Consider the following 58,750-nt stretch of genomic DNA (forward strand, 5'->3'; position numbering starts at 1 on the left):
TTTTGAAAATTGAAATAAACAGGATATGCTCCATGCCCCTAAACAATACTTCAAAATTTCAAATGGCTTATCATCACACGTAAACATGCACGATTTTATCATATTATTAATAATTAAGTAAATAAATATTTTTTTCTCTCTCCTCACATGCTCCATGAGCAGCAGTTAGTTGTAATAATTATAGTAATTGAAAAATAATAATAAATCGAAACACAAAAAGAAAATTAGGCAAATAATGCATGCTGAGTCATGATGCATACACACCAAATTGGCGCTTATATAATTTTATCAAGTTGATATTCTTAAAATCATGTATGTATACTTTATTTGCCTTTGCTGGTTTTATCATGCCTTTAATCCATTTTATTAAAATTTTTAAATCAAATCAAGTACAAAATATGAGTTTATTTTATTTCATCAAGATCACAAAGTTTTAAGGCCTTTTCATTTGTCTATTTGGATTGAAGTGAAAGGGAATAAAGTTAAAAGCTTTTGCAACAATTTAATCAACCAATGTTAAAGGTTTGAAGCATAAACAGTCAAATAATATTAATAATAAATAAAATTTAGCTAGCAGCCACTAAATAAAGTGTCCAAAATACTGTCTGCGCCTCCAGAAAAAGGCACACCTCCATGTTTGATTGTTGAATAATAATAATAATGGATAATTATTGGATATTTGTATTACAAAAATTTGTGGTAGAGATGGAATAATATTGGTGCAATGTATGATATTTTGATTTCATTAATGTTCCTTTCCGTTTGAAAATCAATTTTGTAACCACATACGTTTTGAAAGCATGGAAGATATTATTTTATCTTTATATGAGATGCTCCGAATGTATATATTATTTATTGTATTTTTATCAAAATTTGATTGTGATTTATATCATAAAAAACTACAAAACAGGACGTCAATTTTTGAATGATTTGTTCTTTTTAATTTTTATACAATGATAATATACATTTTTTAATAAAATAAATAGTTAATTAAATTAAGAACATTTAACTGATGTTTTAATGAATCAATACATATATATTTTTAATTTTCTTTTATCTTTTAATACATTGAATGTATGTATATATAAATTAATTCCTATTTTTAAACCGATGAGTGTCCGTATGTGGCATAAAGCAAACGAATACCAAATAGTCATTATTCATTACTACTATATCATTTAATTTGTATATATTTACTATCAATGTTATAAAATTCACAAACCCATTCTTATATTTGACTTAGTTATCTGTTATTATTTTAAAAGTTATACAAATACAAATATTTACATATATATGAAAAAAAAAATCTAAAATATGAGGATGGTACAAATGTTCAAATTAAAGTAGTTGAATTTTTATTACTGTCTTTGAAACAGAGCTTGAGACTCAAAGATAGAAAATTAGAAATCAGAGATTAAATTAAATTTTTATATTGTATTTAATATAAACTATATAGAATTGAATTATGTCTTATTGTCATATTTAGTTTAAGATAAATATGAAGGTTGATGGATAAATTTAGAATTTAAACAGTTAAATTAGAGTATTTTTTAAAAAAAATGTTATTAAATTTTTAGTCTCCCTCCCTAAAAATTTTAATCTCCTATGTTCTCAGGTATTAAAGGGACTGAAATTCTATATTCTTGGGCTAAAGTTTTAGTTTTAATTTCTAGTCACCAAACATAATACTCACTCCTAGTCTTCTAATTATCTCAGTTTCAGTCCCAAAAGACAAGCACAACCTAAGGGGTATTCGGGCCTTAAAACCAACTAGCGTATCTACCCATGCATAGAGGTGGGCAAAAATTCGTCGAACCAGTTCGCGTAACTCGCTAAAAAATACGGGTCGGATTAAAAATTTGAGACTGCTATAATAAAAAAGTCTGCTTAATCTGCACTACCTAAACTATGGGTTTTGGCGGGTTTCAGCGAAGCGGGGGGCAGACTTTTGACTTTAAGATGATAATTGTATTTGGAACATTACTTTTGTGTTTGTATTTGGAATGTTTGTTCATTTTTTTTAAGTTGTAATTTGGACTATATTTGATTGATTAGAGACTTGGATAATATTTAATTATATATTTTAGACAATGTTTGTTTTGTTTTGGACAATGTTAGTTTCATTATTTTGTTTTAAAAAATTTGGTTGATGATTATGTTTATTAGATATTTAGAATTATAATGACTTTAGTATTTGTGAATTTAGAAATTATAAGTTTATTTAAATATTTGTGAAATTATATATTTTTCTAAAGAATTGGTTTAATCATTTTTTCAAAAAAAAAAAAGGATTGGCGGGCTTAGCCCCCAATCTACTAATCCGCCGTTAGATGGGATTGGGTAAAAATTTGGGACCGCCTTAATAGGCGAGACAAGGCGCGCTTTTGACGGGACGGGGTGGGGCAGGAAGGAGTGGGATGGCCCGCTTGCCACCTCTATCCGTGCAATGCACAAAAATATTTAATTTTTTATTTATATCTAAAATATTTTTAATGAAAAATATTCTTCAATTTATTTAACTTTGAATTAAGCTCAATTTATTATTTTTTATTCATGTAAATACTAGCAAAAGTATATAACAAATAATTCACAAAATGATTGAATTAACTAAAGAAAAAAGCATAATATACAATAAATCAACGTTTTTTTATGAGAAAATATGCGTACATATTTATTTTTGTAAACAACCAAAATTTTAGTTTATATGTTTAACATTGATCATTATACATTCACAGACTGTATCTATATTTCTGTATCAAAGTATCCTAACTTTAAATTTCCAAGCTTTATGTCTAGACGTTGTCTTGAATCCTTAATATTCTTCATAAGATCGTACCTGTAAAGAAATTAAGATAAAATAAAAAGACAAAAAAATATAAATAAAAAACTTAAAAAAAGTTATATTTAACAATATATTAAACTCAATATTAGAATATAACCTAGTAATCATAACAATTGTTAAAAAAAAATATAAGCCTCAAATATAAAAGTTTACAATCATGCTAAGGGAGCATGTATAATGTGTAGGATTGACTACTTTAAATTAGGAATAGAAATATTTAATTAATATTAAATTAATTTGATTATCTATTTTTAAAATAAATCATTCTAATTATACGTGATTGATTTGTAAAATTAAAATTCTATGATAGATTTTTTAAGGATAAAATATATTTTTTATCCTTTAAATTCGGCCAAAATTTTAAAAATATTCCTAAATTTTATTAATATTGATATTTTTTTACAACCACTTATTAGTGAGTTGAAAGAATTATGGAGAGATATTGATGTTTACGATTCTATTTGTGGTCAAATATTTCGTATGCATGCTGCATTATTTTAGACTATTAGTAATTTTTCAAGTCTTGATAATCTCGCTGGGTGGAATACACATATGAGCTTTGCTTGTCTATTTATGTAACTTTGATACAGTCTCCAAAAGATTAAAATTTGACATGAAGTATTGCTTTATGAGACATCGTCGGTGGTTACCCGATGACCACAAGTATAGACACGATAAACATTCTTTTGGTGGCCTTACAGAACTAAGAAGCCCACCTCTGACATTATCAGGCAAAAGGATTTTGTCCCAAATTGAGAGTAGTCGAAAAAAATCTCAAGATGCACTCAATGATGGCAACAATCCACTATAATAAAAAAGAGAAGTATATTCTGAGATTTACCATATTGGAAGGATAATTTTATTCGTCATCATCTTGACATGATGCACATAAAAAATGTTTGTGATCATGTGCTTTTTACTGTATTTGATGACAAACAAATGACTAAAGACAACTTGCAAGCTTGTAAGGACTTGCAGTTGATGGGAATCAGAGAACAACTCCATCCGTATCATAATTCTTTCAAATACTCTGCCTCATGCTTTAAAATGACAAATATTGACAAGGATATTTTCTAAGTGTTCTAAAAAGTGTGTCTTTTCTAGATGGTTACTCTTCAAATATTTCTAGATGTGCCGATATTAAAAAATCAAAGGTAATCGGTCTAAAATGCCATGATTCACATATTCTTCTGGAATATATTTTGCCAATTTCTCTTAAAAGATTATTGACTAAGGAGGTTACATTTGTGCTTATCGAGCTGTGTAACTATTTTAGAGAAGTCTTAGGCAAATCACTATCCCTTGAGAATTTAGATAGACTACGACAGTAAATTATTTTGACACCCTGTCATATAGAAATGATATTCTCTCCATCATTTTTCACTATTATGGTTCAACTAGTTAATCATCTTGCAGAAGAAGCAATGGTTGCAGGTTCAGTGCAATACAGATGAATGTATCCTGTTAAAAGGTAAATTTTGGCACTCTTAGAAGTTTTAATTGAATCTATTTATTTTGTCTATTTTTTATGGTTAACTAATTTTCTCTTCTTGTTATTAGGGCCCTGAGACATTTAAAATCTTATACATGAAGGTTATATAATAATTAAGGAATGTCTAACTTTTTACTCTTTAGAGGATGACGACATTGAGACAAGGTTCAACCGATTAAGCGATGACCAAAATGACAACACTCCTAGTAGTTGTTCTATTGTCTTATCTAAGATTTTTCAGCCTTAGGAATATCTCGTGGAGTAGAACTGCACACCGATCGGATCGGATCAGATATAGCTTATAATTCTATCCGATCTGCACTGCACTCATCGGATCGGATCAGATCGAATATCTGGTATATCCACATAATTAAAAAAACTGTTTTGAGACTCTGTTTGTCCATTTTTATAAAAAAAAAGTCCAGAAAATCTATTTTTTCACCTATTTAAACCTATTTACTCCAAAAATATTATCAATAAAAGTTCTCTTGAATAACAAAAAAAATAATAACACAAGATCTAAGTTTAATTATTCTAAGTTGAAGTACAATATAAAAAATTAAAAATAAGATATCATAAACTATGCTATTTATATGAGACATGCAGATATGCAAATCAGATCTAATCTGATCCGATGGCTCTGTGGATTGGATAATATCCTCAAAATTCGGATCGGATGAGGATAATTACCGCATATATTATCTAATCCATGTGCAGCCCTATCGTGGAGCTCACAAGATTTGTTCGTTGACACCAACTGAGAAATTATAGGTCCATCGTTATATGTTGATAAATTGTTTAGTGTTGGACAAGTTTTGCGAGTAAGTTATGTTCTTATTTCTAACTTAGATTTCAATTATTTTCTATAACTATTGCATAACCATAGTCTACTTTACCAGAAAGTGTAGATGTGAGATTTTCAGAATATACTATGATAGAAAAAATACAACCAAAACCAAACTCGTTGAAGACTACATTCACTCCAAATTTCATGATTGGTTTAGAAATTACGCGAGTTATTTATATTTAGTAAAACGTGTTTGTTCCTAAATAGAATTTAGGATCACATTTTAGAATTCTAATCTATCTAATACATGTAGGTCACAAAAAACGATGATTTAAATGTCACTCCTAAAATCAAGTGGCTTGCAGAAGAGCCTAATGATGTTGTGAAGAGGTTTGAAAAGTATAACGTTCATGAGTTCAAGTTTCGTACAATGAAAAAAGATCAAGGACTTAAAACATAAAATAATAGTGTGATTATGTCTGCTATTATTAATAGTATTTCAAATGGCAGGAACCATGTTATAGTAGCAAATGACAATACATACTACGGTAAGTGGTAGATATAATAGAGTTAGACTACTTTGACAAGTTGAAGGTTGTGCCGTTCAAATGTATTTGGGTTGATACCACACTTAACAAGAGAATCAAGATTGATCAATTTGATATCACAAGTGTAAATTTTTTTAACTTGATACACACTAGTGATAATGAAACAGATGAACCATTTATTCTTGCAACGAGTGCAAAAATGGTTTACTATGTTGATGATCCAGTTGACAAAGGTTGGTATTCTGTTTGTCATATGAAACCCAGAGATTTATATGATATGAGGGATTTGAATGAACATGAGTTAGGTGAATCTTTGGTGGAAGACATACTATTTTGTTAATAACAAATAGATAACCTTAAAGAGTTTTAACTGGCGAGGAACAAGGTTAACAAAGCATAACAAAATGAAATACATGTTGACGAAAATGATGATAATGACTGGAATAGTGATCATGAAGTAGATGAGTTAGACGACATTGATGCATTCTAGTAATTTGTTACTCTAGAGTTTTTTCAAATCTCAGAAAATTTAGATAGACATGAATGTTTTCTATAATAATATTATGAGACAATGTAATTTTATTATTATACAACTATTTGCTTTGATAGTTCTATATATTTAATATTCATTTATAGTGATAGTGAGCAATGTATCATGATATAACTATTAAAATGTCTAATAATAAGATAATCTTAAATATTCAATTATTGTTTTTTGACTAAACTTATGAGAAATATAACAAAATAAAAGACAATGCATGAACTAAAGATAAAGATAAGATAATTGGTTTTTTTTTTTTACTAAATTTATAAAAAATCTGTTGTAAGCAACTTAAATTATAAGAGGAATTTTTCTATTAATTCTTTAAAAAATTTATCATTGACAACTTAGATCAAAGAAATAAATTAAAAAAATAAATACTAAGATTTACTCTTAATGTGGGACTGATTTTCATATAATAAAATTATAAAATCTAACATTAAATTAAAAGTATAGTTGTAGACTACATTCTAACTAATTTAAATATTTTTATTCGAAATTTAATTAATATGTAAACTGAAAAGAGGATTTAAATCTACCTTTAATTGACAATGCAATAATGTTTATATTCATGACTATCGATTGAGCAAGTTAACCAGCTAGTCCACTATCAGTTGGCGGTGTAGGATTATTTCTTGCATACAACATAACCCTTAATTCAATAAGATTACTGAACTAGTTTAATTTAAAATACAAAAGTATTCATCACATGAATTCATACTTGAATAAAATTACTCGTCTTATTCATAAGAAAATTAATACTAATTAATTTATGAGTAATTACTCACTTATATAAAAGTTTGTAATTTTATTAAATGATAATAGAAGCTAATTTGTAAAATTTTTATAACAATTTTATGTGATAATTAATTTTTCTAATGAAATAAAATATTAGTAACTGATTTAATAATTATAATTTATTAAAAATTAAATTTTTCAAGTAAAAACATTTACAAAATTGATTTAACGTATAACTCTTACTATATTGTTTCGTGCATAATCAGAAAATAAATAAATGATAGTGCATTTTTTGAATCATCAATAGTATGAAGTGAGAAATTACGGAGGTTGCATATTTATTAAAATGGTTTTTTGTTTATTTATTATTATTATAACAAAAATTAAAGATTAAAATAATACATGCTCAAAATTTAAATTTAAATTTTTAATAATTTTTTATCATTAAAAAATAAACAAATAACTTATGTATTAACAGTAAAATAATTTAAAATATATTTAGTAGATAATAAATAGTAGAATTAGAAAAAAGATTTTTAAGATTAAAGAAAGGTAAAAGATGATCAAAACAACAATGACCAAGTTGAATTTTTAAGATTTAAAAATTTAAACTGCCCATAACTTTTAATGAGTTTTTTGGTGAAAAGTTACATTAATCACGAAAAAGGTCCAACATAACTTTTCTATCACTTCTGTTCACGTCTTTTGACTCCTAATTTCTACCGCATCTGAAGGCACTCTCTTTAACCACACCATATGAGCCCTATAATATGATATAGCATTCTCCAAATCCAATCTACCAACTTTTTTTTAATCATTTTGGTATTATTTATTGGTTTTTTTTAGCAGATTTTCTCGTGAAGAAAAAACATAATAGTTCAAGAGAGGCACTTCTAGCATAACTACGACAACCACAGAATATCGACAACAATAAAGAATTTGCAAAGAGTTTGGATGAAACAAGTCTTAACCAAGAAGATGATAGATCTTTGGATATAAACATGAGGAATGAGCGTGATAGAGTGATAACAAAACCAACTGCACCTACTAGAAAAGATCATAATGACCATTTAGTTATTAATGTCAAAGGTATAAGTAATTTCAAGTTTTTTTACGTTATTTCTTGAGTTCTAATATTTGGTTTATTTCTTTTATTTAATTTTGCATTCGGTTGTAGATACCTCTACAGGAGAAATTACAACCCGCAAAATGACAGAAATTCAAGTTTGTTATTTGAAAAAGGATAAAAAAATTATGATGGAACTTGATGGCCATGGACAAGGTCGAGATAATGACGTGAACTTATTCACACGATTTCTGGGTGTAATGGCCCATAGAGCAATGCAATGTCCAATTTTAATTCAAAGATGGGATTAGATGTCTAAAGACAACACAAAAAAGCAGTGGAATTATATTGAAGTAAGTATATACACTTTAAACATTTTGAAATTTTCCTTTTTAATTAAATTGCTCATTGTCTGCAGTTTTAAGAGGTTGGTATGCTACTTATATTGTACTGTATCTATTTATGGTTGTTTCTTCATACTATATTGAAGGTTCTTGTTGGCATAGAGAAGGGGGTTGAATCTATGACCTTCTTTAAACTTGATTATTCTTGCCTTAAACTAGAAAATAAAACTTAGCTTATATTCTGTCTGCGAGATGGATTACGTAGGAGACAATTTCATTTTGTCTCATAAATTGTGAAAAAAAGAATTAGTGCAAAAAATAAGAAGATGACACATCCATGTATCCTGATTCAGTTGCCTCGTGCAATGTAACCTACTCTCCACCACAATAGCGGTGGAATTTTCACTATCATATCAACTATTACAAACACCAATTCTCTAGGATTCAACTTAATCTTATCTTGGACAAATCAAGCTTCTACCCAAATTTGACTTGGCTAGGTAACTTCCTAGACTATTAACTCACTATGTGCTTACCCAACTTAGCAAGGGATACAACTCAGATATTAGAAACAAAACAAAAATATATTCAAAGGAGATCTGAAACAAATCTTGGCTTTTCTCTCCAAGTTTCTCTTAATTCCTTTTCTCTTAATGGATTTTTCTTAATGCCTCTCTTTTATTCCTTTTACCACTTGATAGAAACAAAGAAAGACATAACATAGAAACAAAATACTCAATAATAAACCATGAAGGAGATGATATCGTACAGCTTTAACGTTATAAGTTGAACCTGATTTAGCACTCTCTGATGGAGCTCTCCATCTTGGCGGAATATTTCTTTGATGTAAAAACATTGTCCAAAATGTTGAACTCTCATAGGAAAGCTCTCAATGAAACTCAAAACTCTAGTTCTCTCTCCTTGTTTGCAAACTAAAGCCATTTTCCTATTTGTATGAGCTCTATTTTTTCAGCTAGGGTTTCTTTCATAAGTTAGCTCCTTGATTCTTAAATCTAGAGTTAGCTGAGGTCTTTCTTCTTCTTTCTTTCATCAGCCCCAAAAATCAAGAATTTGAAATCAGAAATAAGTAATGCAGCTTCCTTGAAAACAGATCCTCAATGGATTTGATAAATCCAAGCCCTTAATCATGTGCTTTGACTCCAAGAAACAATATTGGCCATTGATTCATAGCAGAAAAAAGTTGCCACCATATTTCCCGAAATGGATGTGGAGAGGGAAGAAGATATTATCAAGCAATTTACATACATGTAAATGAAACAAATTACCTTTTTCTTCTAATTGTATTTTGATTAGACATTTGTTTTTCTTTCTTCTGATTTGGTGCCTAATGAGAAGTAGAGTACCTTTTTCTTCTTAGATGTTTGGTGAGAAAGTGAACTCTTCTTTCTTCTTTGTGCAATACCCAAAGTAACATAGTATCCCAGCTGAGGGTTGTTATTCCTTTCATGAAGACAATGGGCTAGACTCATAGTTTGGATTCAATTTTATTCAGCAGCCTTGAAATCACTTTGCTTTTGTATCTGGACTTCTTGTCTTCTATATTTGAGCTGCACACTAATAATTTAGGCCTACAACACTAAGCCATACATCAAAAATACACTTGGGTTATCAATCCAAATAAAATCATGTTTGTCATTACCGAAAGTGTTATTATTGTTTACTTAACTCAACAATCTCCCCCTTGATAACAAACATCATTAAACATGGAAACAAAGAGAATGAAATACAAAGTTTAAATTAAGAACTTTCCTTTGATGATGCCATTTCAAATGTGATGATCTCTCACTTTCTTTCATAAAAGTAGCTCCCCCTTAATGTGAGCTTTTCAACAAACAATTCTTATATCATATTGACATTTATGCCACAAATTATTGAGCATGATTAACTCAGCAACAAGTCATAACAATTAAGCATAAATTAATCACCAAAACAGCATAAGTTCTCATATAAAAAACAATATCATTAAAGCATAAATAATTATTCATCAAAGTATCAGAGCATGAGAATCATCAGAGCCATCAAATTAATCACCAAAGCATCAAAGCCTAAACAATTGATCAATTAATCACCAAAGAATTCAAAACATGCAGTTTTTCAACATTACATATTCAACTACTCTACTTTAACTACTCCCCCTTTTGTCATCAAGGGAGAAAACTAAAAGTAGTCCAGACCTAAAAAAAATGAATTATTTCCAAAAGTTCACATAAATAGAACTGAAATAAGTGCAAAGTTAAAGTTACAGTCATCCAGAGAATAGTAAAAACAGTGTCTAAAACCAAATTATTTCAAGGAGCTAAGTGCAAGATAATAAAAAGTCTTCAATATGAGATGTCCCTAGGCATCCAAGCCTTCATCCTCAGTGTCCAATGGCTCCTCTTGATTAGTGGCCATAGTGTCATCTTCATGAATGTTGTCCACATATTTCTGAAGAACTACTACTCTATCTCTTGACTTGCGCAATGCATTTTCAATCCAAACGACAAGCTTTCTCTCTTGTTGGCTTGTAGAGATAAGGTGATTGGACAGATTCATAAACTCCTGCAGAACATCCTTAACAACTCCATACAAAATTGATTTGTGTCCAGTGGAGTTAGATGTTCTAGTGGTGGAAGGAGGAGGAATGTCAACAAGCTCTTCCTCATCATCATTAAAGACCACTCTTTCAGATCTTATGGATCCTTTCTTTTGTTGTTTTATTGTACCATCCCTTTTTAGATAAGAGTTTTTATTTTCAAATATTTCATTGGTCAGGTCAACACTAAAGAATTCAAAAATACAGGTTAGAAACATGCCATAAGAAAGTGACACATTTTTATCACTCCTTATACAATCATGCATATGCCTCATCATTAAATAAGCAACAAAAAAAATTAATTTGCATAATGATAGCATACAATACCAGTGTGTCACAAATGAAACTCTTTGGTATGACTCGCTTTGAGGAAGAATTATGTGATTCACTATACGATAAAATTGAGCACGAACCGGACCTAGAGCCTTATGCTTAGGAGTGAGACCATCAATTAGAGATATATTTTCACAAACAGAAGCTAGGGCATCTTGGTAAGAAATACCTAATCCTTCATCCTATTTCCAAAGGTATAAGAATTGGCACTCATATCTGAATACCCTAGGACATCGCTAATGGTTTTACTATTCATATTTAACTCACGCCTTTGATATAAGAATGAACATTTTCATCATGATAGGTCATGTTTGCATAAAACTCACAGACAAGATCAGAGTAAACAGGCTTCTTAATTTTAAAAAGATGATTCCAGTCCAAAAAGGTTATATTTTTTCCAAAGGTGATTCCTTTCTTTTCCAAAGCAAGTAACTCAGCAAGATACGTAGGGCACAAGGGTCGGTGAACAACCACTTGTCTATAGAACTCATAGTTCATGGTAGAAGTGAAATGGTGAAGGTTGAAGTGAGAATGAGAGATAGCAAAATGAGATTTGAAAGCAAATTGGTCAATATTTGGAGCTTCTTTAACTGAATGAAGAGGGATCTGAGGGTTACCTCTTTGAGAGCGTTGAGAAACAGACTTAGGTTTGGGTCTTTGTGGTTCAAGATACTCTTCTTCAGTGGCTGAACGTTTTCCCTTTGAAGCAGTTTGTCGTGAAGGAGCACTTGATGGTTTGACTTTCTGAGAGGAGGAGGGACGCCTTGCCGTCATCTTGGTTCGAGCCATCGGGTTTGTGCTAGGAGGTGAGAAAGATGGAGAGGGCATATGAGAATATTTTAGATCATGAGAGTGAGATGGTGCTCGAGATTTTTTAGAGATTCTGGAAAGTTGATGAGAGAACATGCCTCTACGGGTTGTAGTTTTCTTTCCCATCTTAATAACACAATGGTGTTGTAGTTTTTCAAGAAAATTGAAATGATGAGAATGAAAAAAAATTGAAGAGGCATGCAAGATATATGAAGAATTTATGTTATGCAACTGTAACTAGTTAAAGTTTTCTTGAAAAAGTAGAAGTTTAGAACCCTATGAGTACTTGATTTGAAAAGATTTGACCGATGGTTGAAAAGATATTTTATTAAAATAAAATATTAAGTGTAGAAAAGACAAAACAAAAATTTTCAATGTATGACAAAACCAATGAGGCCTACTTACACACAAACCAACTCTTATTTGGCCCAAAGGGTTGTGTTTAAGGAAACACAATGAACCACTTGATATCTAGAGAAAATGGTTGGCCCACATGAAATTCATTCAAAATTGAAGACCATATACAATGTTCATTGATGAAAACTCTTCACTTGCCTAGAAATATTTCATCCTAACCTGAGAGACAAAAACCTCAAACAACATATCAGCAAAGTTAAAACAAGAAATCATAACTAAGTATGCTTAAACTTATTCTTAATTTACAAAACTTATTTTCAGCCAAGGGTTTAGTGAATATATTAGCCAGTTATTCATCTGATTTAACAAATTGAATGTTTATATTTTTCTTTTAAACATGTTCCATTATTGAGTGAAATATTGATACACCACTATTTCATGGTGTATTTTAGGTTGAATTGAGTGGATTTTATCCATTATTCTCACAGTTATTCATGGAATTCGCATGTTTCACATTTTCCTTCCTAATTTTGTGCTATGATTAAAAACATACTTCTTTGGCCTTAAAATCACAAATTTTTAATCCTCTCTTATTACCATCCGATGCCGTGATGAGTTTGTTAAGTGTTTTCAGGTTTTATAGGGCAGGAATGGCTCAGATGATGGAAAAGAAGTATGCAAAAGTGGAAGAAACATAAGAAATCAAGTATTTCAGAATCTGGCCTCGATGCCTACGTGTGGATGATGCGTACGCGTGACCGGTGCAGCAGGCAAGTGACGCGTACGCGTGACCTGGAATTCGTTCAGCGACGCGTACGTGTGGCTGACGCGTACGTGTGATGAGCGTCACGTGCTGCAATTAACAGAATTTACTGGGGGCGATTTCTGTGCTGCTTTTGACCTAGTTTCAGGCCCAAAAATTTAGACAAGAGGCTGCAAAGTAGGACGAATTGGAGAAGCATTGAATCACTTTTCATTCATTCAATTTTAGGTTTTAGATGTAGGTTTCTAGAGAGAGAGGCTAGCCTCTCTCTAGGTTTTAGAGTTTTTAGTTTTATTTTTTCTTTAATTCAGATTTCCACCTTACTTTAATTTAGTTTTCTTCTACTTTTATTTATTCTAGTACTTTAGTTCATCTACTTCTCTTGTTGATTTCTTTATTTTCCCAATTTAGTTTATGAACCCTTATTGTTAGATTCAATTTTCTTTTAATGCAATTTGAGGTATTTCATGTTTATTGCTTCTTTCTTCATTTGTTGTTATTGATTCCTTGCAATTGTTGGTCCTTGATTTTATATTCTCTTATTACTTTTCTATGCTTTTATTTTGTGCCTTCCAAGTGTTTGATAAAATGCTTAGGTAGATTTTAATTTAGCTTTTTATGTTCTTGACTTGGATTGATTATTTAGAGACTCTTGAGTTATCCAAAGTCTTTTGTTTATTGGTGATTGAAGATTGTCGGTTAGCTTGAACTTCACTAAAACTAGTCTCTCACTATGAGTTGACTAGGACTTGTGAACTCAAGTTGATTGTATGTACTTGACCTTCCTTCATTGGTTAGAGGTTAACTAAGTGAAGGCAATTCATATTTACCATCACAATTGACGATGATAATGAGGATAAGACTTCTAACTCTCAATCCTTGCTAAGAGCTTTCTTAGTTATTAGTTTATTTTCTCGCCATTTTATTTTCTTGTTTCTTATTACAAACCCAAAAATATATTTTTTCATAACCAATAATAAATACACTTTCCTGCAATTTCTTGAGAGATGACCAGAAGTTTGAATACTTCGGTTAATTTTATTGGGTTTGTATTTGTGACAAACAATCTAAACGTTGATTGAGGTTTAATTATCGATTTAGAACTATACTTGCAACGCGATATTTTTGTGAAAATCTTTACCGACATTTTTCCTCCGTCAAATTTCACTTTAATATGTTTTGTTCTTGAGTGCAAAACAGGATTTTTGAAAATATTAATAGCACTCATGTTATCACACAATAAGAGAATATTATCCACATTCAATTTGTAATCATCTAATTGAGTTTTTAACCATAACAGTCGGGAACAGTAAAATAAAACAGCAATATATTCAGTTTCAGCAGTGAAAAGTGCCACTGTAGACTGCTTCTTACTTGACCATACATTCAAAAACCTGCCTAGAAAATAGCAAATACCAAAAGTACTTCTCTTATCTACTCTATCTCTAGCAAAATTTGCATCACAGTAACCAATTGCAGAAAAATCATCATACCTAAGATACCATAAACTAAAGTTGGATGTGTCATGAACATATATAATGATTCTTTTACTTGTAGAAAGATGTGACTCTTTAGATTGTAATTGGAATCTTGAACAAATTCCAACACTTTGTACAATGCCAGTTTAGATGATGTTAAATACATAAGAGAACCTATCATTCTTCTATACCTAGTCTCATAAACATTTTTCTCAGTTTCACCCTTTTCTATTCTAACCGTGAGTTTGGATGCATGGGAGTGCCCATGGGTTTGGGATTCTTCATTCCAAACTTTTAATCTAGTTCCTTGGCATACTTCTCTTGGTGAATAAAAATTTCATTAGGAGTTTGTTTTCTTTGAAGTCCAAGAAAAAAGTTAAGTTCACCCATTATACTCATGTCAAATTCACTAGTCATGAGTCTACCAAAATCAGCACAAAGTGATTCATTGGCTGGGTACAAAATTATGTCAACAACATAAATTTAAACTAGGATAAAAGAATCATTAGAATTCTTAATGAATAAAGTAGTGTTTGTGGTGCCTCTTTAAAAATTATTTTTCAAAAGGAAAGAGTTAAGTCTTTCATACCAAACTCTTGGAGTTTGCCTTAAACCATAGAGTGCTTTAGAAAGCTTGAAAATATGGTTTGAAAATTCTTTATTTTCAAAACCAAGAGGTTGAGCTACATACGCTTCCCTATCAATAATACGATTCAAGAAAGCACATTTCACATCTATTTGAAAAAGTTTAAAGCCACAATAGACAGCATATGCAGGGAGAAGTCTTATTGCTTCCATTCGGGCCACTGGTGCAAAGGATTCGTCAAAATATATTCCTTCTTCTTGGTCATATACTTGAGCCACCATTCTTGCTTTTTTCCTTGCTTTGCTTTCATCTTCACCCAATTTGTTCCTAAAAATTCACTTGTTTTATTTCCTTATTAAAATTCAGCCACATAGTATGTAATGGTTTAGCTTAAGAGCCAATTATCTTTGAATAACAAGTTGGGCTTAAATTGTCTTTGACCCATTAATTAAAATCTGCACACTAACAAACTCATTAACCAAACAATTTGAAGCAATTAACAAATTAATAATTTCCTAACTAATATTTTAATAATATTTGATCATCATAAAATTTCAAATTTTTCAAACTCAACAGATAAATTCAAGTTATTAATCTTGTATTTTGACTCCAAGAAACAATATTAGCCATTGATTCACAGCAGAGAAAAGTTGCCACCATATTTCTCCATATTTTCCGAAATGGATGTGCAAAAGGAAGAAGATATTATCAAGCAATTTATATGCATGTAAATAAAAATAAATTACCTTTTTTTCTAATTATATTTTGATTAGACATTTGGTTTTCTTTCTTCTGATTTGGTGTCTAATGAGAGATAGAGCACCTTTTTCTTCTTAGATGTTTGGTAAAAAAGTGAACTCCTCTTTTTTCTTTGTGCAATACCCAAAGTAACATAGCATCCCAGTTGAGAGTTGCTATTCTTTTCATGAAAACAATATACTGAACTCATAGTTTGGATTCAATTTCATTCAGCAGCCTTGGAATCACTTTGCTTTTATTTTTGGACTGATTGTCTTCTATGTTTAAGGCTACACACTAATAATTTAGGCCTGTAACACTAAATCACACATCAACAATATATTTGAGTTATCAACCCAAATAAAATTATATTTGTCATTACTAAAAATGTTATTATTGTTTACTTAACTCAACATATATGATTTAAATTATAAATATACATACAATACTTTTTGTATCTATTATTCTCTTATGAAAAATAATTTTGCTTTGCCCAATTTGTATTGGATTAGCTTGTTTATTCACTTACTTGTTGGGTCTGTTTTTTATATTTTATTTTTTACTTAAAATGTTATATAACTCTAATTTTAATGATGGTTATAAATTATGGTAGAAAACAATGCTTTAAGAAAAACAAGTGAGGAAATGAACATGCTATTTTAGAAATGTTAAGAGGTGTTTTTTCATATTTTAAAAAAGGGTTGGGGTGGATACGTTAAGATATAAGATGCTGCAATTAGAAATATTATTATGATAGATGTCTATCACTAGATATGTGTGATTATATATTCATGTTCAATTTGCTTGTATAGTTATTGTCATGATAAATGTCCACTAGATATATGTGATTATATATTCATGTTTTATTTGTTTGTTTGGTTATTATTATGATAGATGTGCATTAAATATGTGTGATTATATATTTATGTCTTTTTTGTTTGTTTGGTTTTGGATGTTTGTAACTCTCAACTCTTTGATTGGATTTTGTGATGTAATAACTATGAAAAAAATTATAAATAATGATATTTTTATTATGAATTTTAACTTGTTGTATAAATACTTTGAAAGAAAATTGAGTTTTGTTATGCTGCTGGCATTAAATGGGCACTAAAGGTATTGGGTGATCGATGAAAAGCCTACAAATATTCATTATGGAATATTTACTTTTATCCTAATAAAATAAAAGAAAAAATTCTAGCAATTAAGATTGATTCAGATATATCTCCTATTGAATAGGCGGTTTTTGTTCATCACTATACAAATATTAAGACAAAGATAATAATTTTAATGGCGCTGTTATATTAATTTTTTTATTTTATTACTCTTATCGTTTATTCTTGTTATGTTTATAACAGGGTTAAGTACTTTTTTTGTCCCTAAAATTTGTGGTGAAAATCAAATTCGTCCCCGACCTTTTTTGTTATTAAAATCATCATCAACATTACAAAACGTTATAAAATCGTCTTTTTTTACTTCAATTTTATTTTTTTGACCAAATTACCGTAAATAATTAATAAAAATAATATTACAAAAATAAAAATAAAAACACCCCACACCTAACACCCCATACCCCAGTATCCCACCCTCATCCTCAATCTCTCTTCCCTGTTCCCTCCCCCATCCTATTCCTCCTACTATCTTCAAACTCCCTCTCCCCAAACCCCAATTCTTCTTCTCCCCTTAAACAAAAACCAAATTCGGTAACAGCCACATTCAAATTCAAAAACGACAACAACAAATTCAGTAACAATAAATTCAGCATTTTCAGTCAATTCAACAACAGCAACCACCACAAAGTAAATCAATAGAAATTTTAAACTTAACAAGAATTCAATAATCATCATCAGCTGCAACTTTAAATATAAAATCAGCAATAATAGAAATTTTTTATGTTCTTCAAAAATTAAAAAAAAATAAAAAAAAAAAGAAAGAACGAAAAGAGGAGGAAGGAAGTGACGGTGCGGAACCTACTGCTGCTGACGCTGTCACAACTGTGGGTGATGGGACTCGACGCTGGCAAGAAGAGCTTTCTCTGGTCTCTACAGCCCGATCTTGATCCGGCCAATAGCCCGTGTGATCTTGCGCGTGGTTGAAGAGGATGCGGTTGCAGGTGAAGATCCCGTAGACCTCACGGTGGCGGAGATGTGGGAGCGCACGGCCTCTAGAAGGTAGAGGGCCAAGGCTCAAGGTTTCAATCTTGGTGTCGAAAGCGAGTCTACGAAGGTAATCGATGGTGAACAGGCCTGGAACTATGTGCTCGCAGAGTAGGCTGGGAACGGAGCAAGAGAAGCATGTGCGGAGGGAGGAGTCAGAGGGAGCGAAGATAGTGGATGTACCGGTCCATGCGGTGGAAGTGGTGGTGGCAGTGTCGGGGAGCGACGGCGCCGTCGTTGCTAGCTCGTGAAAACCGAGATGTGAGAGAATCGGAGGTAGCAGCATCGTGTGAGAAAAGAATGAGTATTCTTGGATTTGAAGAGATTAGGAGGAAGGGGATGGGGAAGGAACTCAGAAATTGAGATTGGGGATGAGGGTGGGGTACTGGAGTGTGGGGTGTTTTTGCTTTTATTTTTTTAATATTATTTTTATTATTTTTGTTAATTGTTAAGGGTAATTTGGTCAAAAAAATAAAATTGAAGTAGAAAAGGACGATTTTATAACGTTATGTAATGTTGAGGATGATTTTAATAACAAAAAAAGGTCGGGGACAAATTTGATTTTCACCCCAAACCTTAGGGACGAAAAAAGTACTTAACCCTTTATAACAATATTACCTTTAGTTTTGTGTTTACAAATTTTAGAAACAATACTTGCAAAATAGAAAGAATCGAGAGAAACTTCAAGTATCACATACTGGTGGTAGTAAAAGCAATACAAGAAGAGCAAGTGAAATGGTATTTCAACTTTTTTTTTAATTGTATTTGTGGTTATTCTAAAACAAGTATTAACGCTGCAATTGTATGTATAATAATAGGATAGGAAGACCTGTATGTCGAAGAGAAATTATTATGTCAACTCTGGTGAAGAAGAATAAAAATTATGTAAATAGTGGACATAATTTAGCAGTAAATGTATTATGTTGTTTGTTTTAGGTTAACATGTACTTTATTTTTATAAATTAAAACTTTGTATACACTAATCTAATTTTTTCTTGTGTAGGAGCAAATATTAGAACATTTACCTAAAGATCAAGAACATGCTGCGGCTGAAGGAGTTTCTTCAAAAGTGTTGGCTCATCTAAACGATGCAATTGGAAAGGTCTTTGGTGTTGAGAATATAGAGCGTATGCATGGTTTTAGTAGTGCTGTTTGTCCGGTAGATTTTGACAAGTCTAAACATGTTTTTGAGTTTGCAATCGGTGGAGTCTCCAACAACGTATCTTAACAACATGCGATAAATTTAGAAAAGTAGGTTGAAACTTTAAAAAAAAAAACTAGACAAATATGAAGAAACCAAAATTCAGTTGGCAGCTCTCTGCAAAAAATTTTGTTATTAAACTATAGTAATAAAATGTCTAATTTATCCAGTAATATACTAGACACTTAGTTAGTTTATTTAATAAATAAAACTTGAAATTTTAAGTATATTTATTCTAGAATATGTTAGAAATTTTCTTATTTATATTATAATTTTTCTTATTTCTTATTATATACAAGTTTATATTTAAATTATTATTCTAGTGAATTTTTCTCTATTTATTAGTAAAAAAGTTTAAATTATTATTTGTAAAAAAAGTTTTATTATTTGTAAAAAAAAGTTTTATTATTAAAAAAAGTTTTCTAGTAAGTTTTATTATTTGTAAAAATTTTTGATAACTTAACTAATTAATTATAATAATTTTTTTTTACAAATAATAAAACTTACTAGAAAAGTCCCTTTTTATAAATTTTTTATTTTTTTCAAATTAAACCATCTATTTATTAGTTAGTTAAAAAAACGCAAAAATTAAAAACAACAAATAAAAAAAAAAATCAAAGACGATTCTTTCATAGTCAAACCGCAAATTTTTTCTTAATCGAAGAAATATTTGTATTTTTAATTGAACAACAGTGATGTGGTTAATTAAATAGGATGCAAGTCAATTCAATATATAGCCCCTTTTGAAAATTTGAGCATGGATTTACTTAGTTTCTTCAAATTATCTGAGAGTGTAGAACATGCTTTGTTGCTTTGAGAAGGAAAGGGAAAATATAGGCTGTAGGCATTGTGATGCACTGTAGTGGTAAAGCATTTGATGGTACAAAATGAAAACTTCTTCCAAGAAATTACTATTTGAGTATGTCATTAGGGGCCAAGTTTAGTATATATGAAGGGGGTAATGGTCCCTCTCAAATGAATAGATTTTATTTATAAAGTTTTCTAATTTTAGGATTTGGCTCTTCTCTAATTTTTTTTTTTTATTTAGTTGTGTTTTTTATGTTAACCTCTTCCTAAAAGAGATTCGAACTTCGTCTTTGTATATCGTAATCATGGTGATCTGCATGACAATATTAGGTGAAAACAAAAATTTTTCCATTAGTAAAAACTTTGCACTTTGGCTTTAATGGAAGAACTGCCTTTTGGTTTTTCGTTTTATTTGTTTTTTTTTTTGGAATTAATTAATAATTGGGTTATTTTAAAAAATGGAAAATTATAAAATTAATTTTTTTAATAACTCTTGTAATTTGCAAAGAAAAATTTTATTATAGGCAATTAGTTTAAGTTATCAAAATTTACATTAAATTAGAAATTAGTATTAATTATAGTGACGTAATTTATTTTATCTAATAGTTATTAAATATATCATAGACAATAATGAACCCTTTATTTAAGAGAAAATTGAATAAAATTCACCAATAATAATAATAATAATAATAATAATAATAATAATAATAATAATAATAATAATAATAATAATAATAATATGATTTAATTTGTATATATTTACCATCAAAGTTTAAAAAATTCACAAACCCATCCATATATTAATTAATTAATATGTAAGTGAAAATATTTGACTTAGTTATCCCTTATTATTTCAAAAGTTATACAAAATACAAATATTTAAAAATAAGATTTAGTTATATTAACTTATACACTAAGAATACATATTAAGGGTATAATAATAAAAAAGTTTTTAAATTTTTAAACATTTTTAGTCAATTTTATTTTATAATGTCATTAAAACCAAAAGTTTTGAGAGCTAACAGATTTTAGTAATTTTAGCCAATAATTGACAAGTATAAATATTAAATTATTTTTAACAAATAATTTTTTTTTAATTTATATATATAAATTTTAGCAAATATAAGCTAAATACATATTATGTTAATTTATGTATATAAATTCTGGTAAATATAAATGTAAATGATGTACTTTATATGTTTAAAATTTTGTAAATATAAATATAAATTATTATCAAGTAATATTGCTATTTTTAAAATATGTTCTTAAAACATAAGATAAAAATGACAAAACCCTTGTATTTATATGAAAAAAACCTCCTAAAATATGAGGATGGTATAACTGTTTAAAGTAGTTGAATCTTTAAGGGCTCTTGGACCTTAAAATCAACTATAGAATTTAATTTAAGAATTAATAGTCAAATTCGTTTTTAAAAGATCATTTATTTTTTAAATTAGTCTTAAAAAAATTTTTTTAGTTATATTAGTTCTTAAAAGATAAAACGTAAATCAATTTGATTAATATGACTAACGAAAGAATCAATTTGATTAATTTGATTAATATGATTAATATGACTAAAAAAATTATTTAAAGATTCTGTGAGTCTAAATATCAGATTGACTCTTATGCTCTTTCATAAAATATTTTATAGAAATTAATTATTCGTTTTAATACATTTATTATTGAAGAAAAAACCTAAAGAGTTATGATTATTGAATCAAAATTATGACAATGCATAAGTAGAATATTTAAACAAATCAATTCCTATTGTCTAAATACCTGCTTAAAGTTAGTTGCATTGATTTATATATTTATCTGATAAAAATAATTTTTCTATAGGATTTTTTATTTTTATTATTTGTTAATGACAATAAAATTTGAATCTATAACATTTTTGCATACTATCTAAACTCATCAGAGATAGACAAGTCCTAGCATAGTAGCAGCTTAAATGGAGGTACAATTAATTTAAGTTTGCATCTTTTGTTTGGATATTTTTTCATATTTATTATTATTTTAATTAAGACAATTTATTATCTATAATTCTTATAATTAGGATACGATTTTATTTTTCTTATAGAAAAATATTAGACGTCCAAGCATATTTTTAACCAAATTTTTAACGAAGTTTTTATACGCTCCTTTCTTTCAAATTTAGGGCATGCTCTTTTTTATTATAGTTATCTTTTTTTCTTTCTTCGTTATCATTATCTTCTTTTTTTTCCTCCTCTTCCTTCATTATCGTTATCGTGGTCATTATAATCATCTTTTTCTTTTTTTACGCATTTTTTTTTAACGTTATTGTCATCATCACTTCTATCACTACCATCGTCATTCTCGTTGCTAGTGACGAATCCAAAAAATTTTAGTTGTAAAGACAAAATTATATTAAAATAAATTTTGTTTGACATTAACATTTATATTTATACTTTTATCTATTTATATTTAATTATACTATATAAAATGGGGGTATGGAAATTTAAAAAAGTTGATCACAACTTTCTATTCAAAATACCTTCCATTATATATAATTTATAAAAAAAAATTTCTATTTCCAAAACTTCAATTTAATTAAATTATAAATAATTTATCATCTTAACTAATTTTATTGTTATTACTTTTACACACATTTATAAAAAAATGTATTAAACGTATATGCTAATTTAAATAATTTATTCTAAATAGATTACATTCTATATAAAAGGTATAAATTAAAAAAGTTATATATAATATAAATTAAGATATCTAAAAGTTTATTATTACAAATTCTAACTATTAATTATCTCCTACTCAATTAAAAAATTTATTTACATTATTATAATATTTAAGATATAAAAAGTTTATTAACAATATACAATTGTTACAACTAAAAATATTTAAAAATAAAAATAAAAAATATTAATTAATAGATAAATAATATTATTTCTTATTTCTTTTTATTTTTTCTTTTTAGTTTTTATAACAAACAAAGGTACTAATGTTTTATTTATGGTTAAAAATTAACTTTTAATTTGATAATTAATTAATAGGTTAATTTTAAAAAAATATATTATTATTTATTAATTTTTTATTAAGTCAATTTATTTATGTATTTTTAGTTTAATACTAAATTAAATTGGCAAGATGAAATAGAATGAGAACAAATAAAGACAACATAATAATTTATAACAAACGGGACAATAATATATTTATTATATATAATTATATTTTTTTTAACTCTATGAGTCTATGGAGGCAAGGCCCTCTTCACTCCTTAACTTGAGTCCGTTTCTGGTTGTTTTCGTCATAGTTGTCTTCTTCTTTTTCTCCGTATTTTCTTTTATTATTATCATCATCGTCCTCATCGTCTCATCTTCTTCTCCTAATCTATGATTCACGAACATGGGATATGACATAGAACATACTAATACATAAATTTTAAAATTTTATAAGATATGAGGCACGTGTGTGTGTATATATATATATATATATATATATATATATATATATATATAATTTAAAATATTTTTAGATAAATTATAATGATATTTTGATATTTTATTGATATTAAAATATAAACCAATTTTAAAATTATTTTTAATATCTTATTCTAATTATATAAAGTATTTAATATATTTTTTGTTTTAATAAATAATAGAATAAAATACTATTTTGGTCCCAATATTTAGGCTAAATCCTAATTTGGTTCCTAACGTTTCAAATATTCTATTTCTATCTCACAAAGTTTAAATAGGTTCAATGTGGTCTATAGTTAAATTTGATACTAATAGTTAACAAAATAAATGACGTAGACGTTAATAACGTTATTAGTTAAGTCATATCTTCTTCCATGTGTTAGAAAACATAACCAAAATTTTTTTATAACACTTCTTTTCCTTAATTTTCTTTTTGTACAAAACTCCAAATCCTAACAATCAATTACCAACATTTCAAAATCAAAGAAAAAGTTTTTATATTAGTGATCATTGGTGGATCAATATTACTTACATACTGAAATCGAATGTTATTGGCTCTTCAATATGTGAACTGTTTGTGTCAAATTTAATGGTGGGACAATATTAAACCCGCTTAAAATTTTTTTGGGATTGAAATAGGATGTTTAAAATGTTAAGGACCAAATTAAGATTCGGCCCAAACGTTGGGGACCAAAATAATAGTTTATCCTAAATAATAGTATATACCATTTCTAAATTTATTTCAAGAATACATATTAAGAATAAGACTAGACACACTGATACGTAATGGTATTTAGGTATGTCTAAGCATGTCCAGAGAAGATTTTTTTATTTTTTATGAAGACACGGTTGAACACAGCAGACATGCGTATCAGACGAGTGTCGATGAGTGTTGTGTCCGAAATATATCTGAGATACGGATACAGCAACTCATCGAAGTGTCTGTGCTTCATAGCCCTTAATCAATGAAATACGCATAGCACCCAAATAACAAAGTACATTCGCAGCAAAAAAAATTTGTGCTATGCAAAAATTTATATATTGTACCAATAAAATATGCATAATATATAAATTTATGTGCAGCACATAAATTTTTGGAGGACTACATAATTAGAACAATAACTCACATAACTAACAAAATACATTCGCAGCAAAAATTTGTGTGCTATGTGAAAAAATTGTGTTATTTGCAAAAATATTTTTACCAATAAAATATGTACAACACATAAATTTTTTAGTGTATAATACAAAAATTTTGGTGCATAGCATAGACATTCATACAAATTTTTAGAGGACTACATATCCAGAACACTAATTCACCCAATTAACAAAATATATTTGCAGTAAATATTTGTGTGTTATGTGCAAAAATTTGTGTGCTATATCGATAAACTTGTGTTATGTGCAAAAATTTTTATGCTATGCTTCAAAAATTTGTATACTATATCAATAAATTTTTGTGTTCTCCAATCAAAATTTGTGTGTTGCAGAAAATACAAAAAAAAAAGAATAGTAACATATGCACGAATTTTTTTACTGACTTTACACCAGCTTAATTGGACTTAATTATAAAAATACTTGTACATATAGTATCACTATTTCTGATAATGTTTTAAAATCACATATAACATAAATAATTGTTTATTAAAGGTTAAAAATTGAATCCCTTGGATATTATAAATGAAGTCAATTTTATTTAAAGAATTAAGTATGATTTTGGTCCCTATGATTTAGGTCAAAATTTTATTATTTTTAATATTTTTTATTTAAATTCGTCCTTAAAGTTTAACTTAATTTCAAAATAATCTTTTTTACCTAAATCTTAAAATGTTGGACTAAATTATTCCTAACAAAAATATTATAAAACTAAAAAAAAGAATAGAGAAAGAAGAAGAGAAGTTGTCACTAGAGAGAGAAAGAGAGATGCACAGAAAAAGAAGCAGAAAAAGGAAGAGGAGGAAAAGAGAAAGGGAAGATGGCAGTGCCTAAAACCGCTCCTACCACCGCATCTTTACCACTCTCTTTGATGAGATAGAGGAATAGAGAGAGAGGGAGAGAGAGCACGTGCACTCCAAAACAGAAACAACGATGCAAGAATCGAAAGAAGAGATATGGGAGGAAAGAGGAAAGTGGCGATGATGCCGGCGAGGGAGGACGTCACATGCTACCGTCACCGTTTTTGCCTCCTCAAGACAACACAGCTCTTCATTTCCGCTGCTTTCGCGCTATCGGACTCTGATCGTGCCTCTCTTTTTGCCACTTCGCCACCAATCTTGTCATGCTATTTTACTTGTCATTCTTATCGTGCTGCTCTGCTATGGTCGTCAAGCTGCTTCTCATCCTTGTCGTGGTATTTTTCGTAGTGCTTTTCGGTCTCGATCATTCTTCTTTATTTTTTGGTCTCGTCGTACTGTTTTGTTTTCTTTTTTCTCTCTTTTTCTTGTTTTCTCTCTTATTTTCTTTTGCGTTTTTTAAGTGTTTGATGTGTGTGTAGTTAAATAAAAATGGAGATGAATGACGTCGTTGTTTTCTATTGGTGTAACAAAGAACTCTCTGCTTCTTTCATGATGATATTATCTCAGCCACTGTTACTGTCCACCAAATATTTGATTAAATGGACTACGACAATGATAGAAAATATTAGTAAGAAGGTGAGAGAAAAAAGTTATTTTAGTCCAAAAAATAATTTTAAAATTAAATTGAATCTTATAGACAAATTTAAATACAAAAAAATTAAAAATAAATAAAATTTTTAGCCTAAATTATATGGATCAAGATCGTACTTAACCCATCACAAAAAAAAAAAAATTGCACTTAACCCTTATTTAAATCAAAACCAACGGACACAATAATTTTCGTTAAAAAAAATTGCATACAAATTACCAAATTAAAGTATCAAAGAAAAAGTAAAGAATCATTGGAAACTGAGAATGGCATATTCGACCTCAAATCGAATAATGATGACTAGATTCACCTCAGGCCTCAGCACAACACTTTTCTTTCTTTAAACATTTAAATATCTACAAGGAAAAAATATATATGTAGTTTATAAAAAACAAAAAAAAATATTTTGTTCGTGTATGTAACAAACGTCCCCACCATTTTTGTGTATATAAAGACAAGTGCTGCTTCATCACTTTGCTACATCAATCTTAAAAGCATTTCACTCTTATCTCCCCTTTCTTCTGACACTGCTTCTTTCTTCTTCTTCAGTGCTTCTTCTTCCTCGTATCTATAGACAAAGGTAATAATTAAGAACCGTATATATCATAGCATAGGATTATTATTAACTATTCATCATGGGGTCATGCAAAGATCTCTTTTTTTTTTTCCTTTTCATAACCCAATTTGTATGAACATTTTTATTTATTTTTTGTCCATGTTACACGTGTCATGCAGATATCAAATTGTAGATGTCAACGTCTCCTTAAGTTCCTTATTATTTGGGAGGGTTTGTTTGGATTAAGAATCTATGGATGTTCTTTTGATTAGCCCCTTGGTTTTAGCTTCATTGATTTGGCTCTGTGCTTTCTCATAATTTTTTAACATGATGCTGTTGTGTGTTTCTATGGGTTTTGATTCTCGTTTTGATCATTGTTTGAGACCCTTTTTAAATGGTGTTTTGTGAATACTCAACAGAGTGAAACGACATAGAGAGAAAGCAAAAATGGCGAATAGGAATTTGGAGAAGATGGCATCAATTGATGCACAGTTGAGGCAATTGGCACCAGCAAAAGTGAGTGAGGATGATAAGCTTATTGAGTATGATGCTCTTCTTTTGGATCGCTTCCTTGATATTCTTCAAGATTTACATGGTGAAGATCTCAGAGAAACGGTAAGTTTAAAGTTTCTTTTTTTTTGTTTTTGTCAATTCTCAAACCCTGTCAGTGATTTCATTTAATGTTCAACGTTTTGATATGTTTTGGTTATTATTTCAATGTTTTTGTTTGGTGATCAAATTTCTATTATGTGGGATACTATGGTTGGGTCCATTATTGGTTTTGAAAAACATTTAAGGAAATAAGGCCTTCTATTAGAGGAAATCTTAGAGTAAGAAAGGGAAAATCATAGAATATATGATCAATTTTTCTTTTCTAGATTCTGTTATATTGAAATTCTCTTAACATTATGAGCTGGAAAACTGTTTCACAGTGATGGTACTAAAATTGTTCATCTTGTGAAGGTTCAAGAAGTGTATGAGCTTTCTGCTGAGTATGAAGGGAAGCATGATCCTAAGAAACTTGAAGAACTTGGCAAAGTGATAACCAGTTTAGATGCCGGGGACTCTATTGTCGTAGCCAAGTCCTTCTCACACATGCTTAACCTTGCCAACTTAGCCGAAGAAGTTCAGATTGCTCATCGCCGAAGGAACAAGTTGAAGAAGGGTGATTTTGTGGATGAGAACAATGCAACCACTGAATCAGACATTGAAGAAACTCTCAAGAAACTTGTATTGAACCTGAAGAAGTCCCCTCAGGAAGTTTTCGATGCGCTGAAGAACCAGACAGTTGATCTGGTTCTTACTGCTCATCCTACTCAATCCATTCGTAGATCATTGCTTCAAAAGCATGGAAGGTTTGTATCGAATATAGTTTTGCTGCTATATTCTTCAATTTTATTCATTTTATTTGTTTTGACATTGATTTCTCCATTTTGGATGCTTTCTTCAGGATCCGGAATTGCTTATCTCAGCTGTACGCCAAAGACATCACTCCTGATGATAAGCAGGAGCTTGATGAGGCTCTGCAGAGGGAGGTAAGTGACGAAATCATTCGAATCTATCTCTTATTTCGGTTCTTGTTAGATAGAATGTTGGAGTCCTAAACTATCTATAATCAATTCAATTGCACCTTTAGATATGAAATTACAATATTCGCACTTAAAATAAACTGGTAATTCATGTGCTATCTGATCTTTTCCATTAGAACAGGACAAGTACATTTCAGCAATTCAAACTAGAAAGCAATTTTGGTGATTTCTTTTTCTTTCTTAATTTGTGTACTTTAATAGTACTAAAAATATACAGCTAAGATATTTATTCAATCAAGAATATAGACAATGGTATCAAGTGCTTCATTCTTTATAATTCCAAGATTTTTTCTTTTTGAAAGAAAGAAAGAGCTCAACACTTATAGTGGAGCTTATTACAATTGAAGAATTAAAAAAAAAAACGAAGACAACTAAAGTAATTCCAATATTCATTTTCTCACATGGTGAAGCATTTTTATTAATCATCTGTGTTTGAAGTTGTTCTGCAGAGAATTATATCTCCGATAAGCTTCTTATGTAACTTTTGTTTGTGTAGATTCAAGCTGCATTTCGAACGGACGAAATCAGGAGAACTCCTCCAACACCACAAGATGAGATGAGAGCAGGAATGAGCTACTTCCACGAAACAATTTGGATGGGCGTGCCGAAATTTCTGCGTCGGCTCGACACAGCATTGAAGAACATAGGGATAAATGAGCGTGTACCTTACAATGCTCCTCTTATTCAATTCTCATCTTGGATGGGTGGTGATCGCGATGGTATGATCTTAATTGTTGCAAGAAACATTCTCTCAATGTACATTAAAAATGGAAGCGTCAGCATATAATTCATGTTTGATATGATGATTCAGGTAATCCGAGAGTGACTCCTGAAGTGACAAGGGATGTTTGCTTACTAGCTAGAATGATGGCTGCTAATTTGTATTATTCCCAGATAGAAGATCTTATGTTTGAAGTAATTTACACCTCTCAATCTTGCATGCTTCTTTATAAACAATGATCTATTATTTTGGCTTCATTTTCCTGATTTCAGTTGTTATTTCTGTAGCTGTCTATGTGGCGCTGCAACGATGAGCTACGCGTTCGCGCGGACGAACTTCACGGATCATTCAAGAAAGATGAAGTTGCAAAGCACTATATAGGTATGTATGCAAGGTTACATTGCAATGGAGCTAAAGGTTACTTGTCTTGAAACTTAGAAAATGTGTTTGTGATGCAGAATTCTGGAAAAAGATTCCGGCAAATGAACCGTATCGTGTGATACTGGGTGATGTGAGGGATAGACTGTACAAGACTCGGGAGCGGTCTCGCCATTTACTCGCTCAGGGGTACTCTGACATTCCAGAGGAAGCAAGTTTCACCAATGTGGAGGAGGTATATTGTTTTTGAAAGCAAGAGTTTAACACAATACAGTGTGTTTTGAGAAGCAAATACTAACTACGAGAGTTAACAATATTTGCAGTTCCTGGAGCCTCTTGAGCTATGTTACAGATCACTGTGTGCTTGTGGCGATCGCGCAATTGCTGACGGAACCCTTCTTGATTTCTTAAGACAAGTTTCCACCTTCGGACTGTCACTAGTAAGGCTTGACATCAGGCAAGAGTCGGACCGTCACACGGACGTGATGGACGCCATCACAAAGCATTTGGGAATCGGATCCTACCAGGAATGGTCGGAGGAGAAGAGACAAGAGTGGCTTCTAGAAGAATTAAGCGGGAAGCGACCGTTGTTTGGACCTGACCTTCCAACAACTGAAGAAATCAGAGACGTTCTGGACACATTTCATGTCATAGCAGAGCTTCCAGCAGATAACTTCGGAGCCTATATCATATCAATGGCAACCGCACCGTCCGATGTGCTGGCGGTTGAGCTTCTTCAACGCGAATGCCGGATCAGGCATCCGTTAAGAGTTGTCCCGTTGTTCGAGAAGCTTGCAGATCTCGAGGCTGCTCCGGCCGCCTTGGCTCGCTTGTTTTCGGTAGAATGGTATAGAAACAGGATCAATGGGAAACAAGAAGTCATGATTGGGTACTCCGATTCCGGAAAAGATGCCGGAAGATTCTCTGCAGCATGGCAGCTGTATAAGGCTCAAGAGGATCTTATAAAGGTAGCCAAGAAGTATGGGGTCAAGCTAACAATGTTCCATGGTCGTGGCGGGACGGTTGGAAGAGGAGGCGGGCCTACTCACCTTGCTATCCTCTCCCAACCTCCGGACACTGTCCATGGATCGCTTCGTGTCACGGTTCAGGGTGAAGTAATTGAGCAGTCATTCGGGGAGCAGCATTTGTGCTTCAGAACACTTCAAAGGTTCACTGCTGCCACCTTAGAGCACGGTATGAACGCCCCAATTGCACCGAAGCCGGAATGGCGTCAGCTTATGGATGTGATGGCCGTCATTGCCACAGAGGAGTACCGATCAATTGTGTTCAAGGAGCCACGATTCGTCGAATACTTTCGCCTAGTAAGATATCTTCACACAATAAAAACCATCAACTTTCCATGCTAAGTAACTAATCATTGTTGATCTCATATGATGATTGTAGGCTACCCCGGAGTTAGAGTACGGAAGGATGAACATTGGAAGTAGACCGGCGAAGAGAAAGCCTAGTGGAGGCATTGAAACTCTGCGTGCAATTCCTTGGATCTTTGCGTGGACGCAGACAAGGTTTCATCTTCCGGTATGGCTAGGCTTTGGAGCTGCATTTAAAAATGTTATTCAGAAAGATGTTAGAAATCTCAACATGCTACAAGAGATGTACAACAATTGGCCTTTCTTTAGAGTCACCATTGATTTAGTGGAAATGGTGTTCGCGAAGGGCGATCCGGGTATCGCTGCTCTGAATGATAGGCTTTTGGTTTCTAAAGATTTATGGCCCTTTGGGGAGCAGTTGAGGAACAAATATGAAGAAACTAAGAAACTCCTCCTTCAGGTAATATTACATTTCCAATATAACATTTCTTAATTTTCAACTCATTCCCTAAAATGAATTTTGTTTAAAGGTGGAAATTCGCATGCAGTTGTCTTCACTTAAAGTTGATAGTTAAGAATTGTTAGATGATTTAACATGTTGGATTATATTCTCAACTGTCAATCTCACATGAAGGTATATGCATGCATGTAAATTGCCACCTTGTTTAAATGCACTTTTTCATATTACTTTTATGTCACAAGAAAGTTCAAGATCATTGAATGATAATTAGTGATTCAGCAAGCTGATATCTGTTTCTCTGCTGCACTTTGTAGGTGGCTGGACACAAGGATCTTCTAGAAGGTGACCCCTACTTGAAGCAAAGGCTCCGGCTGCGTGATTCCTACATCACTACCCTGAATGTTTTCCAAGCTTACACATTGAAACGCATCCGCGATCCGAACTACAACGTGAATGTGAGGCCACGCCCGCGCATATCTAAAGAATCATTAGACATCAGCAAATCGGCCGACGAATTAGTCTCGCTGAACCCAACAAGTGAATATGCTCCGGGTTTGGAAGACACCCTCATCCTCACCATGAAGGGTATCGCTGCCGGAATGCAGAACACCGGTTAAGAAAGTTTGAGTTATTGCAACCTTCTCCTTTTCCTTCCCTTGTATTTGGTGTTACTTGTTTTTCTTTTTCCCTTATTCGACTCTAAGTTTGTTCAGAAATCCTAAATTTAGTTACATGCACCAAAGCTGAGTGCTGTTCTTCTTCTTCTTCTTTCTTTGTAGTGTTGTGTTTTTACTTTTCTTGCTGTATAATATGGTTTGCTTGCTATAGGCTAGCTACCACACAAAATGAGTCAATGAAACTGAATTGTTATATTTCAATGCGGAAATTATGCAAACTTTACTTTTTTTCAATAATCTTTTGTTCTTAGCATCTTTCATGAAACTCTTTCCATTTCTTGTACGTAGAAATTTAGACACCAAAATTAGTGTATGGCTATGGTAATCTCAATTCAAATAAGTGTATTGAGCAACAGAAAAATTAGAAGCTTTGAAATTTTGATGAATACAAAAGTCCACTTTAAGAACAGCGTTTTGGTACCTAAATATCTCTCTATTTCTAAGATACAATAATATAAGATTTCATCCATCACTCATTAACAATGGTGTCATCCATGTGTTTGGCCATAACGATTCTCTTATGAATCACATGCAGCCATATTTCTAACAAAAGAAGCATCTCATGCTTTATTGGTGATGCATGGAAATTAAAATAATAACCTTTTGGTGAAAGATTTCTTTGCAAATTTACTCTCATTGTCTTTTATGGCTTTAACTTTTCCTCTTTGGAACGTTCAATCTTTACAAGCAAGTCAAGAATCTCCGGAGTTGGATATGAGTTGCATCTCTAGCTTTTACTTGAAAATGGAAGGGTTAAGTACTGAAATCGTCCCTAAAGTCTTGGGCGAAAATTAAAATCGTCCCCGACCTTTTCTTCTTATTAAAATCATCTTCAACGTTACAAAACGTTATAAAATCATCTTTTTCTACTTCAATTTTATTTTTTTTACCAAATTACCCTTATTAAATAATAAAAATAATTAAAAAATTAAAACAAAACCTAACCCAACCCCCCCCCCCCCCCCCTATTGGCTCCCAACAATATTCATTAGAAGAAAGGAACATCAAACTTAAGGTTATTTTTGAAAATTTTTAAATGACGGAATCTCCTGTAATATATGGCTATATATGGTCCCAAACCGTGGAAAGCTAAAAGCAAGAATCTTATTTCAAGTTATTCATTTTTCCTATGATTATTAACTATTTCATGAGTGATTAGTTACTTTTTTGCTGCAAGTAAGTACTTTGACATCCACCTTTCTTTTCCTTTCCTCCTCCTGGGATATAACAGATCCTTTTTTTACATATATGACCAAAAATATATGTCAATCAAAAGCTACAAGTGAAATGTTGAAACAAAATTTGAGAATCAAATACGAAGGAAGACCAAGGTTTATGGGAATTTCTTAGTTGAATAGAATTGGGTCAAGAGTGAAGATAATGCACATGATAAATTTTTATTGGTGGACTTTTTCTATTCTGAAAAAGAAAAAACGCAATCTTCACTCTTCATTACTAAAGTTTATTCAACACTGGTAAGGACATGCTGATTATTTTGGGTGTGTAAGCTTTACTCCCATTTGACATACACTTTCATTAATTGTACTCCATGCTTCTCTGCTCCAGTCAGTGTTTTACATGACCTTAAGATGCGAGTGACATGGCAAACAAATTCAGCAATGGCTTTGTTGCATAAAGCCAAGTCCATGTATAGAAGAATTCAGCATCAGAGTTGGTGACAAATTCATTGTCTAGATTCCATGGCCGAACGTTTACGTTTTAGAATTGCATCGCAAAGCTTCACAGCATCACAATTATCTTTGACATTATGCACCCTAACAATGTTAGCTCCAGCCAGAACACCCGCTGTTATAGAAGCAATGGTAGCAGGATCCCTCTCAACAGCAGAAGGTCTGGAACAAATGTCACCTAGAAATCTCTTTCTTGAAGGTCCAATAAGTATAGGAGCACGAGAGATGGCAAAGCTACTCTTGGCAATCTCAGCTCGGATAGCAGGAAGTCCTGTGAGGATATCCAAATTGTATTCAGGTTTTTTTGAGAATCCGATACCAGGGTCAATAATGATCCTCCATGCTGGGATTCCTGACAGTTCTGCCTGCCTAACCCTTGAATATAACTCGGAGGACACCTTCTTGCAAACATCATCATATTTCAGGTTTTCACTGCTCTGCATAGTGCATGGATCCCCCCTCGTATGCATCGCAACATAAGGAACATCTAGATCTGCAATGACCTTGAACATATTAGGATCTAACTGCCCTGCAGATACATCATTTATAAGATGAGCCCCTCTACTAACTGCTTCTGAAGCAACATCAGAGTAGAAAGTATCAACAGATATGAGCTTTCCCTCTAACTCAGGCATTGACTTTACAGCTTCTAGGACAGGGATTAATCTACTTAATTCTTCTTCAACAGAGATCCTAGATGCCTTTGGTCGCGTAGACTGAGCACCAATATCAATTATATCTGCTCCCTCTGAAATCATTAATCGAACTTGCGATACAGCAGATTCCACAGACGGGAAATTCCCCCCATCACTAAAACTATCTGGGGTCAAATTAAGGATGCCCATAACGGAAGTTCTCAAGGACCAATCAAGTAAGCTATTTGCAACAGGCATTACCCTACATATACCTTCCTGTCCAATAAGTGATTCCCCGCCTAATTTTTCCCATAATTCAAATAGTCCACCAGAATGGCTCGAAAATGAATGCCAACTAGCAACTGTATCATTGTCAATAGCTGATCCCAGTAAATCCACCAAAGGGGCGATAACAAAAGGCCGCTCCCAAATTCTTTCATGAGGTATATTGAGAATATCAGATCTAACTTTATATTTACCGTAGAATAAAATGTCTAAGTCGATTGGCCTTGGACCATACCTTATTCCATCAGTTCGCCCGAGGTTCTTCTCAATTCTTTTGAGCGCAGCCAATAATTCATGTGGACCTAGTTTAGTAACAGCTCTAACTGCAGAGTTGATAAAGCAAGGTTGATCAGTAATGTATGCTGGTGCTGTCTCATACAAACAAGCATGCCTTGTGACCTGTATGCCTGACTTCTTCATCATTTTCAAGGCTTCCTTGAAGTTATGAACCCTATTACCTACATTACTTCCCAAAGCAATCACCACATCCTCATCTTGTGAGTGAGCTTCCACTGAGGAATTTTGTGCTGTGTGAAGACAGGAGAAGCTCGATACTGCATTCAAAATCAAAACAGATCAATGAGGACCACAAAATAAATATATAATTTAGAAACAGTCCAATTGAATAAATCATACAAATAAAGGGGGGAAAGGGGGGGAATAATTCATTCATGCTCTACAACTTGATTCCGAAGTCTTATGATTGAGAATCTTTGGCTTTTAAAACTTTAACTAATGAAAAGCCAGTCAATGACTAATACAGGAATAAGACCTTTTACAGTTACAATATCTAATTCACCACACACATGGATCTAATTTGATTTTCGGTATATGGTCATAGAAAATTCAATCACAAAAAAAGATTTGATGAAGCTTTACAAAAAGGTAGCTTGGTTGAGAAATTTAATTCTAAACATTACCATTAAGATACTTTTTGGCCGTGAAAACCTGATGCCTGGGCAGTCCCAGACACTTCAGTATACCCATCTGAGCAGAGGCTTCCGTCTTGGAGAAACTTTTAAGTGAAATATGCCACCGCTCTGGTTTATTGAATGAATTACACTACAAGAAGGCGGCATGGTAAGGAACCAATATCAAGAACCCTCAAAGCACATAGATAAATAGAAGAAAACCTGATATGCTTTCAAGGACTGATCAGCAGCCTCTTTTCTCTTATCACCATACTTGATTTCGGCCATAATAGTTCCCCTTCCTGCAAATGACAAAGCAAAAACAATCAAATTCCAAATTCCTCAAATAGAAAGACGTCAGAGAGAATGAAACGAGAGAACAAAATCAACTCACATCTTATAAAAGAAGACACTAGGTACACCACCAGAACAAGATGGAATAAGGTATTCATCAATAAAAACCATGATATCAGTGCAGATATCAGTCAACTCAGATTCAACTTTGTTCCTATAATCCTTAATCATATAAGTAGCCACCATCAAGACTTCAAGTTTAAATAGGTACTAATTTTATTCCTCATGTGAAGTGTGTATGCTACACAAATCAGTTGCAAGTTCCCAATGATATCCAAAATGCCTCTTGTCACTTAGGTTGCGAGAACCGAACCGATCAATGAACGGGTAAATTAACTGGTTCATTGGTTTAATGGTTCGACCGGGATTCAACCAAAGTTCAACTGATTTAATTAAATATTAAATAAAATTATTAAAAATTCAACATATAAGTCCAAATATTTAAATTTAATAATTTTTAACCTAATAAAATTTAAAATTTCACACTTTTACCTAATAAATTATCAACAATTTATCAATAAAAGTTCATAAACAACATCAAACATCAAAGTTTATAACTAAAGTAGATCAAATCGCACAATAAATGACAAACATAATGTTCAATATAGAGCCAAAAAAATTTAACCATCAGAAAATCAGCAGCCAACAAAAATTTAACCTTCAGAAAATCAGCAACAACATCATTCATTTCCCATAATCAGCAACAACATTTCAAAAAATCAGCAACTCAGAAAAAGCAGACATTAATAAAATCATTATTATTAACTCAGCAACTCAAACTTAAACCCTGCAACTCATAATTAAACCTAACTTAGTAACTCAGAAGACCATCAAAAAATCAGCAACAACATCATTCATTTCCCATAATCAGCAACATCATTTCAGAAAATCAGCAACTCAAAATAAACAAACATTAACAAAATCATTATTATTAACTTAGCAACTCAAACTTAAACCCAACAACTCACAATTAAACCTAACTCAGCAACTTAGAATTAAACAAGACCATCAGAAAATAAGCAACAACATCATTCATTTCCCATAATCAGCAACATCATTTCAGAAAATCAGCAACTCACTAAGCAAATATTAACAAAATCATTATTATTAACTCAACTACTCAAATTTAAATCCAGCAACTCACAATTAAACCTAACTCAGCAACTCACAATTAAACAAGACCGACAGAAAATTAGCAACAACATCATTCATTTCTCATAATAAGCAACAACACTTCAGAAAATTCAATAATCAACCATAATTAACGGTGGCTGCACGATGGAGGGGAAGGAAGATGCGACACCGCGACGGTGGCTTCCAAGTTCGCAATTTCGTCGGCAGCGGTAGCAGGCAGTGGCTGGACGAAAGTGACGGAGGAGCAGGAGCTTGATGAGAGGAGGTCGGACTGGCTGTGTGTGAGGGAGGCAAGAGCGTGTTTTGGTTAGGGGGCAGGAGCCTGGGGCTGGGGGTGGGGCTGGTAAGGGTTACCGTCGGTGCCCTAATGTGCTACAAAACGACTCCATCTAAGCTCAATTCAAAAAACCGACCAAATTATGGTTCAGTTCGACCGACCAATTTCCAACCGATTTGACAGTTTAAGAGCGATGTTTGAATTCTCCGATTTTTACATCTGACCAATTCGCTTTTTTCTTTGGTTTACGATTTGACTGGTCGATAGGAACCGATTTTTAGAACCTTGGTAATCATTTGTTACACAATTTGACTAAATTTTGATGACAGAATGCACCTCATTTCATCAAGAAGGGGGCAGATGGGGAATTGGAGATAGGGTCGAGGGGGGTATCCGGCATCGACAAATGGGCTTGGCTTTAACTTTGGTAGAGAGAACGTGAGCAAGCCCATTTACTCAATCTCTTTGGCATACGGTTTAAAAAACATATCTGGCTTATACCCAAAAATAAAATAAAAAATAAAAAACATATCTAGCAAAAAATTTAAGGTTCTAAAAATCAAACCGGTCAAACCGCTTGAACTATTGATTCATCAGTTTAGAGGTTCAACCGAAATAATCAAATTATAATAAAATAACATATCAAATTTTAAATAAATATATAATTCCAATTAAAATCTCATAATCACATTTAAATACAATGCACGAGTCAAATATTAAAAAATATATCAAAGGTCAAAATTTATATACATATAAAATTTATAATATTATATGAAATTTAAGATAATCACGAAAAACAAAAAAAAATTATTGAATTAATCAAACCAATAATAAATATTCAATCATCTACTTATCTAGTTAATTCAATTCATCTATTTTTTCGTTAAAAACAAAGATGAAAAAATTATTTTTTATATAACAAAAGATTGGTCAAAATCAAGGTCCATCCATATTCATGTGTGAACTTGTTTTATGCTATAATTTCACTTATCAAAGCATGCCAAACATCTCTCCTCATTTCACCTCCCAAATCAATGAATTTCAGTATCCAGCTATTTGATTTACGGATGATATAAAGTAGAACTATCAATTATTATTAGACAATGATATTAAAAATTTAAAATGTAGCATCCGATGCTCGATGGAACAAAGCATACTTATTGTGAGCAGAAAAAATGGAAATAGCAGAGTCAAAAAGTGCAGACCCTAAAGGCCCAACCGTTGCATTCTCTACCTTTAATCCTTGTTGTGTAAGATCCATTCTCATGGCTCTCTTCTCTCCCAATAAGTCAACTACTTGAACGTGTATTTGAAGTTATCAATAGAAAAAGATAATGATCCCTTTCTCCTTGCAGAAGAACTATTCTAAACCCCTCCTTCTACTCATAATGAACAAATAGAAATTCTAACAAACTTTTAACAAAATTTTCAGCATAATTTTAATAAAGATTAATAAGATTTTCAGCTAATCACAATTTTAGCAAAATTTCAGCACAATTTTAACAAAGATTAAACATCTTTTTTCAAAAATTAACCAAAAAGAAAAAAATACAGTAACAATACAATATCACAACAATCCTTAGGTGTTTCTTAGTTGATACTCTCATTCATACCTAAAAAATCACCAGCAATCTAATAACAATACAATCCAATTACAATATCACAGTAACCCACAGCAACTCACTCCAACCTAGTAATCTCAAGTCTCAACAGTCAAAATTATTCAATTCAGTAACAAATCCACAGATTAACTAACAACAATTATTCAACCCAGTAACAATAGTAAGGTTCACAAACTAACTAACAAGTAACAAGAATTATTCAACAATTATAGTTTAAAAAAATTAATACCTAAAACTAAATGCCAGAACAGAGCAGTAGAGCATATCAGCAGCAAGAAAGGAACATGGCACGACCAAAGGGCTGACGTGATGGAACAGAACTGGCGCCGGCGAGACAGTGGCTGCGCGACGGAGGCAAGAGGTGAGGCCGGCGACGGTGGTTTCGAAGCTCAAGCGTGGCTGCACGATGGAGGAGAACAACGTTGCGACAGTGGCTTCAATACTCCAAGTTGCGACGGCGACGGCTGCTTGCCGGTGGCGGGACGGAAGTGAAGGAGGAGCTCAATGACGATGAGAGGAAGGGTGATGGCCTGATGGGAGTGCTACGCGTGTTTGCCATTTTGGAGAGTCAGGGTTGGAAGTGGGCTGTTTTAGAGAAACTAGGGTTGGGAGTGGGATGTTGGGTAATGGTTAGGGAGTTCCTCAACAGCGTTTGGGAGAAATTTAAAAAACCGGACGGGTCACAGTTCGTTTCAATTGACCGGTTCCCAGCCGGTTCGACGGTCCAATGACGATTTTTTAAATCTCCGATTTTGGCATCTGTCCGAAGACAGATTCTGAGAACCGGACCGATCATCGAACCATTTTAATCACTGATTTACTGGTTTACGGTCCAACCGGTTCAACCGGTGGTTCAACCAAAAAAATCGTTTTAGAATAAAATAATAAATAAATTATAAATATACAAGTATTAAGTTGAGGGTATAAGGTAGTATGAAGTTTTTCCAATGGAGTGGTGAATTATTCTTTTAGGATTTCCTTTTTTTTTTATAGTAAATGCAAAATTGCCACATGAAAGCATGATACCAACCAAGTACAATTGCTCATCAGTACACAAAATAAAAGAAATATCTCACAAGAATAGGAAGAATATCAAATGAATTATCATAAATCCAACTGAAAAAAATAAACATAATACTTGAATAAACAAATTTGATAACATTATTAATAACAAAGTTGGCAGTGGACTAGTGCTAGAAAGGCTTCACCAAATGAAGGAGCATGCAGGCTTTAAGAGACAATAGACTTGGATTTGTGCAGCAGCATTTTGGATGAGTTGCTTTGAAGACCATTTGGTAAAACTAAGCTTTCATGGTGAAACTAAGGCTCCGTTTGGTTGATGTATTTGATGAGACATAGACACAGAGACACAGACATTAAAGACATGGACATAAAATATTTGTGTCTATGTATTGTGTTTGGCAAAAATAAGAAATAAGACACATATATTTAAAAAAGACTGAATTACCCTTCATTCAACCACAAGTTTTACCACTATTACAATACACCTATTATCCCAAACAATACATGCCATCACCATTAAATTTTTATTTCTTCTAATAATTTTTTATTTCTTCTAATACCATCTTAAATTATCATTTAAATATTAAATATATAATTGTTCTTGAAAAAAAATAGAAAATTAAAGTTCAGAATTTATCAAAGATTAATCAAAATTTAAATAAATAAAAAAATTAAATGTACAAATTTTTTTTTGAAAAAAATAGAAAAGTAAATTTAGTTGTAGAATCTAAAAGAGAAAGAGAAAAAAAAAGATTTGGGAAGATAAGACAAATTTTAAAAACTCAATAAGGGTAAAAGAATAAAAAATTAGTGTCTCACAAGTTGTGTCTCAGTGTCTCACCAAATTGGAGGTACACAAATTTAGTGTCTCCGTGTCCATCCGTGTCCTTCGAAAATCTGTGTCTCACCAAACCAAACAGCAGACATGTGTCACCGTGTACCACTGTGTCTATGTCTCAGTGTCTATGTCTCAGTAACCAAACGCTACCTAAGTGCTCATAACAAACAGAAACAGTTTCTCAAGATACATAAATAAGTGCTCATCCTCTGAAAATAATCATCTGAATTGGTACAAGGCAGGAAAAAATGACCACAAGTCTCTTTACCCAAGTCAAAATAAACAACTAAATCTGAACTCAATAATCAGCCTTCAGCACCAAACATTACAAAACATTAACCAATAATCACACTAAACCTGCAACCAGCAATTACAAAACAGCAACAAACATTGTACATTATAAAACATTCCAAATCAGTGATGACACTAAACCTGCACCCAGCACCCAGCACCCAGCACCCAGCACCCAGCACCCAGCACCCAGCAACCAGCAACCAGCAACCAGCAACCAGCAACCAGCAACCAGCAACCAGCAACCAGCAATTACAAAACAAGAATCTTATTATAAAATTGATTTTCATCATTGGCCATAGCGGAAACAACACTCTTCCCATGGCCATCATCCTTCATTTCGTTATTATTCCGATAATGTGAAGATTAAAATCAAATTAGCTCAAATTTCTTTAATAAAATGAAAATATGAGAAACATTTCGACGAAAATGAGCTGCAACCGAATAATCGAATCAAATATAATTATTATCACAAATATAGGGTATGATAAAGGATGAACTGATATTCAAATAGTCACCATCACGATTCGCGATTATGGGTCCCTTGTAATAAGCTTTTGATATCCATTCAGAATTTCCATCAAAGTACTACAACTTTGAATCTACGATAAATGCTTAAAAGCAATCACAACTTCACAAGCTGAATAACAAAAGACCAATACACAAATTAAAAAAAATGAAAAGCTGATTGAAATAGGGGAAAAAGAAATCCAAGGGTCACTTTCGCTGTCATCCAAGGTTATGCCGGATTGGAAACAACAAAAAACCTAAAGCAGCTTAGGGGTTTTTTGGGTTTGACAGCTCCAAATCAAAAACAAATTCACTAACCTTCCACTGACAGCAGGACGACGACGGCGACACGACGGCGCAGCAGCTGGAAGCCTTGAACAGCAAAGTCACCGACGAAGACAGGACGACGTGCCGAGCTAGAAAGCCTAGAAGAGAAGGTCTAACCGTATGGATTTGGGACAGGGGAAGGAGGAGGCCACGGAGAGGCCGACAACCACGGACGGCGGCGGCAGTTCCATTGACGAAGCTGGAATTTAGGCTTTGCCGTTTGGAGAACCTTAGGGCTTGAGTGTGTGGGTGTTTGGTGTGTGTGGGGGTGGGGGGGGGGGGGGGGGGTATGTGGGTGAGGGACTCGCGTCGCATGGGGGGTGAGGTTTTTTTATTTTTTATTTTTAAAAAAAATGAAAATGACGTCGTTTCTTAAGAACCGGTCGGTTCTCGATCCGGTTCAACCGATCAGTTACCGACCAGTTCAACGGTTTTTCAGCAGTTTTAAAAATGACGGTTTTAGGAAGAAGACCGGTCCGTTTTTCATGTGGGTTCCCGGTTGAACCAATTCGATCCGGTTTTTAGAACATTACTCCGAACCACTTTTACCATCGGTTTGACCGGTTCGATCAGCCAGTTCGAACTGGTTTTCAGGGGCAAAATCATAATTTCACTCAATTATTTTGAAATAAAATATTGTAATCCCTTATATACAATCCTTCACCCGCAATTGTGTTGCAACTTACAAGCACTATATAGATCGATGACAAATAATGAAGAGAAGTAGAATTCAATTTAGTAGATTAATATGGTGTTTCATTATTTAAATTTAACAAATAATAGTGTATAATAAAAATGATTTCGTCTTATTCCAACTGAACCTCTTTGTTCCCCCTCCTACTATAATATATGAACGTGATATAACCCGATTATGATATAGAATTGACTAATTATATGATTCTTAGTTTCTTGGATAATAAATAAAATAAAAAGATAGAGGCACCGGCACACGCGGGAGTACACACATTTTAGAATTTGGATCCTCTAAATTTTAAATTTGTACTTTAGAGGGTAAAGTGTGATCTTCTACTCTTAAATTGTTTCTCTCTCATATTTATTTTTGGTCCCACCTATAAAATAAATGGTGAGAGATCACACTTTACTCTCTAAAGTAAAATTCAAACTTTAGAGAATCCAAATCCCACATTGAATTTTATAATTACCATCACTCGTTGTTTCATATCATTAAAACGCCAAATATTAACAGGAATCCAAATTCATACCACTACATCATGCAATATTTCTTTAGCTTTGAAATGTGCAACAGTAATGTGGTGAAAAAATTGTCAAAAAATCATAATGACCTTTAATCGAATGATTTGAAAGTTCATGCTATTAAACTCCTAACAAATGGTACAAAGCACTTCATCAGTTGCAAATTTGTGACACTCAGGGTCCTTGCAGAAAAACAGTAACTCCGTAAAAAATTAGTCATCTCTCTACCAAGGCCATGAAAGCTGAAAAATCTGAAATCTGAAATCAGAATTCAAAACCTCACAGATAATACTTTCTTTGAAAGAAAAAATTGGCTGAAACATTTCTTTGAGTAACATCCAGTTCCTCTAGATTTAACCAATATACTTGTACAAAACTGAATCCAGGCAAAAAGGTGACTTTTGACCTTTCAAGAAGACTCTGTTTCTGTGCTACCATTGTTTTCTTTAAGAGCCTCAGAATTTTCACTTGCGACTTGCTCCTCTTGCTGTGCTTGCTCAGGCTTTGCAGGTCCTGGACCAGCTGATACCTTCACCATTGATGGTCGCAAAAGTCGGTCACCAAGTTTAAAACCTTTCCTGAATTCTTGGATTATGATGCCATCCTCAAACTCAGTTGAATCCTCGCGCATAATTGCTTCATGTAGCTTTTACAAGTAAATTGCAAATTATAATTTATCAGAAAAATTTATCATATCAATCAGTCTTTCATACCTCTGAAGATCACTACATGAAATATTCAAAGAGACTAACGCATTGCGTTTCATTCAATGAAGTGGCTGATGCAAGCGATTTCAAAGTTTTATATCTTACAGCAGCCAGCTAAAAATAGTTCTCTAAAAATATGTGTTGAGATTCACATACATAATTTGCTACAATGCTCTCCTTTTTTTTGGCAATTTTGTCATACAGATTCAGACTCACCAAGTTGGCTCAAAATAATCAAGAATTGCCGAGTTAAAAACGAATCCAGGTCTTCATGAAACCTGAATAAGCTTGATTAAGTGTTTGAAAAAGTTGATTGAATTTCGAGCCAACTGGTTTCTGTGCCTGCATCAATCATGTATGACATCATTATGCCAAAATGCAGAAGAAATGATGGGGCCAACAATATACTTCTAAAACATTGAGATAATTTTCATATAAGGAGAAAAGGACTTCAAAATCTCAGTGATAATCCAAGGAAGACAAATCATATTGAACAAGTCAAACAGAACTCAATATGTTTGGATTAATGGTAAGTAATGCAGTAGAGGAGAATGGAACACAAGGTTGTGGAATGGAACAGGAAAATAGAGTAATTTTTTTTTACTTAATTGTTTCAATAAAAAAAAAATAGGTTCTATCACAAGACACCCAAATCGGGAGGACCAAAAAATTGGAAATTGTAATGGAATCGGAAGGAAATAATTCCATCACTAACCATTCCATCCTACTAAAAATTAAGCAATTCAAACAATGGAAGCTATTAAAATACCTTGGACTCCATTTTCATCTCAAACCAACAAACCAGACAGGATAAGAGCAAAGTGTCCCCAAATGAAATTGACAATTACACTGGCAAGTGTATGGGTATTTTATACTAAACTACTAACACAACTTAAATAAATACTAACTGTTTCAAAACTATCCTACTATTAAAAATTTAAAAAGAAAAACAAGGGCGGGAGGAATTCTATTTTTGGACAAAACATTATCACCTACATGATAATAAGATTTTCTCCTCAATTGAAAAGTCAAATTTGTTTGACATCCTGGAAATAAAAATAAAATAAAATAAAATAAACTGATTACCAACTTACCAATGGATCAAAGGGTTTTCCAACTGTCTTAACTGGTTCAACTCCAAGTGCAGTAAGAATTTCCATGAACTGTTTATATATGCTCTGATAGCTGTTGTTTATTTTCTCCTCTCCTTCTGTCTCCACCTTGATCTGAGTTTTTGCTCTCTCAAAATTATCCAATACAGGCAACAAGCTCTCCATAACTTCCCCCTGTGCATTAGTGACCAGAGAAAGGCGATCTCTCTCGGTTCTCTTCCGGAAATTGTCAAAGTCTGCACTAATCCTTAGAATTCTATCCTTCTCTATTGATAACTCTGCAGATAACGAAGCTATTTTCCTTTCAAGACCTATTTTCTCATCTTCAATGGACTTCAAATATGATTCCAGCTCGGCAACTATGGCTTCATTATTATTAGCTACCGCTTCTTTGTAAGACTGCAGTAACTCTTGCAAGGGTGAAGATTCCTCACTTTCATCAGCCTCACTAACCTCATTATGGCCAGCACTGTCCTCTACATCAACAGCACCATCCTGTTACAAGAGTTCACCAGAAAATTGAGCTAGAACATGGAAAATCAACTAATCCTAAAAACTCTTGACTCATCATTTTCTTTATCCGAGATAATCAAAGTTGCAAATATCAAAGATAGGTATGCATTGTGTGTGATTCTTAGATAAGCTTCTTAAAAGAACAAAACCAGAATATTTTTGTTTTCCTTTTTCAAAATAATCTATCCAACCACAATCTAAAGTTCATAATTTCAGAGTCACAGTTTGCCCAAAATAAATTTGTATTCTGGAACGGTCCAAAATTATAGCTTTCCTCAGGTATCATAAACAATTAAAATAAAACTATCATATATTATCAATTTACCATTGAATATCGCCTCAATTTTTTATAGCATCACAAAATGCAAAGTATGATACACACTACTTCAAAGTAAGTGAACATAAAAGTCTCTCATTCCAGTACAGTCCTTCTCAAACCAAGAAATTTTGCAATCCAAAATTCAACTAGGTTCCGATTTCACCCAACCACACAAAATTTGAAAGGAAACAAAAAAAGAACTCAATTTAATTCCAAATTGAAACTCACCTCAAGCTGAAGCTCAGGTTCTTGAACTTGAGGCGAGGCCTCGGTGTCTCCTTCGAAAGCGAAAGGGGCGAACTTCGTGAAGCGCAGGGAAGGAATTGAAGGGAACCGCAAAGTGGTCCTTCTGCAGGTAGCAGTTTGTCTGAAAGAGGGAAAGGCGACGCATGAGGGCTTGGTGGGGGCGGCGGCGGAAGAGGAGGAGGAGCGCGGCGGCAGGATACCTGGCCGGAGAATGGGGGTTCTAAAGACAGTGGCCATTTTGGAGAGAAAAATGAAGATTGAAGAGAGGAAGATAAGGGGAGGGAAGTGAGAAGTGGAACTGTGGAAGGGGAAGTGTTAGCTGTCAGGTGGCGAATGGGGTAATTACTGTGGAAGACATTGGTGGGTGATGGGGCTCCGTTCGATGGCCTCTTGGTATTTCAATCTGACGGTTCACCTGCCTTCGTTTTGCCTTCTGTTTTATTGGAAGAGAAACCTTGAGAAAGATCTCGAAGGATTAATAACTACTACTCTGCCACAACAATGAACAACACTGATAGGCTGATAGCTAAAATTTAATAAGTAAAAAATAACAATGTGTTGTGATAAGAATGAAATGGAGGACCTCATCTTTTTCATACGGAAATGTTACGTTACTAAGGTCCTTATATTTAATAAAAGTGAATAAAAAAGCTTTTATGCATGTATAAATATAAGTATTTATTTAAAATTAGTATATGTTTATGTGTTCTGTACGAAGTAATACATAAAATTATATAAAAAAATTTTGTTAAAATTTAAATAAAAAATATCTATAGTAATTATTATTATTATAAATATTTTACAATTTAAAAATATTAAAAATAATTAATATTTATTTTAATTAATTTGGATTGGATAAATGGTCAATATATGGTAGATTAGTCATGAATTTGTCGAGTTAGAAAATCTGTAGAAAAAAATTGTATTTGTCTTTAAAATAGATTAATTTTTCATTAATAACAATACTTATGGACTTTTGTTTTGTTAAAATTTACTTGGGACGATAATTTTATTTGTTAGTATCATATTCATTCTTGAAGTCAAAACAATATAATCAGTATTGTTACTTGTTAAAACTTCGCATTTTATGAAATGATTTCTAAATTTTCAAATTCATAAACTTATGTCATTACAAAAGTTATTAGATCGATCGATTAATATTTTTTGATAACATAATGTACCGAAATACCATCGTTGAGGATTAACGTAATAACTTTAGTGGTTATAAAGAGATTTTTACCTTTAAATAAATTATAGAGAAATTAAAAACAAAATTGATTGCTATTTTTCTAACAATTTATTTATTTATTAGTTTAAATTAAAATTAAGTTATATATTCAATTTATATTTGTTTATTTATCCTAATGATTGTATATAATAGATAATATATTTAAGTATGTTTTGAAAGAAACTATTAAATTTTATATAACTACAAGTTAACTATAAAATTGAAACTAAGATGAAGTGAAATATAATAAATATATGAGGACTGAAAGTAAAATAAATAATTAAAAATAAGATAATAAAATAATTAAACAAAATTAAAAAAAATAGAAAAACAATGTATCTAGTTGATAAAAATACACAATAAAAAAAGTTAGTATAATCAATGAATATATGAAAGACAAAAATTAAGATATATTTTTGTTAAAAAATTTAAAAAAAATATTGTGAAGAAGAATCTATTAGTTAATCAAGTTTTATAAAAATATTATTAAAAAAATTTAAAATATTAATAAATAAAATAATAACTCTTTTAAGAATTATTAACCAAAATACATAAAAGTACATTTTGATTCATAAATATAGAAAATAATAAGAGAATGATTTAAATTAAATTCATGTATTTTATTTTTTATTTATTATTTATTAAATAATTTAATATTTATTTAATTTTAGTCAAATAAGATAATATAATTAATTAGTTATAATTAATGTTATTCACCCTAATGGTATAATTGAAACATATTAAAACTCTAAAGGTAAAATTAAAATTAAATATTAAGGATAAAATTAAAATAAAGTTGCATTTGCTATCTTGTAAATCTTTTTTAATAAAAATTTCATTTATACATTTTCAAATACATCACTTTAATACAAAGATAATTTTATTAAAAATAAAAATTATGATAAATATCTCATATATTTGTTAATAAATTATATATAAATATTTTTTTGAAACATATCACTTTTATTATATAAAAATAACTTAAATATCTTTAAATGTGATTATGATAATTATTAAGTATTATATTTTTTACTAATTTATATTTAATAATTTATCTCTAACTTTTAATTATAATAAAAATGTAAGATATGATGTAAAAAAAAGTTAAAGCGACATTAATTTTTTACTAACAAATAATATATTTTTTTATTTTTAGACATTTATCTATTTTTTTAAATTATATATTTTAATTTATATAAATTAATGACAATTAAATGTATAAAAAAATACTAATTAATAAAGAAATAAAATTTAAGATAAACATGTCTTGAATAAATTGAAATAAAATAAAGAATTTTAATTATGATTATTAATTATAATCACATATATTTACTTCAAGATTTATATTTCGGAAACTCAGTATATTAATATTCTATATTTTTATGTCTCAATTTTAGACTATCACAAACATTAGTTACTCTCCAATAATGACAATACTTTTAAAAAATAAACATAATTAAATGATCTTAAAATTATATAATAATTTTTAAAATAACAAAAAAAATATACAATTACCTAAAATATAATATTTGTATAGTAACTGAAATTTAATTGTCAATATAAAAGTAACATATAATATCATTTTGTATTCAAATAAGTGTTTAATCAAAGAATTGAATATTTATATAATAATATGACAAAATAAATTAAAGTTTGAGTTTAACATGGCAAGCACTCAAGTTTAAATTTTCATACATTAATTTATTTTTGATAAAGTGAATTGTGCAATAAAAAAATTCATAAAAAAATTCATATATTAAAATAAAAAATAATTTATTTATAAATACAAAATTAAAAAAATTATTCTTAAAAGTTGAATATGCAAGTAAAAAAATAAATTATAACTTGCAAAAATTATCTCTAAAATTTATTACAATAAATAATAAAACTGTAAAAGTCATGTATCTATATAAATTAAATTATATTAAATTATAAAATATTTAGATATTTAATCAACCTAATTAATTAGTTTGTAACTGATTTGATTTAATAATTTTAAAAAAAATTGAATAACCATTTTTAGAAATATACCAATCTAAATAATATACATTAAAAATAAGAAAAATATAACTAAATTATATAATACAACATTCTATTCCTAAAAATTTGTTTTATAGCAGATTTGATACCAAAATATTTATCATCATTTGTGGTATAATCTAATTTCACATTTAAACGTTATTTTTATAAAAAAAATCGTATTATTTATATTGAAAAAAATATTTATTCACTATTATAATTTAAATAGAATATAAAATAGATATTAAACTAATTTCTTTTAATAATTACTTAGTCACAAATATTCATCAAGAATATAAGATTTAAGAGCATACAAAGCAAATATAATACCTACAACTTTTACACTACCACGATAAGATGATTATCATAAGTCTTTTTAGCATAAATTAAACAGAACAACATATAATAATAAAGAAACAATCAAATCCAAAAAAGTTATAGAATACCTATCATACACTACGATTATTAGTATTGAGAAAGCTTTAACTATTTGTTCTTTTATTAGCTGTCTTTTTATCTACTCTGCACTTTATCTACGAATATGTTAAGAATTAAACTTAATCTTCAACCTTTTAAAATCCCATATATTCTTGTCAAATACAATATTATTATGTCTTCTTTTTTTAGAAACTATTGAATGGAAGAACCGCTGGTAAAAAGATGAGGTTCTCTTATAATATGTATAATTGTTTATGATAATAAATTAAAAATAAATAGCATGAAATAATATTGTGTATATTTAAGTTAATTTTAATTTTTTTAATAACTAGATTTGTCATAACCTAATTGTTAAATAATGACAGTTAATACGGATTGGATATGTTTTGAGTATGTTATACATTTTATAATTTTATACGAAACAATATTAGTTTTAATTTGTATATTTATTATTGGGTATTAAAAATAAAAAGTATTTGTATTGTTAGTATTTTTTAAATTTTCATCAACTCGGACTGTGATTGCCTAAAAGATCATCTACCTCGTTGGAAATAAATGTAATCCAATCAATTTTCATCTGATAGTGCTATACATTCGCATAATCATAGAAGAATTAACTTTAGCGAAATAACAATATGGTATTTAGTTACTACATGAGTATTTTTATATATAGAATTATTAGTCAATTATGTATGACTTCTAATAAAAATAATACAACATGAATATTGTTTGTTATGTAAAAGATAACATATTGACAAAGAAAATTAATTATAATGGGTATATTCATTTTAAAAAATATTTTTCTATGTAATACTATAAAAAATATTATGGTCACCCTGAATTATTAGAGGTTCAACTTCTATCAACAATAGTAGAATGCCTAAATTGAGACATTTTCATACTATAATATTTATCAAACAAATAATTAATGAAACACTCATCCATACCTTCTCATTTTGAGTATATTTATACATAAAAAAAAGTTAAAACAACAAAAGCAATAAAAATGATGATTTTTATAATTTTGTATGACTATCTATATATAGAATACTAGAAGATCATGATTATCTAACAAAATTAATTTTATTTATTACATTCAATTTGAATAATTAAAAAATCATCTTATTTTAGTTTGGTCCTTAATTCACATGATTTAAATTTAGCTCAATAAATATGATTTGATTTGATTTAATTATTAGTAAAAAATATCTCGAGAGCCTATTTTATTCATAGATTTATTATTTTAATAAATAATAAATTTAAAAAATATATTAAAAATACTAATAGAACATTAAAATAAATAAATTAAAAAATACTACCAAATTAAATCGATATAAATTATAATAAATTATGTGATATTTAAATATCTAATCAAATTAATTAGTTAATATAGTTAATTTATCATAATAAATTATATTTAATGTTAAAAGAAACAAATTGCTAAACACTTTCATAAGCATGTCACGTCAATTCTATCATTAAGTGTAGAAACCTGATTTTTATATAATAGAATAGATAATAAATAGAATATATGAGAATATGATATGTGATATATTTTAATTATGAAATTGGTATTATATAATAGATTTTTTCTAAATTCTTATTACTTGTTCGTTGCTAATTTTTACGTAATCACTTAATAATTTCCACCTATAAAACTATCAATTACCTAATATTATGAATTTAATTAATAAAAATGATGACATTAATATTTTTTCATAAGTCTTGTTATTATTTATAATTAGAAAATAGTCATAAATAAATTTATTTCCTTAATGAATGTTAATTTTGTTGTCAAATTTTATATTACCTTTAAAATTTTAGCGTAATTGAGTCTAATTTCTACATTTTGAAATAAATTTATCCGAAAAAATTAATATATAAATCACATTATTATTACAAAATTACTTTTTTTAATATAATTAGTGGTGCTTATTTGAACCATTAAATTTAGATTCTAATGATATTAAAGTCAACCTATTTTATTATCTTGTACCTTCAAAAAATTTATATGACTGACATAAAAATATAACAATTAAAAAAATCATTACAATGGGTATATTCATTTTAATAAATATTCTTCTATCTAATACTATAAAAAATACATTGGCCACTTTGAATTGCTACAGGTCAACTTCTATGCACAGTAGTAGAATGTTTAAATTGAGATATATTCATCAAATAAACAATCAATAAAACACTCATCCGTACTTTCTCATTTTGGATACATTTATATATAAAATAAATTATACATAAAGAAAAAAAAGAAGAAGAAAAGAAGAAATGAAATAGATAAAAATTACGATTCTTATAATTTTGTGTGACCATCTATATATAGTAAATCAGACAACTATGATTATCTAATAAAATTAATTTGTATTTATTGCACTCAACTTGAATAAGTAAGAAATTATCTTATTTTAATTTAGTTCTTAATTCACATGATTTGAATTTAACTCAATATATATGATTTGATTTGATTTAATTTAATTATTAGTTAAAAATATCTCAGTTGTCTATTTTATTCATAAATTTATTATTTTAATGACTAATAAATTAATTAAATTAATTAATTAGTACACACAATAAATTGGTTTAATACATTAAAAGAAATAAATTAAAAAATAATATCAAAAAATTAAAATAAATAAATTAGGAAATACTACCAAATCAAATTGATATAAATTATAATAAATTATATGATATTTAAAAATCTAACCAAATCAATTAATTGATATAGTTAGTTTATCGTAATAACTTGTATTTAATACGTTAAAAGAAATAAATCGAGAAACAGTCTCAGAAACATGCCATGTCAGCTCCATCATTAAGTACAAAAATTCGACGTTTATATAATAGAATAGACAATACACAAGCAATAAAACAAATATTTTTTCTCCCTTTACATTATAATATAAACTCTTTCAAGATCGGATTCGATGGTCCCAAAATGTTTGGACCATTAAATGGTCCCATAACAAAACATGTTTTTAAAGTTTTTTAATAATTACTAAATAGTCTTTATTTAATTTTAATTACAAATTAATCTTTTATATATTATTTAATTATAAAATCTATTTTTTATTTTATAAATTATTATTTTATCATTTATCTATCATGATTATTAATAATAAAAAACTAAAATAATAACAAATTAGATCTTCCATTAATCGTAATAAATATTTTGCAATCTTAATCGATCATAATTTTATCATTGATCCGTTACATACATATTGGATTGAAAAAATCGTGTTTATTAGAAATTCAATCGATTGAAATTGATACACAATCGATTGAATTTTACATGGCATGTGTTTTTTTTATTCAATCGGTTGGTCGTATTACCCAATCGATTGAAATCATCAAAACGATTTGGGAAATAACGGGAATAAACCATATTTAACAAGAAATTTTTCATTATAAATTAAAAAAAACCGTTATTTTTCCAATAAAATAAGACTTGTTCATGTGTTGTCATTGTCTATTGTAAAGCTTAATAATTTGAGTTAGCCATTTTTTTTAGAATTTGAAGTGAAGTTTGCCTTGCTCTGCATAAAAAAAATTCGTATTTGAAAAATTAAAGTTGAAAAATTGGGTTTTGAAAAATAATATTTTTTTATTTTATTTTAGAAAAAAATCCATTACTAAAATATTAAAAAAAATTTCATTACACAATCAATTTCATGAATAAAGAATCGAAACAAAGAATTGCAAAATTAGAAATTATATTCACTAATCTTGATTTTGTAATCAAAATAATGGATTATTTTCTAAACAATACAGTAAAAAAATTGATGGGATCTCTATCGCCAACTGTGATTATCAATTAATGATGAACAAATATTGAATATTAAAGAGATGAATAAACAATGAAAAAATTGGATATTAAATAGATTGATAAACAATGAACAAAAATAATGAAAAAATTGATAATCAATCAGATTGATAAACGATTCTAATGGTAGGATTGAGTAATTATTGATAGATTATTCACAATTTATAATCTTAATATTAAAGAAAAGATAAGATTAGAGTATCTAAATCAAAATAAAAACTTAAAAATTGAAGATAGAATTTTAAAGATAAGATAGATGAATAATAAAATAATAATTTATAATCACGAGCAAAAAAATTTAGAGAAGCGTAACATATAACGCATTGTACAATTCGATCGATTGAATTGTGAAAATCTATATTGCTTTGAAGACTTAAATCGATTGGTAATATGACTAATAGATTGAATAAGAAAAACTCCACATACCTTGCAAAATTCAATTGATTGTGTATCAATTCCAATCGATTGAAATTTGGAAAACCTGAATTTCAATCGATTGATTTGTGCATCTAATCGATTGAATTTCTAACAAACACAATTTTTCGCAAAATATTTATTAAAATTAATAGAAGATTTAATTTGTTATTGTTTTAATTTTTTATTATTGACAAGCATCATAGATGAACGATAAAATAATAATTTATAAAATAAAAAATAGATTTTATAATTAAATAATATATAAAGGATTAACTTATAATTAAAATTAAATAAGGACTATTTAATAGTTATTAAAAAAACTTAAAAAACATGTTTTGTTATGAGACCATTTAATGGTCCAAACGTTTTGGGACCATCGAATCCTTTGCCAACTCTTTCTCTTTCTATGGTTTTAATTTAGAATAATTATAATATTAGTAAATATAAAGATTACTTCTATTATAGTGAGATAAGAGTATTGGTGAACGATAATATTAGAATCTTATATTTATATTTCTCTATTTTATATTTATTACCTCTTCCTCAATTATTTATTTCACAACACGTTATCAACACGAGACTTTGATCAAATTTTAGGAAGATTCTGGTTGATATGGGATTATTTTATCCTTATGGATCCAAGTCACAACTAGTTGGCTATGCAGATGCAGGATACTTGTCTGATCCACACAAATGGAGATCTCAAACAGGATACCTGTTCACATATGGTGGTACAGCTATATCATGGAGGTCCACAAAATAGACGATTGCGGCAACATCCTCTAATCATGCTGAAATACTAGCGATACATGAAGCTAGTCGTTAATGTTTTTGGTTTAGGAGTTTGATCCAATATGTTTTGTCATCATGTGGACTGATTGATTAAAAGATAGCTCCAACTGTCCTGTTTGAAGATAATACAATATGCATTTCTCAACTTAAAGGTGGATACATCAAAGGTGATAGAACAAAGCATATTTCTCCCAAATTCTTCTTCACTTATGATCTTCAAAATCAAGAGACAATTGATGTTGAAGGTTGTAGAAGGCTTAGAGAAGGGAGTTGAATCTATGACCTTCTTCTACTTTAATTAAATAACATTTTAAAACAAATTTTCAATCTGAATCTGTTTGAATTCAGTAGCGAAAAATTTATGAAACAATTTTATTTTGTCTCATGAATGTCAGAAAACAGAACAGAGCTGGGAAGAGAGAAGCTGACACCATCATATATCCTGGTTCGGTTGCCTTGTGTAATACAACCTACATCCAATCTCCACCACAACAGTGGTGGAATTTTCACTATAGGTAAAGTATTACATACACCAATTCTACAGAATTGACACAATCGTTTCACTCTCAAGTTTTAACCTAATTTGACTTGCCTATGCTAATACCTAAACCCTAAGAAAGGGGTACCTCACTGGTACAAGATACAAGACACAAAATCAACCTAAAGAAATCTAAAATCGTTCTAGACTTTTCACTCAAGTGTAACACTCTGCCTCTTTCCACTTTTAGAATTTTACTTGAGCTCTCTCATTCTGCCTTTTGTCTCAAGAAATTACAAAAAGATAAACATTAAAAAGAAAATTACAATCTGTAAAACATAAAGGAGATTAATGCTTCAACAGCCTCTTTGCTATGTGATGAACCAGATTTGCTTGCCTCTGATTTAGTTCCTCATTCTGGCGGAATGCTCCTTTGACTAGGAAGTATTGTCCAAGTTGATGAACTTCTTCAGAGAACTCTTCTCAAAACATAAATCTCAAAACACTGGTTATCTCTCCTTAACTTCTGAAGGATGAAAAATCTTTTTTTGTATCTCCTTGCATGTTGCTGAGTTGCTCTCTCCTAGGTCAACTTCTTGAGCTGTGTGCTACCAACTCACCATCTCACTTTTTCTAGTTAATCCTCAAATTAGAAGTTTGAGTATGACTTTCTCTTACTTAACCGAAAGCCTCAGGGAAGCAAAGAGAAACAGTCTTTCAATGGTAAACTAGATCTGAATCCTTGAGATGCTACTTTGTCTCCAAGAAACAAATTTGACCATTGATTTATAACAGTGGTGAACAGAGATTACTTTCTTCATTTATCTCAATTTGGAGTGGCAGAGAGTTGGGGATGAGGAGAAGAAAGCAATATGCATGCAAGAGGAAATAAGTTACCTTTGACCTCTGCCTTAGCTTAAGATGGGTTGATTTTGGTGATTAGACCTCAACCTTTTGCTTAACCTTTCTCTTTCTTTTCTTCTTTGATGAAAAGACTTAGGAACAAAGCTCTCTCTTTTTCTTTGAGTTCTGACCGAAGAGGAAAAAGAGAACGTTATTTTTGGTGAAAGCAATTTTGGAGGGATTTGCTTGAGAGATGAAATCGGGCTTGGGTTAGTCCTTTTTCAAGTTCAGCCCATTTAAATTCCTTGCTTTGTTTTCTTTGAGCTTCCTTGTTTTGACAGCCCACTAGCTTTGGTTTTATTTTCCATCCTATTGGGCTGCTGTTTTGTTTTTCTTTGGCCTGCAACACTTAATCAAATTCAATTAAAGACTAATTGGGAGTTTAACCCACTAAAAATAATGTTTGTCATCATCAAATTAATTTAGTTAATTTTTTAACTCAACAATCTCCCCCTTGATGACAAACATAATTATAGCATTTAATAAAAAAGAATTGACATTGGATAAAGTTAAGAATCTTCCCTTTGATTTATGTCACTTGCTTTAGTGTTGCTCCCCCTTTCCTTTTCAAGAGTAGCTCCCCCTATATTTATGCTCTTTTCTTCCTTTCTATTTATATTATTCTTATAGAGAGCACAATAAAGAGCTACACACAATTCAACTTTGCCTAAGGGAGTTTATACAACCAGCAACACAAATTCGCCCAATATCGAACATATCATGTCAGCACTTTTAACAAGTATCCATTTCAGAAACTGATCACGCTTTAACCAAAACAGAGCATTAAGACTAACAAGGGCAAAATAGTAACATATAATATAAAGCAAGTTCCATTTCTCATGCAAAAAAAATCACACCGGTAGTAAAATTTGCAAATCAAATTCTCATGCCAAAAAAAGTTATAGCAGCAGCAATAAAAAATCACAATAAAAATTCACAATATTCATGCTCATGCTCATGTTACTACTCTCCCTGTTGTTATCAAGGGTTGAAAATAGTCAAGATCAAGCAAAAATCGCACCTGAAAATCTGCAGAAAAGTGTTAGTGCAAAGTTCAAAACTAGTAGGTAATTAATTAAGTGCAACAATAGTTTGAAGTATTACAGTCATCCAACAAAAACATAGAGTAGTTCAAAAAGAAATGACAACAGTTTCCATGAGACAAAAGTTAGCAGACAGCAGCAGCAACATGAGACAAAACTAGGCATCTGAACCATCTTCCTCAGTATCGGTTTCTTCTTCAGCTTCAATGGCAACATTTTCATCCTTTTGAAGATTATCAATGAACTTCATGAAGACAACCATTTTGTCTCTTGATTTTCGAAAGAAGTTCTCATGCTTGCTTACCAACTTCCTTTGTTCCTTACTCATGGCAATCATATGATTAGATTGGGAGATAAATTCTTGGACCACATCTCGAACAACATTAAACAGAGCAGATTTTTGTCCAGTGGAGATGGAAGTACCCTCAGTGGAAGGAGGAAGAGAATCCTCGGGAATCAACTCATCATCTTCATCATCTAGAACCACTCTTTCGGAGCGAGTAGGTCCTTTATGATATTTCACTGAACCACATCCCTTTCGGTATGAATGTCTATTTTTATAATCCTTATTGGACAAGTCAACACCAAAATACTCAAAAATACAAGTTAGAAACATTCCATAAGGAAGAGCTTTATTTTTCTCACTTCTAACAGAATCAAACATGTATCTTACCATCAAATAAGCAAAAGAGATTTCTGTTTTAGTGAGAAGGGCATACAAAACAAGAGTGTCAGTGTAAGATACCCTTTGGTATGAACCACTTTGAGGAAGGATGATATGATTTACTATTCGGTGCAACTGAGCACGTTCATAACCTAGGGCTTTGTGAGTAGGGGTGATGCCATCAATCAGAGAAACATGTTCACAAATATGAGCCAGAGCATCATTGAAAGAGATACCAACTCCTTCATCCCACTTAACAGAAGTATATGCATAAGCCCCAACATTAGTGTATTTCAATAAATCACTGATTGTTTCATTCTTTAGCACAATGTCTCGACCCTTGACATAAGAATGAACACTGCCCTCATGATATGTCATGTTAGCATAAAACTCTTTGACCAAAAGTGGGTACACTGGTTTTTTTGTGTTAAAAAGGTGATTCCAGTCCAGAAATTCCAAATTTTCAACAAATGAAAAACTTTTCTTTTTCAAATTTGGTAAATCAGCAAGAAAAGAGGGACACAGGATACGGTACTTAATAACTCCTTCATAAAAATCATTATTCATGATAGACTTAAATCTGTAAGGGTTATAGTCTGAGTGGGAGGTCATGAAGTGTGATTTGTGTGCAAAGGGATCAATGTCTTGTTCTCTAACAGATTTAAGAGGGATACGAAGTTTACCTCTCTGAGAATAAGTAGGAACAGACCTTGTCTTAGGTTGAGTGGGCTCAGAAGTAGGTTTGGCAGCAGCTGGGTATTTTAATTTCGAGGTGCTTGGCTTCGATGAACTAGATTTTGAAGAAGGTTCCTTCGGTGGTGGCATCTGCTTGGTAGAGGATGGAAACCTCAAAGGGATTTTAGTGCGAGCCATGGGATCTGAGTGAGGAGGTGAGATAGGAGGAGAAGGAGA

The 58,750-nt window shown here is 30.7% G+C and overlaps 3 protein-coding genes across 8 annotated transcripts; 1 reads left to right on the top strand and 2 right to left on the bottom strand.

Annotated features, from left to right (window-relative positions):
* Positions 1–26,723: 26,723 nt before the first annotated feature.
* Positions 26,724–32,212, top strand: LOC130941442 (phosphoenolpyruvate carboxylase). The gene is made up of 11 exons (XM_057869945.1): positions 26,724–26,879; positions 27,275–27,470; positions 27,819–28,210; positions 28,306–28,390; positions 28,941–29,163; positions 29,256–29,359; positions 29,453–29,546; positions 29,624–29,778; positions 29,867–30,865; positions 30,948–31,334; positions 31,649–32,212. Exons 2-11 carry the CDS (start codon positions 27,303–27,305, stop codon positions 31,949–31,951), a joined length of 2,910 nt encoding a protein of 969 aa, XP_057725928.1. The 5' UTR covers positions 26,724–26,879; positions 27,275–27,302; the 3' UTR covers positions 31,952–32,212.
* Positions 32,213–33,343: 1,131 nt separating this feature from the next.
* LOC130941316 (folate synthesis bifunctional protein, mitochondrial-like) lies at positions 33,344–37,561 on the bottom strand. 5 transcript variants are annotated; one of them, XM_057869780.1, is made up of 6 exons: positions 37,144–37,561; positions 35,928–36,270; positions 35,756–35,835; positions 35,543–35,684; positions 34,858–35,176; positions 33,344–34,770 (listed from the first exon to the last, which is right to left on the bottom strand). In XM_057869780.1, the coding sequence occupies exons 3-6, from the start codon at positions 35,819–35,821 to the stop codon at positions 33,696–33,698; spliced, it is 1,602 nt and encodes a 533-aa protein (XP_057725763.1). In that variant the 5' UTR covers positions 35,822–35,835; positions 35,928–36,270; positions 37,144–37,561; the 3' UTR covers positions 33,344–33,695. The 5 variants fall into 5 exon arrangements, with proteins under 5 accessions (XP_057725763.1, XP_057725761.1, XP_057725759.1 ...); XM_057869778.1 differs by having other exon boundaries at positions 33,344–35,176; positions 35,928–36,041; XM_057869776.1 differs by having other exon boundaries at positions 33,344–35,176.
* Positions 37,562–43,224: 5,663 nt separating this feature from the next.
* Positions 43,225–46,453, bottom strand: LOC130939173 (uncharacterized). Of its 2 annotated transcripts, none has more exons than XM_057867275.1 (3): positions 46,004–46,434; positions 44,926–45,438; positions 43,225–43,770 (listed from the first exon to the last, which is right to left on the bottom strand). In XM_057867275.1, the coding sequence occupies exons 1-3, from the start codon at positions 46,256–46,258 to the stop codon at positions 43,534–43,536; spliced, it is 1,005 nt and encodes a 334-aa protein (XP_057723258.1). In that variant the 5' UTR covers positions 46,259–46,434; the 3' UTR covers positions 43,225–43,533. The 2 variants fall into 2 exon arrangements, with proteins under 2 accessions (XP_057723258.1, XP_057723259.1); XM_057867276.1 differs by lacking the exon at positions 43,225–43,770 and adding an exon at positions 43,823–44,173 and having other exon boundaries at positions 46,004–46,453.
* Between the last annotated feature and the right edge of the window lie 12,297 nt (positions 46,454–58,750).

The sequence above is a fragment of the Arachis stenosperma genome, chromosome 7 (assembly GCF_014773155.1).
Source record: "Arachis stenosperma cultivar V10309 chromosome 7, arast.V10309.gnm1.PFL2, whole genome shotgun sequence".
Taxonomy (NCBI): Eukaryota; Viridiplantae; Streptophyta; class Magnoliopsida; order Fabales; family Fabaceae; genus Arachis; species Arachis stenosperma.

Bases quoted from the DNA above. Each gene is read 5' to 3' on its own strand.
- LOC130941442 (XM_057869945.1), top strand. From the start codon at position 27,303: ATGGCGAATAGGAATTTGGAGAAGATGGCATCAATTGATGCACAGTTG. The intron at 28,211-28,305 runs GTTTGTATCGAA...TGCTTTCTTCAG, and splicing joins TTGCTTCAAAAGCATGGAAG to GATCCGGAATTGCTTATCTC. The intron at 28,391-28,940 runs GTAAGTGACGAA...TTGTTTGTGTAG, and splicing joins ATGAGGCTCTGCAGAGGGAG to ATTCAAGCTGCATTTCGAAC.
- LOC130941316 (XM_057869779.1), bottom strand. From the start codon at position 35,821: ATGGCCGAAATCAAGTATGGTGATAAGAGAAAAGAGGCTGCTGATCAG. The intron at 35,685-35,755 runs GTTTTCTTCTAT...GCCTTCTTGTAG, and splicing joins AGTCCTTGAAAGCATATCAG to TGTAATTCATTCAATAAACC. The intron at 35,177-35,542 runs GTAATGTTTAGA...TTTTGAATGCAG, and splicing joins GGCCAAAAAGTATCTTAATG to TATCGAGCTTCTCCTGTCTT.
- LOC130939173 (XM_057867275.1), bottom strand. From the start codon at position 46,258: ATGGCCACTGTCTTTAGAACCCCCATTCTCCGGCCAGGTATCCTGCCG. The intron at 45,439-46,003 runs GTGAGTTTCAAT...CTCTTGTAACAG, and splicing joins AACCTGAGCTTCAGCTTGAG to GATGGTGCTGTTGATGTAGA. The intron at 43,771-44,925 runs GTAAGTTGGTAA...TACTTGTAAAAG, and splicing joins GAAAACCCTTTGATCCATTG to CTACATGAAGCAATTATGCG.